We start from the raw sequence: 72,089 nt of genomic DNA on the forward strand, positions 1-72,089 counted from the left end.
AGAAAAATAACAACTTTATTTTTTGGGATCAATGAAACCATGGAAACCACGATCGTCGTATATGAATCAAGCTATGCCTCAAAACTTGTCTCAATATTTTAATAATATGAATTTTGGTCAGCAGTCTGTACCTTTTTCACCTTCTTGGCCATAGTCTTACCAATATCCAATGCCCTGGAAACCTTGGTACCCTCAATCTGGTCCAAATTCTTCATGGTCCCAGAATTATTGTGGACCTCCTAACTCTCCTTGGCGACAATTCTACCAACCTATGCCACAACAACAACTACAACTTCCTGCTAATGCACCCACTAGTAATCCTCCTCTCCATCCTCAATTACCTATCCAACCAAATTTGAATCCAAATAATAGAGGGGCTCAATAGGTTGAAACACTCAACCTCCTTGCATATAGTATTGCCACTATGGAATGTAATGAATTAAATCTTCGATCTGGTTGGGTGGTCAATACTCATACTTCACCTATAATTGTTGATCATACCAATGATGAAGTAACAAAGCCAGAACAAAGAATGATAGGGGAGGAGCCAACACAGATTCCTATAAAGCAACAAACCCCTTCACATACTATTTTTACTAGAGGGTGTCAGATTGGTCCACCCTATCCTGAAAGATTATCCTTGATCTAATGAAGTCCTCATCCCGAATTTGATTTTTCGGAAGAATTGCATAATTTATTCATTCAAATTCCGTTACTTCAGGATATGAAGGACGTATCGATTTATGCTAAGGCAATTAAATAATACGGTTCTAAGAAACCTGGCATAAAACCAAAGGACCCACTTACTATTCATGTCATGGGTAAATTATCAAATATAATGCTGGGGAAATATATACCTGTCAAATACGGGGATCCTGGGAATTTGATTCTGACAGTGCAAATTAATGGGGTGGATATCCCAAATGTACTGGTAGATTTGGGGGAAGCGATTAATGTTATAACCTTTGCAACCATGATTACCTTGGGTCTGTGGAACCTTAAACCAACTCCCACCATCCTAGAATTGGCAGATCGGTCTACTATTAGACCGGTAGGGAAGATGGAAGATATCACTATTTTGATAGACTCATGGAAATACCTTGTTGACCTTTTGATTTTACATACCTAATCCCTAGTCGGTGGGCACCCTTTGATTTTAGGAAGACTTTGGCTTGCAATCGCAGATGCTTACATTGGGTGTCAGTCTGGAAACATGGTAATATATAATGAGGCAGTGACAAACAGCCTTCTCCTTTACCCCCCTGTAGAACCAAGTTCATCAAATAAACCCAGATTTACCTTGATTCAAAAGTCTCTACCTACCAAAGAATTTGAATCTGAAGATGAAGAAATTATACCCATCCTTACTATCAACAAGGCTCTTTGTTTTAAATATGAAATGAAGGACGACGCCATTAGCATATTTGTCAGCAATCCCGACTCCGTTTCTAATTCAACCTGTCAACTGTTAGAAACTGTCATGCCCTACAATGTTCAAGAAGATATTGAACTAGAAACAGAAATAGAAAACAATCCTGAAATTGTACCTCGTAATAGTGTTCTTGTAGAAATTGAACGAGGGAAAACATTGAATATTAATCCTCACCTTTTACACTCCCAATCCGTACAATTGCTAAAAGTCCTTTGGGAGCATAAAGAAGCTTTTGCTTGGGAGTATACTGATATGAAAGGTGTCCCTACTAATTTATTTACTCATCATATATACATTAAAGAGGAATGTCGAACAATTAGGCAGCCACAAAGAAGAATGAATCCTTAAAAAACATTGTCAAAGATAAATTGCAAAAGTTATTAGATGTGGGTTTTATTTATCTGATATCAGAGAGTCAATGGGTTTCCCTACTGGTCATTGTTCCTAATAAGAATGGAAAGTATCATATCTACATTGATTATAGGGAACTAAATAAAGCAACTTAGAAAGACCATTTTCCCTTACCCTTTATTGACCAAGTCCATGATACATTAGCCAGGAAGGAGTTTTTATCCCTTTTGGATGGATTTAGCAGACACAATCAGATACAAATAGCTATTGAGGATTAGGACAAACCCACCTTCACATGACCTTGCAGAACCTTTTCCTACCGATTCCTTCCATTTGGCCTCTATAATGCACCTGTTACATTTCCAAGGGAAATATGAGGAAATTTCCCTCATCTAGTTAATGATAGTGTTGAGATTTACATGGATGACTTTACCCCATATGGGGATTCCTTTACAAAATCTTTGAAAAAATTAGAGAAATTACTTGAAAGATGTAAGAAAACACATGTTTGTCTAAGTACAATCAAATTTCATATGACGATGAAAGAAGGGATAGTGTTAGGACACCTACTTTCAGTTGTAGGAATTTGGGTTGATCTAGTAATGGTTGAGGTAATCGTAAAGTTTCCTACGCCTAAGACACTGACATAGGTATGCAATGCTATTGGTTATGTTGGCTATTATAGGCATTTCATAGAATTTCTTTCTAAAATAACATTCCCACTTTTTCAATTGTTACCTAAAGATGCAAAACTTGTGTGGATAAATGAATGTGAAGCAAATTTTATAGAAATCAAAGAACTAGTCTACAAGGCTCCGATATTACATGGTCCTGACTGGAAACTCCTATTTCACATCTCTATTGATGCTTCTCAAACAATAGTAAGGGCGGTTTTTGGGCAGTAGGAGGACAAGAAGCCGTATGCAATTTACTATGTTAGCAAGAATTTGACCCCTGCTAAATTAAATTATACGGTAATTGAAAAAGAGTTTTTGGTTGTCATTTATGTTGTTAATAAATTTCAACATTTTATCACAGGGTATCCTACTTTTGTGCACAGTAATCATACAACTATCAGATATCTGATGAAAAAGCCAATTACCCCTGGTCTCATTACAAGATGGTTACTATTAATTTAGGAGTTTGATATTACCATTGTAGACAAACCAGGGAAAAATAACGTAATTGCAGATTTCCTGTCTAGGATGGATACTAGTGATGAAGGTACACCTGTAGAGGATAGTTTTCTAAATGAACATATTTGTGAAATTTCTACTCACACTCTGTGGTATATAGATATTGCTAACTTTATTGCTACATGAAAGGTGCCTCAACACTTGTCTTACAGAGAAAAACAAAGGATTACCCATCACACTGCTCACTATTCATGGATAGAGGGATATCTCTTTTACACAGGATTTGATCAACAAATTTGGCACTGATAAGTTGATATGACATCTATGATGTACTAAAAGCTGCTCATGATGGCCCCTATGGGGTACATTTTGAAGATAAGTAGACATGTCATAAGGTTTTACAAATGGGATACAATAGGCCTTCTATGTTTTTTGATGCAAGGAAATATGTTAGAGGGTGCAATAGTTTCCAGTGGATGGGTCAACGTGGTTGCACAAATGAAATGCCATTACAATCCCAACTAGCTCTTGAGACCTTTGAAAAATGGACTATCGATTTTGTTGGGCCATTTAATCCACCTTCACATCAGAAAGTTCACATTCTGGTTTGCATGGCTTACGTATCAAAGTGGGTAGAGGCCAAGGATGTTGTGAAAGCAATGGAACAGGTTGTCTTAAACGTTTTATTTGAAGAAATTCTTGCACGGTACAAAGCTCCTAGAGAGATAGTTTCAGATGGAGGGGCACAATTTACATCACATCTAATAACATGACCCATGAAGAAATATGGAACCAAGCATAAGGTAACATCTCCATATCACCCTCAGGTGAATGGTCAAGTCCCCCTTTAGTCAGAACCTTGAGTGGTTCTCGGAAGAGAATAGTGAAATAGATTATCCCTAGGGTTGATACCAATAGGAATGTATAAACCAATTCTTCCACAGATTTGATTTGATCATAATTTACAATTATGGAGATAACTTTCGTACTAGAAAACACAAACAAGGTACTAGAGAATATCCTTACTAAGACTGTAGTGAACCATCATTGGAATTAGGCTCAAAAACTTCTTGAGGCACTGTGGGCGTATAGAACAACATGGAGGAACACAACAAGGATTTCACCATATGAGCTATCTATGGGAAATACCCTTTGTTTCCAATGGAATTCGAAATTAAGATGCTCAGGATAGCCCTTGAAGTAGGTTTAGATCTTTCAAAAGCCCATAAACACTGACTAGAATAGTTGGATGAGTTGGATGAAATTCATTTGGTAGCTATCCAGAATAATGCTGCAACCTAGCAGCAATGAACTAAATGGCACGATAAATTGATTAAGAAAAATGTGTTTCAAAGAGGGGATTGGGCATTACTCTATGATTCTTGGTTCAAGGATTTTAAGGGAAAACTCTACTCCAGGTGGATGGGGCCATATGAAGTTGACATGGTGTTCTATAATGGGGCTGTTATACTTATCACAATTGATGAGGAACAGACTTCTTTGATCATGAATGGTCATTGCCTTGGATTATATCACCGTCCAGCTTCAAGAGACTCCTTTATTAAATATATCTCTAATAACTCTGGTTTTGAAGTTATTAGTGAAGGGAATTCCTCCTCTACGCCCTTGATTTAATATATATATATATATATATATATATATATATATATATATATATATATATATATATATATATATATATATATATATATATATATATATATATATATATATATAGAGATATATATAATGAAACGTTGTTACTACTCTATCAATATTTTTCTTGCAGGTACCTCACTGGTGTTGTTACTCCTCGGGTTTTGCTACTCTGATGATGGCAATTTTGTCTAAGTACTTCACTAGTGTTTTTACTCCTCCGGTGTTCTTACTCCTCAAGTGTTGTCACTCCGTAAGTGTTGTTACTCCGCCGGTGTTGTTACTCCATCGTGATTTCATCTAAGTATTATGATGTTGTTACTCCTCCAGTGTTGCTACTCCTTTGGTGTTGTTACTTCATCGATTTTGTTACTCCATCACGATTTCAACCAAGTGTTCAAGCAATGTTGTTACTCCTCAAGTGTTATTACTCCCCTGATGTTGTTACTCCCCCGTTGTTGTTACTCTGTCAAGGTAATTCGCCAGGTAGCCCTTGATCGCCTTTGTGGATTTGATTAATAATTCATGTGATATGACTCGATATGATCGCGGATGGTCATCCCTAAGTTGAGGGGTGGTACTATAATAAATGAAAAGATGCTATAATAATGACTTATTGTTATTTTTATTAAACCTTGCGCTAAGTGCATTCACTCCACGATTTTACACCATACTTTGTGCGATACCCATATGCATGGAGACTTGAAGTTAGTACTGTTGTACTAATGAACAATCATTTCCAATGTTGAAAAGTAATTACCATTATTACTGTCCATTATCATCCATTATCTACCATGATTTTTTCATATTTCATCGTTATCCTTCCAGTTTTCACTCTCACTACACCCAATCATTATCACAACTCTCATTGCAAATCTACCTGTCGGCACTCCTTCTCGACAGTTTATTGTTATTCTGAAGTGTTGTTACAGATTGCAAAATGGGTGGACATGCTATGAGACATGAACCAAAGAGTACAGAGCAGGTTCGACACAATGCAGATGTTTGGCAAGTCTTCTTGGATTCAAGGTGGCATGTGTATTTTGAGATGTTACAAGGATTTTATGAAGCCATCACAATGGAATTTGCATTAAACCTGGAAGGAAATGATTCTAGAGTTTGTGGGTTAGATATTTATGTGATGGAGGAAGAAATTTCACTAACTAGTGGATTACAGCGAGGAGGTTAGAAATGGTTCTCTTGGAAGTCTCCTCTGCCGAAGTTTCCATAATTGTCTTTGCAGGTTGGGGAGACATCGGCCAAAAAAGGAAGAGGGTATGATCATAAATATCTGCAATATCCATGAGGTGAGGTGGCATTTTTTTATGAGGTATGTTACCTGGGAAGGTTGTTTCTCTACATTGTTTAAGTGTCATTTCAAACTCCTTACATTCCTCCAGTTGCATCATGCCCAAGTTCATGCTTTAGACATGCCATACTTCCTATGGAGCAACCTCCACTTAATGTCACAATGTGCCCGATAGTCTCGACAACCATTATTGGTCCTCACAAATCATGGGTTGGTTAGATTATTGGTGGTTCATCCTTTGTCTTTAACCTCTATGACTTTGCCACAATTCATCGAGCTGGCGGAGGAAGAACTTGCAAGTATGATACATGTAGGGGAAGAGGAAAGATGTAGCAGTGGAAAAAGAGGCCACAGACAACGTTGTTCCAGTGTCGCCTATTGGTCCAACAGAGATAGATGCAATGGAGATAGAAGATAGTGCAGTTGATGCTACTCCATAAGAACCAATGTTGACTGTAAATCTAGGAGGAGAATCACCACCCTCAGATGCAGTTACAGGTGGTGCTGACACACAAGAACCAACATCACTTGTCCAAACAATTGAAGAACGTAGGTGGTGTTGTTACACAAGAACCAACGCCACCTCTCCAAACAATTGAAGAACCCTTGGTTGAGAATGTAGGTGGTGTTATTACACAATAACTAGCACCACCCATCCAAGCAATTGAAGAACTTATGGTTAGAAATTTAGATGGTGCTAACACACAAGAACCATCACCACTTGTTCAAACAATTGAAGAACCTATGGTATAAAATGTAGGTGGCGTTGTCACACAAGAACCAGCACCACCTATTCAAATGAATTTAGAACCTTTGGCAGAAATAGGGGTTATAGTTGACACAACTCCACAAGAGACAGTGTCGATTGCTGGGAAAAAGTAAAACTTGGAAGAGAAAAAGGGAGCATAGAAAAGCCAATGGAGATAGAAGAAGAGGAAGGAGGTTCTACATTAGCAGGCATTGAGAGAATGAAAATTGATGAAATTTTTACTCGTTCTCCTTGTCTTACATCTTTTCTAGGAGGGGCAAGGGAAACCCGTTCCTCTAGATGCATGGAGAAAGAATAAGCTTCTCCCCCGATCCTAAAATTTGTTGGGAAAGCTAAGGGCACCATTATCAACACAACTATTCAAAAAATAGTGTCTATTAGTGAAATAATTGAGAAAATTGAATGGTTGCAGGTCAACAATGTCACATAAGAACCAGTGCCAACCGAAGGAGAAAATGAAGAAGCTATGGCTGGTACTCATTCTATAGAAACTATTCCTGTGTAGATGGGAGAGGATGTTTCTTAACAAACTAACGCACAAGGGTTAGAAACTATTCCTAAGCAGATGGAGAAAGATGTTACTGATCAGACTAAACCGCAAGGGTTAGAAACTACTCTTGAGCAGATGGAGAAAAATGTTGCAGATAAGACTAACTCGCAAGGATTAGAATCCATTCCTGAGAAGATGGGAAAGGACACTACTAATCAGACTAACCTACAAGTGTTAGAAACCATTCTTGAGCAAATGGAAGAGGATGTTGCTAACAAAACTAACCCGCAAGTGCTAGGAACTATTCCTGTACAGGTGGAAGAGGATGGTCGGGCAACAAAGAAACTACAAGAGGAGGGTGTCAAAGACACTACCCCACAAGACCCTACAGTGAATCTAGAAGCACAGAGGGAAGATGTAGAGGTCTTGAGACCTGAAGAAGGAGGTGGCAAGACTATTCCACGAGTCGAGGAAAAAATGGAATAAGTTAGAGTAAAACAAGAACTGGTTGATGATTTTGTCAACGTCAACCCGCCATGCCCTGGACTAGCTGTGAAACCTATGGAAGAAGTAGCTATGAAACAAGAGTTTATCGAGAAATGTGCGAGAAGGAGACCCCCTCTTAAGGAAAGATATCAGGCACAATTTAGAGAGAATATGCAGTTGAAAATAGAAATCATGAAATTGAGGAAACGGTTGCTGTGCTTACAAAGAAAAGTGAGAAAGCACATAGAAAACACTGTGAAGCCCTGACCTAAAATTGTTTTAGTAAAAACAAAAGAACTGATAACAGGCCAATGACTTCAATAGCTACACAGACATAGTCATTTTTGCATATGATCAAGGCATGGGATTTTGTCATGTCTACAGAAATTTAGAAGTGGCAAGCTACAATAGCTCACTTTCAACGAGGGACCATTACTTTAGAAGCAAACTGGGAAGGAAGAAGGAAAAATCGCGAGCAAGATACGAAAGTAGTCTCCGGATACATAGAATAGATAGAAAAGGAAAAGTGGAATCAGGAGAAATAGCAGAAGTGAATTGAGGGACTGGAAGAACAGGTGAAGTTATTAAACGCCGATAAGGAAGAGATGTTCACCTTGGCACACCATGCAATGAATTGCTGCCCCCTTTTGCATAGCTACACCTTGTTCCTCCATGAACAATATCTATTTTTGTTTAGAAAGTGTCTACCAGGAGATCAGTCATGATATGGAAGATTCAATGTAGTTTATGCGCATCATGAGATGCCACAATATTTTGTATCAGCATTTGATGTGTGAGTTGTACATGCATGAATACTTCCTGGGAAACGATCAATAATTTAACCCAGTTCCCTATGTAGGAGACATTCGACTAAGAGCCTTTACTTCCTACATAGTCAACCAACTTAAATGGAGAAAGGCTTTTGATATGTTTGAAGAAAATCAGGCAAATAGGCCACTTTTCATTCAGATGGAGAATTGTCAATCTGTGAATGTTTATAATAGACATGAAGGCCTCTTGGGGATCAAGGGACAGAAAGAACATATGTTAGAAAATCAGCAATGGTGCATTGATATATTCACAAAAAACGATCTTCACTTGTCAAGAGGAGGTCATGGACAACTTCCAAAAAAGGTGGATTCTCTCGTCATCAGCTGTGAAGATACGTGAGCTTTTTTGGGCCCCCAATTTTGCTTGGGCTCTAAACAGGGTACCTCAGTATATTGCATGCATGCAGCTTCGTGGGGTCCGATGGATGGGTTTGAGGTTTCGATTTCCCATCATCTAGCTGCCAGCTGATCAGTACACTCCAGCTTATAAGGTAAGTGAGGATTGGTGGAAAGAAATCATCCAAACAGATGGGTATAAGCCTCCAGGAACAGAGATGTCTGCAAAATACGATCTTGCATAGCTTCACGCTAGTCATTGCATCTCTAAGCTAGACTTTGCAGGAGACGAATTGCATGAGGACATGCAGTAAGCCCAGTTTGGGTGCAATGTTGGTGGCTGGATTTGCATACTTTTATTCATCCTTTTACCTTGTTCCTTTTATCCATTTCATGCCAATAGTGGTTAATTGATATCTTAAAATGCACAAGTATACCTCTCGTCATGTCTTTATGGATTATTGGTCAATGAAGCGTAGTCGTAGGGGATTATTACCTATGTGGCTTGCTAATTTAGTTATTTCTGCATATTTAAAGGGAGAATGATGAGGACTGTGATTCACTGAATGACGCTATCAAAGCTCAAAGCGTTATCCTTGAATACTGGTTGAAACGGTGAATCAACATTTTGATTGACACAATGTTAGCTTTTAACATTCTATTTCATTCTAAAAACCACCATGTAATTAAGGGCAGATAATGTCATAATTCTAGGAGATGTATTTTTGAAAAATTGTATATAGAGTTGCACGTTGTGTAAGCCGCGGTTGTTAAGTGTCGTTAAGGTTACAGGAGAAATCCTCTAACTTTGAGTCTATAACAACATAATTGTAATATTTATTTTATTAATGAAAAGTTGATCTTTTGAGCATATCGTGATTTGTTCATCTCGCCACAGCCCTAATCAGGGAGTTGGGCCCACTCTCCTCACCAGTTGTTTTTGGATTAGATGTGTGTTAGGTTTATTTCTGCGAGTTTATTATTGTTGTGAATGTTTATAAGTGTGTTGTTGTGAGTCCTTATTGTTGTTACTATTGTTTACTGCTACAATATTTCTTGCTATTACACATTGATGAATTTCTAGTTAATGTTCAATGCAGGGTAAGGAAATTGTGGCCCGCACATACAATGCACAATAGCCTTCAAACAACTGGTAGAACCCTGGGTCGACAAGTAAATGTGGATTGGGTGAATTTCATCATTCATACATGGACACCAACACTCACCACTTGTCAACTGATGAGTGAGTTAGTTGCATAAATTGGAGCAGGATCCTGTCCATAAAGCCAAGAAGGAAGGGTGCATGCATGAAGCACAAGAGGGCACAATCACTAATGACAAGGAATGCACTTTTATTGGGAGTGAATATGGTGTAGTCAATGAGGAAAAAGAGTGTGATTTCTTTTTTTAATAAGAGTGTGCTCAACAAACTGAAGAGACTGTGCCCAATTGAGAGTTAAAAGTGCACTTTTGCATGGGAGGGCACAATTTCAACAAGCAATTCTCTTTTGTGATACTAAGCTATAAAAGTGCACTTTCTCTAGGAGAATGTTGTGCTTTTGTGATTTTGTGTGTCATGCATGTCAAGTAAATGAATCTAATCACTAATTAAAAGAAAGTTAGTTCTTTTCTTATCTTATAAAGATAACACAAGAATTTCCAAAAATAGGATGATGACACTTAGCAAACTTTGACATAGGAGGAAAGACGACAATTAGGAACATTACAAGGATAGTTGACACTTAGAAAAGTATGAACAAATGACAAGGTGACACAAGATGGCTTCAAATGATAGTTCATGTAGGCTCAAAAACTTAATTAACTAAAAATTTGGAGGGTCATTGTCACTGTGACAACATATCCTATTTTAAAATCTTTGGAGCCAATCAATGAATGTGAAGATTTTTCACAATCACACACAATAGGAATTATTTTACCACATTCTCCACAATATAAAGATAATTTAGATCTTAATCTTCAAGCTATTCCTAAAATCCCTCTTGATGTTGGTTGTGAAAAGGAGAATTCATTTGAGGTAAACTCCATAGGAAATCAGGATTTAACTTATGAACATATTGATGATAAGACCCTTCTTTAGAGGATAATTTACATTGGTATCTACTATTCTAGCAGAAGCTTCATTCATTAAACAAATATGCATAATTATTAATCTTATGGAAGATGTTTCTCTTCATGAAAATCACATACACTCTGGTAGTCACTATTTTACATATCCTAGTTTGTTTATGAATCTTGATACATGGAATAATGATTTATTTCATCTTCATGCTCAAACTTCTATTTTAAATGGTTAAGCTTTTAGTAAAAATGAAAATCGTGCAAATAAAAAACAAGAGCATGATGAGGTTTCCTTAGACCCTGTTCATGAAATTGAGATTGGAAACAATTAACATGTTAATTAGCCTCTTGCATGTCTATTTGTTAATGAAAATAATTTAATTTATCATATTTTATAGGAGAGGGATGTTCGTTATGATGATTATGATGATGATATTCAAAATGATAACATAGAACTCCCTAAACTTAAGTTTGAAATCTCAATTTCGTGTTCTTCTTATGATAATATTTCTTCCCGTGAACTTATTAATTATTTATCAATAGAGGGGATTAAGAAATGATTCAAATCAATCTCAAAATGTCTCTTCTTCTGATTTATATCAAACCGTATTTAACCAAGAATTTTTTGTTTATCATAATCAATTATTTGCGGTTGAAGACCATAATCAATTAATTCTTGGTTCTCATCACAATATTAATCACAATACCTTTGTATCAAATGACGATGATTCAAAATTCTTGGTTCTCATCACAATATTAATCACAATACCTTTGTATCAAATGACGATGATTCAAAATTATTGTTTAATTTTGTCACTTCATCTCAAAGTGTTCATTTTGAAATATGTAGTTTTGATAAGAATTATCAAGAGAATAGGACACATCTATTAATGATTATGACACGTTCTTATTCTCATGATGTTATATTTGAATGCATCCTAGTGATGATATGAATATTATTTTAAAAAATTGTATTCATCATGATCAAGGATCTTATGCATCTCCAAGTTCTTTTAATTGATTCGATGTTAATATTTGTATTTATCGGGATATGATTGGAGATTGGACTGAGTAGTCTTATCAAGAAAAATTTCCAGTGAATGGTAATGTTATATTTTCCTTATTTATCAAAGAATATCATGAAATTAAGTATGAATTATTTCATTTTCATTATGAATTAATCCAATTACTTGTACTGATTTGGAACTTCTTTGTCACTGCAGGATTGGAGTTGCTTTAATGGATACACTGGAAATTTCATTTCACTTAGATTTTGATTTTCAAACTGGTATAAGGTAGGTTTAAAGGTATATTAGTCTTCATTTAATTTTTACTCTTTCTTTTGAATAATGTAGTTATGGAATGTTGCTAATAATGAAGTTAAGGATGAGTCATCATCACAACTTCATGAGGGAAGTATACTTAACTGTGTTTGTTATGCTTTTTATTCTTTTTCATCATGAAATATTTAATACCTAGTGAATGATGATATTTTAAGCGAATTAATCATCCATTAAACTTCTCTTATGAAAATTAATTGTTATAGTTCTCCTTTCTTTGAAATAAACACCATAACTGCACTTTACTTTTAGTTTGTCTAGCGCTCGATTTTTTTGGTCTCTAATAAAAATAAAAATTATTAATTTCTCAGGAAAATGTTAAGTAAAAGGCCAAGTATACACTGATATCATTAAAACGTAAATGGGGTAAAATATGTAAGTTTTCAAAATTTCATACCATCCATACTATTTGATCTTTTTTATCATTCTTGGCTTGCAATTTGATTAATACATTATGGATGTTGATTTGTTTATGGCCTATTTTCATACTTTCAATTTTCATTGGTTTGCAATTTGTAGGTTTACCAGGTCCTTATTTCCTTGGTTTGAATGTGGGTAGATTTTAACGCTTCCAGGATCTCCTTGGCATGATTATTGGGAAAACAGATTATCCTCTGCTACACATAAACAAATTTATCTTTAGGAATTTTTTCTGTAAAGATGTTTTTCTTATGTTGACGCTCAACTCTCCTAACAAGTCAACTTTATGATTTTGTAAACTTATTATTAGACTATTTTAATTCTTGTCTCAATCTTTCCACCATTTTTCAAAATATTTGTTTTAAACCCAATAGAAAGATCTCTGCATCATTGTTTACTTAATAAATTCATCAGTCTTTGGGGTAGCAAGACTAACCATAAAATATTAGCCATTAAAATTTTTTCATGCCATCCCTTACTCTTAAGGAGCATATTTTCCTCCCCATCTATTAAGTAACACATTAAAGGTTAATCATAATCAGAGATTATTTTCACATAAAAGGATTAACTAAGGAATAGGAGGTATTATTATGAGACGACCTACTATGATCATGGGTCCTAATAAAAGTGGCATTACCGCTATTGTTCACCAAGCTAGGGTAATGGATTCTGGTTGTAAAGCCAAAAGACAATAGGTCTCATCACGAGTCGACTTGTTCACTTGTGTTGGTTCTCGTGAATGGCACTATTGCCAGTTGGTTACCAAGACATGACAACAACTTTTCAATTGATTTCTCACAAATAAAGTTAACATTTTCAAAAACTCTGAGCCAATAATCTAGTAGATGGGATAAAAGCACTTCAGTGAGTCAAAAGGTATCCCTATTGAGGCTATAGACGCTCATTGGAAGCAGTGGCCATGCATGTGGTATTAAAGTTAATATAACAAATAGATTTACTTGGTCTCTTTTCCTTTCCCTTAACTCATAATCACTAAAGTTTGTCAATTGCATTTATGGGTTTATATTTTACCTTGTTTTTGAACTATCGTAGAAATGATCTCGACATATTGTAAACCCTTGTTCGTACAAAGAAGAGATGAAACTTCCAGGTACTTGAGGACCAGCATTTCATGACATCTAATATTTATTCCTTGATTTTTATAGTTTTTGGATCACTTTTCCAGATATAACTGGTTCTCCCAGTCAATCGTCATTTGTTGGCCCAACAACAGTTCCCCTTCATTTTTTGACCAAAAATGATGGGGCCCCCATTGAAATTTTTGGAAAAAGTTCCCCTTTACCACACCAGATTGGCTTATCCTATATTCATTGAATGACTTTTGCACTCTTCCTCTTTGAATTTTGATCACATCTTACTACATCTCTTGTCTTGATCCTTAGGGCTACTTCTATGATGGCTTGGTCTCTAGTTGTTTTGCACATTGTCCCATTGCCCCCCTTTTTCGGTCACTTGAAACTTACCATGATATCTACATTGTAAAAGATCTCAACAATTTGATCTCTTTCATTTTATTTTATTTTTTATATATTTTTGTTCACTTCACTATTATAGGAGGATAATATCGTTTGTTTCACTTGATTCCCGCATAGAATTTTCATAACTTACACACCTTCAAAATATATCAAATATATAACTTTTATATATACTATAAAGTATATTTATTGCAAATTATTTGTAAATATTTAATAATTCATCGCTTATATAATTATTATATATGTATATTATTAATTACAAAAATAAACCCACATTATTATATACATATAATAAATACAACATATTTATTATTATATATATAATAAAATCTTAAACTAAACAAAATAGTTATATATATATTTTGCTTGCATGATAAGAAGTCCTAGTCATTATACTATAGTGAATTATATATATATATCTATATATATATAACAAAACAAAACAACGTGTATAATTATATGATATGCTACATGAAAACAATAGAGGCCCACCAAATTAATAAACTAAGTAAGTGAGAAGCAAAAGCAACTAACTGTAATTCGATTCTCATTTTCACCAGAATAAGGAAATTTGGTTTTGTAAATGAGATTCGATTTCCATTTTAACGAAAACAATTGTTTAACAAAAGGGGATCTTGTTATCTCATTATTGTTGCAAAAGACGAGGATTGTGAATAAATAGAGGATATTGGTAGTCGCATGTTGAATGTATACGGGTAGGGATCTTGTTAGCTCATTATTGTTACAAAAGGAGAGGATTGTGAATGTATAGGGGTAGGGATTTGTAGGAAATAGAGGAGAAGCTCTTTGATGACGGAGGTCTCATGTTGCAGCAGGGAAGGAAGGCACATGAAAAGATTTCCGACTTTTTCTATCTTCATAACGACAAGGTCTCCTTTAAAGACTTTCAAGACGCCATCCTGACCTGTAAACTTATATCCATCTGAATCCAACACTCCCAAAGAGATTAAATTTTTCTTCAAATCAGGTACATGTCTAACACTAGTTAATGTTATAACTGTGTTATCATACATCTTAATCCTGATATCTCCCATCCCAACAGTCTGACATGACACATTGTTACCCATAAATACAGAACTACCATTTACATTTTATAAAAAGTAAACCAATTTCTATGTGGGCATATGTGATGCGAAGCACCAGAGTCTAACAGCTAGCTATCTAAACCTTGAGAGACATTACATTCAGGTGAAGTTTCATCTATCATACATAATTCTTCAGCAGATAAAACTTCATCTATCATACCTGAATCGACCTGATTCGCTTCCTTCTTTGGGTTTTTTGATTCCTTTCGTTTCCAACAGTCCTTCTTCAAGTGTCCAATTTTATTGCAGTTCCAACATTTTTCCTTACACTTCTTTCCCTTCAATTTCGATCTAGAAGACCCCCTTGGTTTTTCTCCTCTTTCCTTTGAGCGTCCTCTAGCTACCATGGCTTTTGATGGAGCTGTTTCAGTGCTGGATTTCCTTCGTACTTCTTCAGACAGGAGAGCTCCCACAACTGATTCAAACTTCAAAGAATTAGCAGTGCTCAAGCTAATTGAAGTTACGAAGTGATCCCATGATTCAGGCAGAGAACACAACAAGGTTATGGCTTTATCTTCTTCCTGTATTTTAACTTCCATATTAATTGACATATTAGTGTATTAAAAACATTCAAATGTTCTGCAACGTTTGAACCTTCTTTCATTCGAAGACTATATAACTGTCTTTTCAGATAGATTCTGTTGGTTAATGACTTTGTCATATAGAGGTTTTCAAGTTTTTCCCACAATCTTGAAGTTGTAGTCTCTTCAACAATATTGAAGAGAACTTCATCCGCTAGGCATAACCGGATGGTACTGAGAGCTCGAGCATCCAAGTCCTCCCAGTCTGAAGTAGTCATGGTTGCAGGTTTCTTAGTTGCCCCATCCAATGCCTTGTGCAACCCTTGTTGCACAAGCAGATCCCTAACCTTCAGTTTCCAAAGAGAAAAATTGCTCTTTCCGGTGAATTTCTCCACCTCGAATTTTGCATTCGACATCTTGGCCATTTTCTAAGATTTTCAATCTTTAGTCTAGGGTTTTAAAAAAAATATTTCAATTGTCTCCTTCCAAAAAAAAAATTTCCAATGCCAACAAAGGATTTCCAAGTTTTAACTCTCCCTACTTCAATTTTCTTGAAAAATTTCCACAATTTGACTTAAAACCCTACAAAAAATTTGTTGAATATTTTTCAGGGAAAAACCTTTGTTTTTTTTTCGATTCAAAGAAAACCCTTTAACAACCCAGAATTTATTTAACAATGGCTGAAAGAAAAAAATGATACCTGGTCTTTCACGCAGCTTTGACCAGCACAGAATTCCTCAATCTCTGGTACGTAACAGCACCACAATTCTGGCTATCTCTGCTCCAGCACGCAGAGGGAAGTGGCGTTCTGGTTTTCACGCAGGCCTCCTCACGCAGGCAGATAACTGGCCTCACGCAGGCTCTCACGCAGCTTCTGATTTCAAAAAAAAAAGGAAACTGGCCTCACGCAGGTAGATTCCGGTCTTGGATCTTCAGGCAGGCTTTGTGCCTCATAGAGGTCCTCACACAACCTCTCATGCAGGCAAATTCTGGAAACATATTCCTCCCCTGCAATTTTCACGCAGGCAGTTCAACAGTTCTGGAACAGGCCGCAGGTTCTAGACAGTACGCAACTGGCCTCACGCAGGCAGATTCCGGTCTTGGATCTTCAGGCAGGCTTTGTGCCTCACGCAGACTATTGTTTCTTCTCACATAGAAAAACATGCAGCTACAGCCGCAAGCAGACTCATGCCGGTTCTGGACTCTCATGCAGGCAAATTCACGTCGGCTCCGGATTGCCTCTTCTTCACACAGATTCTGGATAGTACGCAGGTTCCAGTCTGCTCCTCAGCCTTCTGACAGGATTTTCCACAGCGCTCTGGTCTTCACACGCTCGCTGGCACTTCAACCTCACGCTCTCTGGCTCTTCAACCTCACGCTCTGATACCACTTGTTGGTGAAATAGAAGAAAAATAGGAAAGAATTACACACATTCAGTTATATATTGACCAAGAAAACACCATAACTAATTGGAAACCAAACACACAAATAGACACAGGATTTACGTGGTAAAACCTCGACAACGTGTCAAGGAAACATCCACGGGGCAAGGGATTGGAATTTATTAAATCAACAATGATTCTCTCACTTACATTTCATGGGCATTCACTAGTTTTATATCATCGACCTCTGTTACATAACTGACAATTCGGTATAAAAATGACTAATTACATTTTACCGAAAATTACTAATTCATTGTCAAACTAACACAGCAAGGAAGGGAGGCACATGAAACAGTGATGTTGAACATTTTATGACTATGGAAATTATACATTCTTATTTAATTCAATATCAATGCGCTTTAATTATGTTGATATATTCTTAATTTAAGTTGTTTTCCATGGCCACATTTTTATTTATATTCATCCTTTCTATGGTTTGATTCAAGAAAGTTGGAGCATAATTTTTTTCAAGTTCAGTGACTTGGATCCACGAACTAATGGTTATTTTTATGCATTGCTTTTCATTAGTATTTGTTTAATTTCCCGTGTTGAATTAGATCGACTTGTGTCTTGAGGGTAATATAGATTTGGACACGGTTGATTTTAATCTTTGTGATTTAATTCCAGAAGCTTAGATTATCATTTTGTAAATTATGTTGATATATAAGTTGTTTTAATTTTTATTATATAACTATTTTCTAGTTATTGAGGGGAGAGGCTTATTTTACAATCCAGTTTGAGTTTTACGGATATGTAAGTATGTTTGTCACTCTATTAAAATAAGAATAAAAAATGAAAATTATGTTCTAAATAAAAAATAAATGTTGGTTATAATAAAAAAATGAATATGCTTTAAAATAATTAGAAGTAAAACATTGTAAATTAACCTATTGTATTTAACACTAAAGAAATTTGCACTTAAAGAAATTTGACCCTCTCTGCTCATGTTAGATTTGTAGTTAAGATGGATCTATGTTGGTTTATTTATTGATTTTTCTGATAAATAAATTATTAGAATATCATTTAAATAAAAATTAATGCAGTCACCCTTTTCTTTCATATTCTCTCTCTACCAAGAATTGTTTATAGCATAAAAGTTTTCACATTCTTAATGTGTGGTATTGAAACCAACAATGCTTTATCTTTGTTAGTTTGAGAGAACCATAACTTACTTTTATGTAGTTTCAAATATTTCATTTAAATCACATTAAGGATTACTTTCTTTTATTTTAATTCATGGTTTCACTAATTAATTAAATATTAGTTTGCACATTGCATTCTTTTATTTTTCAGCTAGAAAATACATCTATATTTCAAACACCAATTATGATCAATTTTGGGTTTTATTTCCTGTATCATAACCATGTATATTGCATGTATTATAATGTTTTTTTCCTAGTTTCTATAAGATACTTTTGTAGTAGATTGTTTTTCTTTTCTAAATAAGACTATTCTATTATTCACATTAAAGGTATACAATTACAGCATGACTAACATCAAAAACAGTTGCCCAGAAAGAAAGGCAGCATGAAGCAGAAAATTGTCCAAAACAGAGTGTATTTAACCCTAGCATGACAGCAATTACAAAAATTACCAATTGTGGCAAAAAGCCCTCTATACTGGGCTGCATAACCTGATACAGAGCTGCAGAGCATGAATTAGGCATCTGGAGGCTCCTCCACAATCCTGCACCAACCACCGGCAGACAGATCTTGAGCATGAGCATCATCGTTCACAAATGAACCCAAGGTTGTTGGCTCCATCACTCTGTCATTATCATTGCTTGCAAGAATTTCCATAGCTTGCAGAGAGCCAGGATTCAGCACAGAAACTAGGTCTGGGTCCTCCTGAGGAGCACTGGACTCTCCTTCTTCCTGGGCTTCCTCGGGAAAGAGCACTGAGACATGAGCGGTAATCCTTGGACGGTTCAGGGTGCAGTTGAAAGTGAAGATTGCAGAACCGAAGGAGGGTGAGGACGACGAACCTGGAGAACTAGGCTCAAGGAATTGACTGGGCCACAGAAAGCACCTTCTCCCGCTGCGAGTGCGAGGGTAATGGCTTGAAACGAAGTCACTGGAGGGAGAGCGGGAAGAAGGGTGAGAGGGCGCCCTCTGAGAGGTGCCTCTGCGACTTATCATCCTTTGACAGAGTCGAGGCCTGTCGACAACGACAACACCTTTGTGGATACCAAAATGAGCAACCAGAGAAGTAGAGCGCAGGCCAGACAAGCGAACAATCATACGGGAGCCCAAAGCTTCAGAGAGAATCAAGGAAATTGACTGAGGCAGCTTCTCCAAATTAACAGAGCAAGAGCCCAGCCTCGTTGCATCTAAACATCATAGCATAAGAGACACCTGAAGAAACCCATGGCAGAGGCTGGTTTTATTACCCTTTCCCCTGCCTCGAGATGTTCCCACTATTACTGTGTCATTCATGGGAGCCGAGAGCCAGAACATAACAGAGCATGTAGAGGTGAAAGATAATTCAAGTTCACCTGCGCTGATCCCCTTGAACATAGCCAAGCCCACATGCCTATGATCATCCATCCACTAGTAAATGACTTCGCTGTACAAGGCTGGCAGGTGGCGGCCTTTCTCACCGCACGCCAGTCCCATCGAATTTATGGCCATCTTAAACACCCGCATCCGGGGTTTTGTAGTAGATTGTTAGTCTTAGATATATTTAACATTAGCTTAGGTTTTACATAGATAGGATAAAATAGGATAGGATTAATCTTTTTATTTTCATTTTTGTGAGACGAAGAGGTGAAATTCCAACAGAGCCTATAAACCCATCAAGGACAACCACACCAAATAGCTAGCCTATTAAAGAGCTCTGGTTTGGGTTGTTTCTCCCTTGCTGACTAGGGTGCACAAAATCTTTGTCAGCAAAATGGCGCTAGGAGGGTCATAGGAACAAACAATTCCAGATTTATTTTTCTTCCTTTCAGCGTCATTGTAAAAAAAAATTCCACTATCAAGTTGCCCTCACTGAATCTTATTTTTTGAATGTTTTTTATTGCCGATGTCTCCTTTCTCAACCTTTATTTTGGAGCATGATTTTAGTTTGTCCCTACCTACTAGGGGCATTTCCAAAGGAACATTCAACTACTTGTCAAAGCTAAGATTTGATGGTGAGGATACAAGTTTTTCTGCTCTTACACATCTTCGTCATTTCCTTTTTAAATCTAACTCTTTTAGAGATTTTACTGATGATGAATTGTGTAGGTTGTTTACTCTTACTTTCGAGGGCAGAAATAAAAATTCGTTCAAAGCATTCACAACCAAATCTACTCATTCATAGAACCAATTCATTGAAGTATTTCTAAATTCTCACCACAATTACAATGATGGCATGTTATGCTTAGAAATTAACAATCATTCAATCCATGAAAATGAGTCTATTGAACAGTTCTCTTCTAGGTTTTGTTTGCTTTGTTGCATATTTCACTTAGAAGATTTACCCTTTATGGAAGAGCTAATCTTATGGGTTTTTGTTCCTGTTCTTTCTCAAAATAAGCATAAAGAAACAAACAATAATGAATATGACGTAGATATCTCTCGAGATGACAAAAACATAGATCTAAGGCTTAGTTATGATCTTGTTGATGGTTTTGGATGCCGCCAACATGTAAAGGGTCTCCCTGATGTGAAGTACGAACTAGAACTCACACTATTTGGTCTAGGAGCCCTATTCAATTATATGTTCTAGTCACCATTGCAAGTGATTTAGAGGTATGCCTTAGCTGCAACACATACACAAGAGATCATAAACACAACTTTGGGGTAGCAAGTGTGTAAGCTTTTTGTGACATCAAGTGTAGAGTCTAAACGGATAACGAGAGACAGACAGACCTATAATAGGCAATTAATAGTATTATCCTAAGAGAAAGACGAGCGAAGGGGGAATAATTGTTGATTAACCTACAAATTAATTCACAAGATAAAAAACAATCATGAAAACACAAACAAACACCCATTCAACAACATCCAAATCTAAAGAAAGAAAATAGTTCATTATATTTAGTATGTATTGCATAAACATATACCACAAGCATATAAAGAATAGTCTTAATACATTCACGATACATGCATGGAAGAGTGTTGCCTCGAAAATCTTTTGATAATTAATGAAAGATTCCACATACATTGTTACATTGGTTAAAAACTAGCTCCAGTAGTGGAACATGAAGCCACAACTTGCTTCTCCAAATAAATGAGTTTCTCTCCTATGCACCACTAGAGAAGCCAATGCCAAATCTCTAAAGGTCCAACCCCTTTGGTTGAGTTATGAGGGCTTATTTATAACAAATTACAATGACTCTTGATTTTCCTTAAAAGTCTTTGACTTTTATGACCTATGGGCTTCAATACAACTCTTCATATTCTATATATATATATATATCATTACATTCCATATGTGTCCCTTGGACTTCTATACATTGGACTTATTATTTTCAAAATAAAATACATATAAGAAGGTGGCTATATAAGAAGAAAACTATAATAATATAAAATGTCCTCATAGAGTAGAAAGAGACAAATCAGTAACTTGAACATGGAGTTCATCTGTGATATATGAGTGCCATGCTCTGAACTCTAGTATGATAACTTTGACTCAAATTGGAAACTCTACAACATATCACATCTTCACATCCAACGCTTCTGACAGTATGGATTTGGAGCTTCATTGTATGTTATTCCACATCCAAGAAAATTTCATGTGAACTTTAGTTGGCTCAATTGCACACTGTAGAATAATTGTAACTACCTCGGGTTAAAATTTCATGTAATAAAAGTTAATAAATGTAAAATAATACCATGAGCAAGGGACACTTATTCCAAGCTAAATTTTGTGTAAAATATCCTAATGGCCATCATTTGTTGTGTTTTATGGCTAAGGGGAAATTGGAAAAGGAAATGGCTAAGGGGAAATTGGAAAAGGCAATGGCTAAGGGGAAATTTGCAAAGGCGATGGCTAAGGCTTTCGAAAGGAAAGAAGGTATTTTTGGCACATTATTCATGAAAATAATGAAAATTAGGAGAAAAGGAAGGTGAAAGGTAACAAGTTTCATGTGAGGAGGAAAATGAAGGAAAATAATGGAGAATTGAAGAAATTAGAGGCCTCATCAAGAAAAAGACCTCATAACATCAGTTGGTAGATTTTTGTTAGCCTTTTTTTAGTTTAGTGTTAGAATTTGTATCATAGAGGGAAAACACCAAGAGGTGAAAGAAAAGAAGCAAGGAAAGAAAAGGAAAGCAAAGACAGGAGAAGGAAAGCAAAGGAAGGCAAGGATCAAGCAGTTCTAGTGGAAATAATTGCAGGTAACAGATTGCATGTGTGATTTCCTAGCTAGTTTTGACATGCATGACATGTGCATGTCAGTATATTGTTCTTTTGCTATCATTAGCATGGATTCTATTGGGATTCGAAAGTGGATTTTATCCTAGCCTTGCAATTGTTGGATAGCCATGGTGTGATGGGATTTTTCTTGGTTTGAGCTTTGGATTGTCAGATGGTTTTGGAATATGAGGTGAGGTGGTCTCAGGAAATTTACTAAAGGCCTAGGAATCCCTTTACTGGTAATGGTAGGATACAGGGTAAAGTATGAGGGTGGAGATAGGAAAATTCCTCAAGGATGGTGACGAAGTTCTAAGGCATCCAATCTTGGTTCACTTTTGTGATCTCGGCACTGGTTTGGGTGTGATCATGGTATGGATAGGGTGGAGGTGTTATACAGTATTTTGTCACACTCCCAGTCTCGTATCTTGAAGTGTCGCAGTTTGTATCTTCAATGCTACAAGTGTTGCAAAGTGATAAAAATTGTTGCAAAAAATGTATTCCCCATGAAACATGTTTAGAAAATCCATGGAGAAAAGGAAGAAAAATTGCCTAGAATATTTTTCTCAAGAACTTGTAAAAAACCTTGTTTTTCAAGCCCAAATCTAATTTTATCAGGCAAATTTGCGCTGGTAACCTTTGGAATTACACATTTCTAGCGCTTCCAATGCTACATCTATCAGGAAAATTTGCACTTGTCCTCTTCAGGCAGTTTTTCCCAAAATGGAGGAGAAGTTTCTCTCACTAGAAACCTTGAGAACAACAATGTGGTTTTAGGTAAATGAATATTGGAACGAGAACTCCCATTCCCGGCACTTAATCCTATTTCCATGGATCTCTCCCTTGAGATGTGGAAGTCCTCCCTCTTTTCATGGATCCTCAACTCCCTCTCCTTCCCTATAAATGAATTGACCACCATCCAATAATGGTTGGTAATTGGTTAGTTGGTTTTCATCCTAGTACTGAATTGTGCCCAAATATTGCCCATTTGCAAAGGAGAAAAAGTGTTTAAAGGCTAAGGCTTGGACTTGGAATCTCACTTGAAGGAGTCTTCCAACATCAAGGCTCCATTGTTTGTAATGCTCCCTTTCATCTATTAATAATACAATATAAATTTTCTTTCCATAAATTTGTCAATTACTGTCCATTTATTGTAATGATCTTTGATCTATTACATAATTTGTATTAGAAAATGTTATGCTTTGCATAGTGTTATTGTCTCTACTTGATCTTTCTTACAGGAACTCATCTACATTAGTGGAGAGGATATCATGAGCTTGGAATCGAAAGAGTCAAGGTCGACATCAAGGGTATTATCATTTGAGAGAGGTAGGAGATCTATCCTCCTTTGCTTTTTCTAGTATGAATTAGGAAATATTTCATGTAATTGTCTTCTATAGTTGCTAGATCCTCCCATAGGACTAGAGGGATTGTTTTTGCTCACATAAAGGATTTCCTACACAAACAAATGGAAACTCTAATGGGGAGTACATAAACCTTCAAACCTCCTTTTTTTTTTGGTCTTGTTTGATAATTTTGGCCAACCTCTCAGTGATCCATAACTTTGATTGATTGTGGATCCACATTCTAAGTGGTGTGTGTTTGCTTTCTCCTAAATTTTTCTTGCTGAGAGCCATTTTTCCTGAGTAACAGAGTGCTGTCAGCATGAATTTCACTACTTACAATCGTGCTAAACACCCTATAGGTGCGGATTTTGACCATTACAATCACACTAGTCCAAAAAATGATATTTTTAGGGTATTTTACAGGATATCTAGAATGCATTGATCTCTAAATATTTTCTCCTGATCTGTGTGCATAGAATTTTGACTTATTGTTGTTAGATTCTTTGTGGTTTGCAAAATTCTGTTCCATGCTTAAGTGGTGAAAAAGAAGTTTGGTTGAATCTTTATTTCTTTGGGTAATCAAATTTACGGTTTTGACTGTTTGCATGTGTTACTGATTTGTTGTCTAAAAGAATTTTTATTCCTTTTGAAAACCCGAAAGAAATTGCATTTGCATTTGTTAAGCCTTTGTGTCAAAATTGATCATTACTTCTAGAAGTTGCATTATATTACATTGCGTTGGAAAGTTGTTTTTGAGATGGTCATTGAGCATAGATTACATTGCTTAGTGTTGAAAGATGATAAGTGCATCTTCATTCATTTGAAAAGAAAAAATTCATGTAGGTGAACTTTAGTGAATTAAAATTCATTTACTTTTTTATCTTTTCATTGGAATTATGGAATTTAAAGATCTATTTAGGAAGCTATTGTTAGTTGCATATTTTATCGGTGCATCAATGTTTGCACTTCTACCCTACACTATATAGATTTCATTGAAATGAAAGAAATCATCTTTTCATATTAGTTGCATCATAGGTGTGTTTGGGTGAAATTGATTTTGAACCTTGAAATCAAAACATTATTCAAGATCAACTTTAAAATTCATCTCAATTAACCTAAGGAGCATTTGGAACATTAATGCAAACATCTAGAGGTCTAGGCTAGAGAGGTGTTCTAGTGTCGTTAAACGTAAGAGATGTCATTGTTTTCCAGCATTGCGTCCTAGGGGTGAAATCTCGTTCCACGTACATAGGTGTATAGGGTCGTTCTCCATGTACCTTGGAGTATATCAGGCGACGCTCCATGCGTGAAAAATATATGGGAAAGCTCTCATCAAACCGTTACGCAGTAGACAACACTACTATGGACTGCACTCCCAGGTATCATCAAGTATATTTTGGGAGTCCCCTATAGGTTGTTATCCATCTATAAATAACTGAGTCTTCCACGTTGTATACGTGGTACATTAAACACAACATTCGGGGGAATTGGCTGACTTACATTAATTCCTTAGTTTTCCAAGGTGTATATTGCAGTTCACAATGACTTGGTAAACCCTTTTGCCTACCTTCCCCTTTATTTTGTTTGTGTATTTAATTTCTAAAAGTGATTAATTGATCGAGGAACAACATCCTTCTTGTGGAAATACTCCTTATTAGATCTTAAGTTGAGACTGATGGTAATAGTTCTTGAGTCCACCAATCAAGGAACCACCTCTGATGAGAATCCTAGTCCTTTTCCTTCTTTTGGAAATATTGGTACTCCTTATATGGAAACATTGTCCCTTCCCAGATTTACCATTGGTTTGCCAATTTTTTTTTATTTTCGACCCCTATGGTTCTGAATGTCTAAACTACTTCTCAACTGGGTTCTCCTCCACCTGAATAATATCAACCTCCAATTGATCCTAAATTTGACTATTTTCCTTCTTCGTGTGTTCGGTCTTCTTCCTCTTCATCTGGTGAAATCCTATAAGTTAATAACCAGGTGGATAAGAAGGAGAAGAAAAGGAAGATTAAGAAGATGAAAAATAAGTAGGCAGGCAACCAAGAAGCCATTGCTACTGATGTAATTGATGTTGAGAAACCTTCCAATCTACCCCACTAATCCAAATTGGATCCTTAAACTCTCTTAAAGTTACCCAAACTCTATAAAGAAACTCATGCCATAGTTCAAAGTCTTGAGGATATCGAGCTTATTAGAAATAACCTCTGAATAATGGTAATTTGCAGCCAGCATGAAGCAACAAGGACCTTTGGTCAAAGCGCTTGACTGTTGGCCCATGGAGACTATTCATGGTGAAAAAACGGCAGTTGGGAAGCTCAAACCCAGAAATGGAGGCTGTTTTTGATGGGCGATTAGTGCAATCGCGCATCGCTGGGCAAAACCCCTTGAGAAGGAAAAAGCCCTGAGTGCTCGGTCACAAGGGGAAATCGGAAAACCGTGGGAAAAGCGTTAAAATGACAGGCAGGTCCCGCACTCCAAAACCGACGGAATATCGAAGGAATTTTGGGTGGTAAGCAGATTTGTCAGAGGACCAAACGATGCCATACATTGAATGATGCGTGTCTGGCGAATGAGAGAGAAAACTACTCTCATCACAGGCTAATGATTGAGCAAGTCAACTACGTGATAAGAGCGATGACCATAGGATCTTGAGGCCCAAGATCTAATGGCAGAGATTGCACCCAATGGATGACCAGACCTAAGGGAGAAGTAAACTATAGCGCATAAATAAGTTGGCAGAGATTCGTGTTTCGTGAGTAAACAGAAATAACAACTGTTTCAAATGATCAAGTGTTTCCAGTGAACCTGACACTTATCCGTTACAGAATAATTGGCCACTTCTCTGTGAGGTGTGATGCAGTGACTGTAACAGCCGAAAGAAGGGATTCAAATGGATAGAGGCAGGGAATGAGAGAGTTGAAAGTGGAAATGACCAGTCAGGAAGCAAAGGGCTTAAAGCCATAGACTGGCAGAGAAAAAAAAGCAGAATGCGCAGAGGGGACAGAGGAAGAGAGGAGAGCGAACATCTAGAAAATGTTGAACGCGCAGAGAGTCTTTGGGGTCACTCGGAGGTCAAGTGAAAAGCCAGAGAGCTCAATTGACAACAACATATTGTTGTTGAAGTTGTTTGGAGATTGAGCGACTCACAGAGGCATGCAAAGGACGAGAGAAAGAGTTTAGAGAAGCTAGAGCAGAGAGCCATGAGCCACAGCTAGAGCCAAGAGCCAGAGCAAGCATCAGAAGCGAGAGCTGAGAGAAAAAACCAGAGTCGGAGCCAAAGAGCCAGAGCTAGAGTCAGAGCCAAGAGCTAGAGCAAGAGCCAGAGCCAGAGCCAAGAGCCAGAGCTAAAAATCCAAAGAGCTCCAAGAGCCAAGGGATAAGATGGTGTTTTGAGCCCAATGTTCCTATGTAAAACATTGGAGTTGAGTGTGGAACTTGTAAAAGAACTATTGCCATAATCCTAGGGAGCCTAGTCAAGTTGACTACAGCTCAAGGAGACGTAGCCCAAGATATCAGGGTGAAATCCGTATTATATTGTTGTCTTATGTGTTTGTTTTTACTGCTACTTTAACTACTGTTATATGCATTCATATATCAGTTTAAGCACATTCCCATATCAACACAAACAACAGATTTTAAATTAAATAATCAGCTGAAACAAATACAAGCATACACCGATATTTTCAAGCATTTTTTTCCGCATTGGTTAATCATTAAGACTTGGGAAATTTTAAAGCTTTGGAAGTGGGAGAGGTTCTTGTAAGTTAGACAAGAATCCTAAGAGCCCCATTTTTAGATCAGGTGGTATCAGAGCCTAAGATTGATTAACCCCACCTTCAAAGAAGGTTGTAATAGAATGCTTGATTAACAGGGCAAAGATTGCTTGTCTAAAATGTCTTTGGACAGTCAAGGGTTGATTGCCTCATTGATTGTATGCTTGGTTGCAGACTAAATATTGTTTGAGTTTGCAGAGGTGAAGGGAAAGCTATTGATATCTCAATACAAGAAGGACAAGAAGGAAGAAGGGTTGAAGGCATTCTTCTTATCCGCAAAAGACCTCAAAGCAACCCTTGAAGCACAAGAGGTTTGTTGCAAAAGGTTGCTTGAGTAAGATCTTTATTAATCTTTTTTGAAGTTCTTTTGTTCATTGGCATAATGACAAATTTTACAAGTGAGTCCTCAAATTCTTCTTTCCTCACAAGTTCCTTTGATGGAGACATGAAGCAAGACTTGTCCACCATGATGGATATGGTGAGAGAAATGTATGGGGATGGAAGGAGGAGCAGCATACTTAGAGAGCAGTTGAATTCTATGGAGGAAGAGAAGTGGTTGCTTTCTGACAAATTGCAGGAAATGGAGAGGCAACTTCATATTGCAAGTATGAGCTTGAAAAGGATGCATGAGTTGGAGTCACAACTCTTTGTTGCAAAAGAAGCCTTGGCCAAGTATCAGCTTGAAGAAGAGGTAAACCATTCCTGTTTGTCTTCAAATTATTGTAAGAATGCTTATATTGGTTCTTTTGAAAAACATACCAGAGGCATAGGTCCGAAGCTAATGTCCAAGATGGGCTATGAAGGAAAGGGCTTGGGAAAACATGTACAAGGTCTTGTTGAGCCAATAATGGTTGAGGAAAGGCCTAAGTATTTGGGACTTGGATATGGATAGTCTTATGGAGAGAGTTCGAAAGCTGCCATGAAGGCCATTGAAACAGTTCTGAAAAGGAGTTTCATTGTAGGTTCTCTAACTCAGAAGTGTGAAGATTGTATTCAGGAGGAATGCAATAGCTCGAAACATCATTCGCAGGATGCAGCTATTCAGAATCACACACTTGAACTAAAGAGTTGTGGAAACTCTGATAGCCTTGAAGAAAGTGACGGTGCTCCAAAAGGAGCCACTTCTTCATTTGCTTCACTTACTCATGAATGCAATAAAGGTGAAAAGGGCAAGTATAAATCTGATTCTAAACACATTCCTTTTGATTTTATAAAGCATAGAAAAAGAATTGGATGTTCCTTTTGTGGTTTGGATAACCATTATGTTTCTAGATGTTGGAAGAGGATGGCCACATACAGGAAACTTTTGAAGGAAAAGAAGCAAGCAGCCAAAGGTCTACAGGACAAGGCAAATCATGTTATGAAAAGGATGCACATATGTTGCACTTACTGCCATAAGCAAAGGCATCTTGTTGAATGGTGTTGGACTTTGAACCCAACACTGCTTCCACCAAAGCTGAAGGAGAAGGTGGAAAAACAAAATGGTAGGGATGGAAATAAACTTTCCATGATTGATGTGTTTTAGGATGATTCACACATTGATGTTGATGTGCAAACCAAGGAGGGACCTTTGAAATGGATTGGTAAGAAATGGTTAGAATTCTTATCCAATTAAGACTGCATGTCCTTTGATGCATATGTTTGCATTTATTTGTGGGATAAATGCAAGTTGCAGGATCTTAGCAAAATGGTAAATTTGAAAGAGGTTGAGTAGGGAAACTCAATTTATTGCTGCAACAGTATGTTCATTTTAGCTTCAAAAGTACAGTGTACTTAAGCAAAAGTTGAAAGATGGAATGCATGCAAGAGCATGAGATACATGTAATGTTGGCTTGAGAAAAGTTAATTTGGTCTCCAAAATGGAGATAATGATGAAGTGTTTCATCTTTTGGAAAAGAGTCCTAAAGGTCTTTTTCTACATGCTTGACTTGAAGGGTCATTTGTTTTAAAGGCATGTTTTATTGGCTTTTTATCTAGTTAATCATTTGTATGCAGATATAAGACATGGAAGGGTTCACAAGATGTGAAATTTGTTCTTTGTTGAAGCAAGAGTTAGCCCATGCAGTTGTTGTTTGTATGCCTACTGTTGTTAACAATTTATGTTGGAAGCTTTTCAAATAGGTACAAATGAAAGTTTTTTGGAGTAGATGTACTTCAAATTTGTTTGAGCCACCTTGGATCAAGGATCAAGGCAAAGAAGTTCAAACTACCTTCTGTAAACTTCATAGCAGAAGTTCTGCATGAAGTCAAGGAGGAAAACAATTCTTCCCAAGACGACCAACCCATCCAAGAATGGAAGTGGTTAGAGATTGTGGTTTAGAGGCACTATGCAAAGGCAAGTGTAGGGAGGCTGAAAGAAGAGGGTGTTGTTACTCTCATTATAGCTCAGATCAATATCTCAGTCTTTTGGTGGACCAAAAGTTATTTTAGTGGGAAGGCATGATCCGAGTTGGATCCTTAAACTCTCTTAAAGTTACCCAAACTCTATAAAGAAACTCATGCCAGAGTTCAAAGTCTTGTGGATATCAAGCTTATCAGAAATAATCTCTAAATAATGGTAATTTGCAGCCAGCACGAAGCAACGAGGACCTTCGGTCAAAGCACTTGATTGTTGGCCCATGGAGACTATGCATGGTGCAAAAACGACAGTTCGAAAGCTCAAACCCAGAAACAGAGGTTGTTTCTGATGTGCAATTAGCGCAATCGCACATCGCTGGGCAAAACTCCTTGAGAAGGAAAAAGCCCCGAGTGCTTGGTCACAAGGGGAAATAAGAAAACCATGGGAAAAGCACTAAAACGATAGGTGGGTCCCACACTCCAAAATCGGCGTAATATCAGAGGCGTTTTAGGTGGTAAGCAAATTTGTCAAAGGACCAAGCAATGCCATACGTTGAATGATGCGTGTCCAGTGGATGAGAGAGAAAACCACTCTCATCGTAAGCTAATGATCGAGCAAGTCAACTGCACGATAAGAGCGATGACCATAGGATCTGGAGGCCCCAGATCTAACAGTGGAGATTGCATCCAATGGATGACCAGACCCAAGGGAGAAATAAGCTACGACACATAAATATTTGGATTCCGACGTGGACAATGAGTTGGCATAGATTTGTGTTTCGCGGGAATTCTTGGAGTAAATGGAAATAACAGTTGTTTCAAACAATCAAGTGTTTCCAGTGAACCTGACACTTATCTGTTACAGAATAGGTGGCCACTTCTCTGTGAGGTGTGATGCAGTGACTATAACAACTGAAAGAAGGGATTCAAATGGACAGAGGCAGGGAGCGAGAGAGCTGAAAGTGGAAATGAACAGTTAGGAAGAAGATGGCTTAAAGCCACAAACTGACAGAGAAAAAAAAAGCAGAATGTGCAGAGGGGACAGAGGAAGAGAGGAGAGCGAACAGCGAGAAAAATTTGAATGCGCAAAGAGTCTTTAGGGTCACTCGGAGGTTGAGTGAAAAGCCAGAGAGCTCAATTGACAACAACATATTGTTGTTGAAGTTGCTTGGAGGTCGAGCGACTCACAGAGGCATGCAAAGGCCGAGAGAAAGATCTTAGAAAATCCAGAATAGAGAGCCACAAGACACAACTAGAGCCAAGAGCCAGAGCAAGCACCAGAAGCGAGAGCTGAGAGCTAGAACCAGAGCCTAAGCCAAAGAGTTAGAGCTAGATTCACAGCCCGAGCCATAGCTAAAAAACTGAACAGCTCCAAAATCCAAGGGATAAGATGGTGTTCTGAGCCCAATGTTCCTGTGTAAAACATTGGATTTGAGTGTGGAACTTGTAAAAGAACTGTTGCCATAATCCTAGGGATCCTAGTCAAGTTGACTAGAACTCAAGGAGACGTAGCACAAGATATCAAGGTGAACTCTGTATTATATTTTTTTCTTATGTGTTTGTTTTTACTGCTACTTTAACTACTATTATATGCATTTATATATCAGTTTATCACATTCCCATATTAGCACAAACAATAGACTTTAAAGTAATAATTAGCTGAAATAAACACAAGCATACCCCCATATTTTCAACATTTCTTATTTCCACATTCGTTAATCATTAATACTTGGGAAATTTTAAAGCTTTGGAAGTGGGAGAGGTTTTTGTAAGTTAGACAAGCATCTGAAGAGCCCCATTTTTAGTTCACCTGCAAAGTTAACTTCCCTTGTATGCTTTGTAAGGATGATCACCTTCTTGGAGATTGTTTTGGTATTCCCAAGGTATTATAAGTGTAGTCTGTAGGCTCACATCGACCTTTATCATTGGCCTCTATAGATCATGCTAGTGAAAAACCCTCAACCAGTGATAATAAGGTCCATTGGAAAAAGGGTAAATTCAAATTTCCTTGTATGTCATGTGAAGGGAATTATCTTATTTACCTTTTTTGTTATATGGATGAAGCCTCAAAAGTGTTGTAAAACCTTACACCTTCTTAGCCTCATATTTTGACTAGTTATTGAAAGCTCTCCCCTAATCCTCCACTATTTGATCAAGTGATTGATTAGAATTCATCTCTAGTCAATCCCACTATCTCTGAATTTGAATCCCATGAGCTCGTTCCAGACCAACCATTGGTTGAGAAAATGGCTGATTCAATTCCACATTTAGTTGATCGTACCTTTCCCATAGAGAGTGAACTTGATACCACTCAAGTTCTTCTTGTTTCTTCAGATTCCAATGAATTGGGGGGCAATCCTCCCATTCCCATAACACAAGCAGGTAATTCTCCCATTCCCATGGCACCCCCTCTAAGTAGTATGGTCACTTCCTTTGATTAGAGTCGACTTACATGATATTGTCTTCCCCCTTATGTACCCTTCCAAATCATAGTATAGGCTTATAATATACCATACTTAGCAAAATCATAGATAAAGGTGCATCGGTTAGTATTATGCCCTCAACCACTTGGAAAGATTTACATTCTCCACAACTTGTGTGTGTTGCCCAGAATCTGTTCCTTTTAACAGAGGAACCATTCAACTGTTATGGATCCTTCCTAAGTTTCCTATTACTTTGGGAGAAAAAATAGTCTATATCGATCTGATGGTTTTGGAAGGCCCTTTGGATTTTAATTTAATCCTTGGTTGTGATTATTTTTATGTCATGGGAGATATTGTCCCTTCTCTCTTTCATGTGATATGTTTCCCGCATGAAGGAAGAATTGTGACCATTGATTAGCTTTCATTCGTTTGTCCTAATTTAACTCCAAATCAACCATCTTCCCTAAATGGTCCCTATATGCAAGTGGTATCTCCCTCACCACAGGTTAATTATGTGGCCACCTATTCCATGCCCGCATCTACTGATGATCTAGTCAGTGATATATTGCATCATGTATTGGGGGCATTAGATCTTGATCTTTCCATTAGATCCCTTGATAGGTATCCCTTCTAGAGCATTTTTCTCCCATGTGAGGAGAACCTCTTGGAATCCATGGCCTCTTATGGACCATGATCAAGTTTTCTGGAGCAGAGTTACTTGCCTTGTGTCAAGCTCCTTAAAAAATGAATCAAGTTTTTTTGGAGTAGAGTTCCTTGTCTTGTGTCAAGCTCCTTAAAAAATGAATCAAGGTTATCGGAGCACAGTTCCTTGTCTTGTGTCAAGCTCCTTAAAAACTGAATCAAGGTTTTTCGAAGAGAACTTCCTTGTCTTGTGTCAAGCTCCTTAAAAAATGAATCAAGGTTCTCAAAGCAGAGTTCCTTTTCTTGTGTCAAGCTCGTTAAAAAATGAAACAAGGTCTCATAGAATAGTTCTTTGTCTTGTGTCAATCTCCTTCAAAAATGAATAAAGGTTCTCGAACCAGAGTTCCTTGTCTTGTGTCAAGCTCCTTAAAAAATTAATCAAGGTTCTCAGAGTAGATTTCTTTTACTTGTGTCAAGCTCGTTAAAAAATGAAACAATGTGTCATAAGCATGGTTCCTTTACTTGTGTCATGATCGTTAAAATTTGAAACAAGGTGTCATGAGTAGAGTTCTATTCCTGTGTCAAGCTTGTTAAAAAATGAAACAAATCCCCTTCCAATTCGAATCTTTGATTAGATCTCATAAATTCATAGTCAAGTCTTTCACTTGATCTCGTAAATGAACCTTCATTCCATTCACCTGTCAGTAACGAGTAGCCTATTTAGGTTAATCAAATGAATCTTGGGGGGCATGTACCTCGAATTGAGTCATTAAGTTGGGGGCATGCAAATTTATCTCAAGCATAGTTTTTCTTTGTTTCAAGGTTATGTAAAAGTGAAATGAATATCAAGCATAGTTTTTCTTTGTTTCAAGCTTGTGTAAAAATGAAACCAATCTCAATCATAGTTTTTCTTTGTTTCAAGCTTGTGTAAACATGAAACCAATCTCAAGCATAGTTTTTCTTTGTTTCAAGATTGTGTAAAAATGAAACTAATCTCAAGCATAGTTTGTCTCCATTTAAAGCTTGTGTAAAAAAGGAAACCAAATCCAAGCATAGTTTTTTCTCATGTTTCAAGCTTGTGAAAAAATGAAACCATCTTCAAGCATCCTCAAGCATAGTTTCCAATTTTTTAAGCTTTTGTGAAAATGAAACCTTCCCACTTTACCTCTTGTGATTTCCATTATTATCAGCATCGTTTTTCTAAATAAGCCTTGGTTTTTTCCATTCCATCGTCACCATCTCTTTGGTTGATCATATGCTTTCACTTGGTTGTTTTACCCTTGCCTGACAAACATCTACAATGAGTGATATTATTAACTAGCCTCTTGACCTTTACATGTTTTGAGAAGTTCCATCATCACCGAAACCAGTTGCTATAATTTTATACCACTCGTTCCTCCAAGTGGAGTCCTCTTTCAGGTCTTTTCAGACTCCAAAAATATGAAAAGGTTTTCGAGCACTTGTCTTTTCAAACTCGTAAAAGTAAATGAAAAGACGTCTACTCAGTGTAAGTTTAACCCTTTTCCAAACTAAGATAGACTAGCTCTAAAAAAGGAAACCATAGTCAAGCATGGCCAAGAGGTTCTCTTGAGTATTATTTTCTACCTTTTCAGACTTAAGAGGCTATCTACGAAAAGGGACATCTGGAGTTTTCTTTTCACCTCTTTTTCAAACTCTCTAAACATGAAAAAGATGTTGAGTTATCCCTTCATCAGATTCATAAAACTAAAACGACGAAGGACTTGTCACCGTGACAAGACCGAGCTACTCCTTCTTAGGGCTCATTATAAATACTAGGATGGATACATCCGAAGGATGAACTTATATGAAAAGCATATGGTATCCTCTTCAAGCTTCAAATTAAAAATAAAGTGGTACTCACTAGAAATAGTGGGAGGAAATGGAAAGAAACATATTTCCTATATTTTGCATGAAGGGCAGTGTGTCGCTCTTGAACATGACACTTATCTGTATCTTGTGTCAGGTTTGGGACATCCTCACTTTGTCACTTGTCTTATCGGGTTTGGGAAATCAATTTTCCTCTCATTTGATTATATATTTTCACCATGGCCTCTGATCCTATTTTGAGTCAAATATTGCCAAATTTCACAGTGGTGTTGTTGATATGTTCAAGAGAAGTCCCACCTGCATGTTCAAACCTTTTATACCTCATTTGACCTCTTCGACATCAATCTTGAATCACTTTTGCCAAATTTACAAAATCTTATGTTTCGTGTCATGATGTGGGAAACATCATGGCCCTCCTTCGATGGATCACTTCCTATTGACTCTAACTCATTATCCAGGAAGATGATCTAGGAAATCCCTTTTAGTACCTTGGAGCTTGCATGCCTCAATGGTAGGTTATTCACATTCAACAATAGTTTCATATCGCTGGCCTTCGATCAAATGATTCTGCAAGTGTTCGACTTTAGCTTCATTTTTCACACTTGTGGATTGTGTTGTTGTACCTTGAGAGCCATCATCATCATTGGTGGTTTCTCTCATGCCTATTAACGGTTTACATCACTGCCCCATAATTAGGTGGTTTCTACCATGTTCGATTACAACCCAATTATTTTCATGGTGAGATTCATATTTTTGCTGGATCAAGACAGAGATGAAGACCCTGGGTTTCCTTTGATAAATCCAAGCTCCATGGAGTTATTAAGTATTCACGATTGTAAACATGATCCTTTCTATACAGATGGTTGCATCCATGCCGTGGATCTATTTATTGTTAGATGCTTACACTTTAAGCATACTTACATCAAAGATGTTAGATATTTTGTATTATGTTTGATTTGTAGGTAACCTGGCGGTGGTTCTCTAATTCCTTGTGTTTTCTTGTGAATCACTTCAGCCATCACTTCCCGTTCTAACTTCATGCTTTAGGGGACATCTATTATACAATATTTGGTCACACTCCAAGTCTCATATCATGAAGTGTCACACTTTGTGTCATCAATGTTGTAAGTGTCTCAAAGTGATCAAAGTTGTCACAAACAATGTATTCACTGTGAAACATGTTTAGAACATCCCTAGAGAAAAGGAAGAAAAATTACCTTGAAAGAATTCTCAAGAACTTGTTAAAAACCTTGTTTTACAAGCCCAACGCTACTTTTATCAGGAAAATCTGCACTGGTAACCTTTGGCATTACACATGTCTAGCATTGTCTACTCTACTTTTATTAGGAAAATCCATGCTAGTCCTCTTCAAGTAGTTTTTCCCAAAATGGAGGAGAAGCTTCTCTTACTAGAAAGCTCAAGAACGACTATGTGGTTTTAGGTGAATGAATATTGGAATGAGACGTCCCATTCCTGGAACTTGATCCTATTTCCATGGATATCTACCTTGAGATCTGGAACTCCTCCCTCTTTTCATGGATCCTCAACTCCCTCCCCTTCCCTATAAATTAATTGACCACCATCAACTAATGGTTGGATGTTAGTTAGTTGGTTTCCATCCTAGTACTAAATTGTGCCCAAACGCTTCCCCTTTGCAAAGGAGAAAAGGTGTTTGAAGGCTAAGGATGAGACTTTGAATCTCACTTGAAGGAGGATTCCAACATCAAGGATTAATTGGTTGTAATGATCCCTTTCTTCTATTAATAATACAATGTATTTTTTATTTCCATAAATGTGTCAATTATTGTCCATTTATTATAATGCTTCTTGATCTGTTACAAAATTTGTATTAGAAAAATGTTATGCTTTGCATAGTTTTATTATCTCCACTTGATCTTTCTTACAGGAACCCATCTACACCAGTAGAGAGGAGATCTTGAGCTTGGAATCCAAAGAGTCAAGTTCAACATCAAGGGTATTAGCATGAGATAGAGGTAGGAGATCTATCCTCCTTTGCATTTTCTAGTATGAATTAGGAAATATTGCATGTAATTGTCTTATGTAGTTGCTAGATCCTCCAATAGGACTAGAGGGATCATTTTTGTTTGCAGAAAGGATTGCCTAAACAACAGGAGGTGGTTTAACCTCTAGATTCCCTTAGTTTTCTTTGGATCGATTTATCCCATGAGATCCCACATTCATGCTTGAAATATTGCACGGGGTGATTGGATGAAAGAAAGAGTTGGTTTAGCCAATCTATAGTCGGGTGGAACATTAAAGTCCCAAACCAAGTTCATAAATGCCTATGGCTAATAAAAGTTATGTTTCTCTTTCTTTTGGTAAGGAAATGTATGGGTTAATATGCATGTTTAGTGGATGTTCTCTTATGGTTATCTATCTAGTTATATGGTAGTTATAAGCATGCTTTTACGACGAATCTCAGTGATGGCTCTTTTCATGTTTCCACTCATAACTGAATAAATAATGAATATAAGACCTAATTGATGTTATGAGAACTAATGAGAAGGTAGAGACCCTTCTTGTTAAACCTTAGATAATTTTTCAGTCCCTTATGTTCAAACTTGCACTCATGACCTGTAGGTGACATATCTACCAAGTGTTTGACATAATGTTAGTCTTGGTTAGGAATGGTCAGGTGAAGTCTTCGTTCCAAATTTTTGTAAACAAGCATTGCCTTCATGTATTTCATGAGTTCTAGAAGTTTCATAGTTTTTTCGGTAGAGACTAAGCCCTAGCTCTGGAAAATAACCTTGATTCTTGCAGTCGCTGGCACAACATTGGCAAAAAAATGCCACAGTCACACTAATGAAAGCCTATGGGAGCTAATGGAAACCCATAGTCACATGCAGGCCTTATCAAGGGAGAAATTGGGGCTCTAGGTCATGGAAAAGGTGAGTTGTCTCATTGGTTGGACACCTAGAGGGGTTGGGTTACTCCTTGAGGTATTGTGGCATTTGATAGAAGTCAATAAGGTCTTGTTGTGTCAACTCCATTTCCTTAAGGTCATCTAGGAGGTTGAGTCATATCATAGTAAACCCTAATCTCATGTTTACCCCGGGTAAACCAGTGAATGTGGGTAGACATGAGAGGATGCAATGTTACAGGATGGTACAAAGTGGGTTGCACTCTCTTTGGGTCATATATGATACCACGAGGTGGTATCAAATTGTGGTTTCACTCTCCTTGGCTAAGTCTAATGTTGTCAAGGTTATGGTTGTCATGAATGGGATCACGGTAGACGGTTGGTATGATCATGAACGATGTTTTTGTGATGTTATTACATGGATATGTTTATGATTATACATGTACATGCTAATGTGGATTGATCTTGCAGATGAAATAAGCCTCCCCTGAACAACACTAAGATATGGATTTGATTTTGGTATTTATTTAGTTTATTTGACATGGTATACTTGCAGGATGAAGAGAAATCAAAGATGAAGAGAAAATTTTTAGACTACAGTTCTATGAATCTCCCTAGATATCAGTTGGGTAGAAAGGAGAAGATTATTCTCCTGGTATAGAAGATAGATTGAGGAGATTGAGGGAAGAGATCATAAGTTGCAAAGCACACAATGAAAGGTTGGTTGAGGCTCAGGAAAGACTTCCAATGGCTTAGGAGAAGCAGGTAGAGGTTAATGCAGAAATCCTTCAGAGCTTGTCAGAGTTACAGAGAAAGAGACAACTGAGGATCAGTCAAGATCAAGGATAGAAAAATAATGGATCCTATGGTAGAAAATCTCGGTCCGGATACAGGTTGGATAAAGGGGACACAATTAGAGGTGGTAGATCACTAGATACACCTAATAGGAGAACTAATATGTATGGGCATCATTCTAGTTCCTCATCTAGGAGACATTATTACATTCATCACTATTGTCATCCTTAAAGGAGGAGGGAGTATTTACCTTAGGAGTTCAAGAAGGTCAAGCCTCTTATATTTAATGGAGAGAGGAAGAAACCATAACATGCAGAGGCATGGTTGCTTGAAATGAAGAAACTCTTCATATTACATAGATATTTAGAGAACATGAAAGCTAAGATAGCCACCTTTAGTTTAAAGAGAAGGCATATATCTGGTGGGAGGATGTGAAGAATGTTAAGGGAATTTGGGAATAATACTTGATTTGGGATGATTTCAAGAGGATCTTAAATAAGAAGTATCTATTATAGAGGTAATATGATGATAGATCTAAGGAGTTTTATGAGCTACATATGGGTTCTATGATAGATGATGAGTACACTAGTAGATTCTTGGAGTTGTTGAGGTATGTGCCATATATAAAGGAGGAGAAGGCTAAGATTTAGAGATTCATCATTAGATTTCTATAAATATATAGAGACTGGATTAAGTTGGAAAGTGATATGAGAAATCAAAGCAAAAATTTGAGACTAAGCGTGACTAAAAGGAAATGAGAAAGTAAAAGGAAAATGACCACTGAAGTGAGGAATACCTCAAGATGTAGGTCAGAAAGAAAATGTTGCTCCTTATAATAAGTTTACTGTAGTTGACAATGGACATGTGTCGCAACCTAAAGAGAAACAGACTAGAGGTGATAGTAGAGCATTGTTTCAATGTTACATATGTGGCAAAGATCATCGTAAGAAGGAATTCCATTGTACCAACGAGGTATGCCTCAGATCTATAGTGCTCAAGAGGCACAAAAAGTTGGGGATGTTGGTTATAGTATACCTCAAATATATGCAGTTGTGGACAACAGGAAGGTAGATCACTAGGCATCTATCATTGAGATGGGAAGTAAGCTTTGTGATAAATTTATTTCTATTTTGATTTATCCTGAACCTAATCATAGCTATGTTAATCCTGATCTGGTCAATAAGTGTGGCTTGAGAAAATAACTGCATGTAGAGTCTTCGTTGGCTATAGGTATGAAGAAGAGAGTAAATCACTAGATAAGAGCTTGTGCATTTCAGTTGAATGGTATGCCTACAACAACACATTTGAATGTACTGCCATTGGGATTGTAAAGTATGATTTTGGGTGTGGATTGGTTGTATCTTCATAGGACCAAGGTAGATTTCTATGAAAAGGATATTGAGTTCCTGGATGATAATGGAGAGAAGAAAATCTTGTAGGGGAAGAAGCATGCATCTGTGAGGATGGTAACATCTATGCAGGCTAATCACAGTTGTAGAAAAGGGTGTGTGATGTTTGTAGTTCATATTTCTTGTGATAAGGGTATGGATGTTGAGGACGCATAAATCTTCGAGTCATACCGTGTATAGTAGCAGTTTCAGGATGTGTTTCGAGCAAATATTCTAAAGTTTCCTCCACAGAGGGAAGTATACTTTTGTATTGATTTGTACCAGGGGAAGCACTATCATCAAAGACACATTACAGGATGGGCACTCCAGAATTAGTAGAGTTAAAGTAGTAGTTAAAGGAAATTCTTGACAAGGGATACATTAGGCCAAGTGTATCACCTTGGGGTGCACCAAGATTGTTTGTGAAGAAGAAGGATGGTATTGTTATATTGTGCATTGATTACAGGTAGTTTAATAAGGTGACGATTAATAGCAAGTATCCACTTTTGACAATTGATGACTGTTTGACTAGTTGAAGGGAGTAGTAATGTTCTCAAAGCTAGATCTAGAATCCGGATACCATCATGTGTGCATTAAGGAAGAGGACATCTACAAGACTTCCTTCAAGACTAGGTATGGGCATTATGAGTTTTTTGTACTTCCATTCCGTTTGACTAATGCTCTAGCTACTTTTATACATTTGATGAATAGTGTGTTGTGTCCTTATTTGGACAATATTTTTATTGTATTCATTGATGGCATCTTGATTTATTCTAAGAATGAGGAAGAACATGTTGAGCATTTAGCAACAGTATTAAGGTTGCTAAGAGAGAATCTGTTGTATGCAAGATTAGCAAGTACAATTTCTTTTAGACATAACTAAACTATAGGGACATGTTGTCTCCAAGAATTTCATAGCAGTATACATAGAGAATATAAAGGTTATCATGGAGTGGGAAGCTCCTAGAAATGTGAGGAAGTTATATCATTCATGGGCATAGTAGGTTAATAAACGAGGTTCATCGGGAAATTCTCATGCATTGCATATCCTCTTACATCCTTGTAGAGGAAAGGTAAGACATTTAAATGTACAGAGGAGTGTGTAGCTAGGTTTGAGAAGTTGAATCCATTGTTGACAAATGCTCTAGTGTTAAAGATTGCATATCCCAATAAATAATTTGTAGTATGTACAGATGCTTGTAAGAGAGAACTTGGTCGATTCCTTATTCAGGAGGGACAAGTAATATGCTATAATTCCAAGAAACTAAATGAGCATGAGTAGAGCTATGTGACTCATGATCTTGAGTTGGTAGTTATTTTTTAGGCCTTGAAGATGTGGATACATTATCTTCTTGGCAAAAGGTTTGTGCTGATGCGCAATCATAGTGGACTAAGATATTTGCTTGACCGTCCGAACTTGAACACCAAGAAAGCTAGATGGTTAGCTACCCTTAATGAGTTTGAATTTGAGATCATGTACATTAAGGGAAATAAGAACAGGGTTGTGGATGCTTTCAATAGGAGTTGAACCATGTTGCAATAGTGAGCTCATATGGGACAAATTTATAGGATCACATCTTACAGGAAGAACAACAAGATGACAGGTACAGGGAGCTTATGCTCACGTTACAATAGGGTACAAGTGATCAATATGTGTATTATCATCTTACAATAGATGGCATGGTGATATTTAGGGACATGATCTATGTGTTAGACAATAGTGAACTCGAGAAGCTTATCGTGAGGGAGTTTCATGTAAAACCATATTCATGTCACCCAGGATACCAGAAGACATTGACAGTAGTGAAGAAGTTTTATTATTGGCCGACTATGAAAAAGGAAGTGGTAGAGTTTGCGGCGAGATGTTTAGACTCTCAGCAAGTCAAAGAAGAGTGTAAGCATTAGGTGGGTTGCTTCAATCGATTTTGATTCCAAAGTGTAAATGGGAGGTAATTTTCATGGATTTCACTATAGGTCTTTTGAGGACATCAAGGAAACATTATTCTATCATGGTTGTGGTAGACATGTTGAGAAAGGTAGCTCACTTCATTCCAGTGAAGACTACTTATTCAGCTAGTGTGTTTGCACAGGTCTTCATCAGGGAGAACATGATATTGCATGGCATTTCGAAGAAGATTGTGGCAGACAGGGATGCCAAATTCACTTCCATGTTTTGGAAGGAGATGTTTACAGGATTGGGGACAAAGTTGGCCTTCAGTATAGCTTATCATCCACAGACAAATGGACGGACAAAGAGGGTTAACAAGATACTAGAGGATATGTTGAGGATGTATGTCATGCATTAGAAGAGGAGATCAAAGGAGTACCTTCCATTGCTTGAGTTTGCATACAAAAATGGTTATCAGGAGTCACTCGGGATGAGTCCATTTGAGGCACTATATGGCTAGGGTTTTAACACTCCCATCTGTAAGAGTGATATAGTGAATAGGGTACTTATTGAACTAGACATGTTGGTAGACATGGTATAGGAAATGCAAGTTATAATGAAGAATCTAAAGTAGCACGGGATAGGAAGAAAATTTATGTAGACCAGCATAGGGCATTTAAGTTGTTTTAGGTTGGGGAGCATGTGTATTTGTGCATCAATTCCAAGAAGAGATTCTTAAGGATCCAATCATCTGCCAAGTTGGCACCATGGTATTGTGGGCCTTTTGAGATCCTTGAGAGGATTGGACCAGTGACCTACAAACTTTCACTGCCTTCGACAGTGAAAGTCCATGTTTATTTTCATGCTTCATTTCTTAAAAGATATGTAAAGGATGTTTATCATGTTATTGATTGGTATGCATTGCAAGTCGAGAAAGAAGGAGAATTCTAGCCAGAACCCCACTACATATTGCAGTGGAAACATATCGTGCTCTAGAACAAAGCACTTGAGAAGGTTAAATTTCAGTGGGAGCACTTTGGGCCAGATGAAGCTACATGGGAGATGGTTGATCAAATTCATCCTATGTATCCTTCATTGTTTTTCGATGAAGGCAAATGAGTCTTGGAATTTTTACATATTTATGTATGGTTCCTATTGTAAATACCACAATAAGCTAAGTTATAAAGCTTTAGTAAGCGGTATGGTTTTCATGTTGTGATGTTTTACATTATGGTTTTTCTTTTGAGCAAGATGTTATTGTAAATATTGCAATGAGTTGGGTTATAAAGGTCCATAGGAAATATGTTTTCTATCTTCTACATTTTTTCTAGGTGTAGGTGTGGTTTAACACTGAGGGCAGGCTTCACCTATGGAGGAGAGGTCTGTAACAACCCCAGGTTGAAAGTTCACGTAATAAAAGTTAATAAACGTAAAATAATACCACAAGCAAGGTACACTTATTCCAAGCTGAATGTTGGGCAAAATATCTTAGTGGGCATCACTTGTTGTGTTTTATGGATAACGGGAAATTGGCAAAGGCAATGACTAAGGCTTTGGAAAGGAAAAAAGGTATTTTGGGCACATTATTTATAGAAATAATGGAAATTAGGAGAAAAGGAAGATAAAAGGCCACAGGTTGCATGTGAGGAGGAAAATGACAGAAAATAATGGAAAATTGATGAAATTAGAGGCCTCATAAATAAAAATAGCTCAAAGCATCAGTTGGTAGCTTTTTGTCAACCTTTTGTTAGTTTAGTGCTAGAATTTGTCTCAAAGAGGAAAAGCACCAAGAGGAGTGTTGGGCCTCGAATATGCCCATTTTTTCCATCGCATCATATCACTATTCATAACCTAAATTTTGATATTTTTCACTCATTTCATACCATAGTTTCTCGACTTGTCATCAAATAACATATTATACCTTGTGGTTCATTATCATTAGTTTTCTTAGCTTTTCTATGATTAGAGATGATTTAGTAATGATTTACTAATGACTTCTTTCACTAATTTCATTTTTTGCAGGCTTCCATTGCAAAAGTTCTTCACAAGTGAATTAAACTAGTTGCTACAGGTTGAGTACAAAATAACTTGGCACATGAACCAATCGGTAAGGATATCTTCTTCAGTTTGATGCACAAGTGCACCTATTCCCCAACCTAGAAGTCCTTGAACAACCTATTCTTATCTACATAGCTCTTCTACCTATCCTATGTTGCCTTTCAGTTTTTTTTTATAACCTACATTTCCTATTCCATATCCGCCAACATGTCCAGTCCAATCAACACCCTGTTGACTGGATCACTCCAAGTAATAGGAGTATTGCAACTCTACCCATACAATGCATCAAACAAACTCATATTCTAATATTCCCGATACCCATTTTTGTAAGCGAACTCTACCAGTGGAAGATACTCTTCCCACTTTGATTGTTGATGCATAACATACATCATCAACATGTCCTCCAATATCTTGCTGACCCTCTCTGTCTGTCCATCTATCTACAGATGATAAGTTGTACTGAAGGCCAACTTTGTGCCCAAACCTGTAAATAAATTCTTCCAAAACTTGGAAGTGAACTTTGCATCCTATCTAACACAATCTTCTTTGGAACACCATGTAATCTAGCCACATCTCTTATGAATACCTGTGCTACATCGCTAGCTGAGAATGTAGACTTCACTACTTCAACCACTATCAACCTATCCACAACAACCATGATGGAATCATGTTGTCTCACTGTCCTCGGCAAACCTATGATGAATTCCATGGAAATGACTTCCCATTTCCACTATGGTATCACAATCGATTGTAGTAGTCCACATATATGCTTACACTTTTCCTTCACACAATGAAAATCAAAACACCTAGCCATAAACTCTGCTACATCCCTCTTCAGATTTGACCAATAATAAAATCCTTTACTGTTGTCAGTGTCTTTTGATAACCTGGGTGACCTGAATATGGTTTTGCATGAAACTCCCTCAAGATCACCTTCTTGAGCTCACTACTGTCTGGCACATATATCCTGTCTCTAGGCCTAACCAATAAATCTATTTTAAGATAATAATCCACATCCAATTCAACTACAGTTGTAGCTATAATTGTACCTATACTTGTACCTGTACTTGTACCACTACCTGTACCACTACCTGTACCTATACTATCACCTATACTTGCACCTATAATATCACATGTACCTACACCAGTACTCTGCTACAACCTGTGCATAATCTCCATATATCTGACATCCTACTAGCCTACGTGCAACATCATATCCTATAAGTTAGCCCCATATGAGCTCATAGCTGCTAAGTGATTTACCTATATCCGCCCGGTAAGAGCATCTGCCACCCTATTCTCTTTATCTTTGATATATATGATCTCGAAATCGAACTCACTGATCATAACCAACCACTGAGTCTACCTACCATTCAAATTTGGTTGGCTAAATAGATATTTTAACCCACTGTGATCATTCATAAATGTAAACCTCTTGCCCAGAAGATATTTCCTCCACATACTCAATGCATGTATGATCACTTCCATCTCAAGATCATGCATGGGATAATCCTCCTCATTCTCATTCAATTTCTGTGACTCATAGCATACCACCCTTTCATCCTTCATAAGGACTCCACCAAGTCCTTTCTTAAAAGCATTTGTGCATACTACACACTCTTTGTCCAGTTTTGTAATCTTTAACACTGCTGCATGTTTGACCAAATGCTTAAGCTGCTCCCAACTAGCCTCACACTCCTCTGTCGATTCGAACTTCTTACATTTCCTCTGCAACGATGTGATAGGATAAATAATCTATGAGAAGTTCCTGATGAACCTCCTATAATACCCTGCCAACCTCATAAAAAATCTCGCCTCATCTACATTCTTAGGAACTACCCACTCTATGGTGGCCCTTATCTTTTTTGGATCTACTGCAATTCCCTTTTTAGATATAGCATGTCCCAAGTAATGTACCTCAGTATGATAGAAACTACACTTGCTGAGATTAGCATACAACTAATGCTCTCTCAACAACCTCAACACTGCCATTAAATGTTTGGCATGCTCTTCTTCTTTTTTATAATATACCAATATGTCATCAATGAACACAATAATAAACTTATCCAGATACGGATGCAACGCACTATTCATCAAGCACATAAACGTAACTAGATTATTATTCAAATTGGATGGAACTACAACAAACTCGTAATGCCCATACCTGGTCTAGAAAGCTATCTTGTAAATTTCCTCCTCTTTGATTTGTACCTGATGATATCTGGATCTCGGATCAATCTTCAAGAACATTGTTTCTCCCTTCAATTGATTGAATAAGTCATCAATCTTCAGCAACGGATACCTGTTCTTGATGGTCACTATGTTCAACTGCCTATAGTCAATGCACAATATGAGAGTACCATCCTTCTTCTTCACAAACAATACCAGTGCACCCCATGGTGATACACGTGGCCTAATGTATCCCTTTTCCTGACATTTCCTTCCACTATAGCTTCAAGTCCACCAACTCAAGTGTGCTCATCCTGTAAGGTGCTTTTGATGCCGGAATTACCCCTGGAACCAATTCAATAGAAAAGTCTACTTCTCTATGAGGTGGAAACTTTGTAATGTCCTTGGGAAATACATCCTTGAACTGCTATAGAATGGGTTACCTTCTCAACACATATGCAGCCCCAAATTCCTTACCTTTGTCATTAGAAATGTGCACTACAAATAACATACACCCCTTCCCGCGACAACGCTTTGCTTGCATAGTTCTCACCATCCTAACTGATGTGGCTCTCTTCTTTCCTTGTAAGACTCTTGGTTCTCCATTGTCATAAACACACTCAATAGCTTTGTCATAACAATCCACCTTGGCTCTATGAAGGTACAACCAATCCATGTCCAAAAACATACTGTATGATCCCAATGGCAATACATTCAAATGTGTTTCTGTAGGCATACCATTCAAATGAAATGCACAAGCTCTTACATAATGATGAACTTGCTTCTTTGTACCTGTAGCCAATTGTAATAACTAATATTATGCATGAAATTCCTTACTCAAACCACATTTATCCACCAATTCAGAATTAACATAGCTATAATTAGATCTAGGGTCAATCAAAATGTAAATAACTTGATCACAAAAATTACTGTCCATCTCAATGATAGATGCTTGATGGTTTTCCTGTTTTTTATCCAATGATGGATCAATACAAGGTGCTCTCTTACCAACATCCCCAACAGTCTATGCATCCCATGCACTATACATTCAAGGCCTACCACCCTAATATTTTGGACAATCTCTCATGTGATGATCCCCTTCACAAGTCCAACGCCACATGGGTTCCTTATTCTGCTCCTCATATCGATATCTGATGCATTGAACTTATTAGATGGCACAACGTTCTCTTTATTATCTATATTTTGAGGTCTTGCTCATTTCTTGTCTCATGTTCCTTTGTTCCTTGCATTAGCTTTCCAATCTAGCTTAGTTTCAGATATGCACTTCGATTGTTCATAGTAATGCCTTAGATTTCGAATGGTATCGTCCAATGATTTAGGCTCATCAAACTCAATCTTGTCTTTGAATGCAACTGGTAATCCACTAATGAACATGTGAATCTTGGCCTTCTCCTTCGTGAGATAAGCCCAATACCTCAGTAAATCCAAGAACCTGCTAGTGTACTCCTCATCTATCATCGATCCCAAATTTAGCTCATAGAATTATTTTTCCCTATCATCAAAGTATATCTCCAACATATAATTCTTCTTGAATAACTGCTCAAACTCACTCCAAGACAAGTCTTCCTCATGAATTCATCTGACATTCTTCACGCCTTCCCACCAAATGTATTCTTTACCTTTGAGACTGAATGTAGCTACTCTAGCTTTCATGTTCTTTGAATAATCATGCAGACTAAATAACTTCCTCATGCTAAGAAAACATGCTTCTGCATCCTGTGATTCATTCATCTCTCCATCAAAAGTAGGTGGATTTTCTTTCTTAAACTCATCATATTGATCATCATGCCTATTAGAACCAGAACTAGAATGGTACATGTGTCTATCCCTTCTCCTAGCCGGAGTGTCCCACAATCTTCCATCTCTAACCATGTCATCTCTATCTGACCTGTGACCACAATGCGATCTAATACCATATGACCCATTAGTTTTGTCCACCTGCTCATAGCTGATCCAACGTAGTCCCTATTGTTGTAAATCTGACAAAATATAAAGTATCACTACATTTACCTCTTCTTGTTTCTCTTGTTTCTGCATGATTATGTCATTATCTGCCTTTCAACTCCTTATTTATTCCTTTAAGATTCTCAATTTATCTACCAAATCAGAAGAGTTCCCAACACCATACTACTCATTTTATTCATAGGGAGAGTCTTTGTTGTCTACCAGCTTGCTAGCCATTTGATATTTCTTCCTACAAAGTATATCATGTCAGCTAAACCAAATTGTAATAAACCAACATACCTTAGTATAGCTCAGGGAGGATACCTTGTCTGCAAGATCAAAAAATCAGCATGATATGTGTATAACATAATCATGATAGCATATAGAAAAATAACACATAAGTATATAACCATGCAACCATCATTCTAGCTACGGTCCAGTCATCAATGCATGACCTTATCAACAACACATACCACAACCTCATGCATGACGACAACCATTACATCATTGTACACTTGACCACATGCAAACATTAACATGCATAATCAAAATGTAACCAACAACACACATGCATGAACACATATGATTAATCATGAATGAATGAGACTTGAAACCAAACCTACAAGAATGATAAGTGAAACCAAGCATACAAGAATGCAACGAAACATACAAGAATGTAACCAAGGATACACTAATGATACATGTAAGTAAAATATAACAACATGTAACCAATCATAAACTCATGACGATGCATCCCACAATAACAACATCAACTTCCACATGGTTATATCACTACAACCATGATTAACATTATGCAAATGCAACGATCACATGGAACACAAGTGTAAGAGACACACATGCAATTGACATGCATCCATGACCAACACACAACCCATTCAGTGCAAGGGGTGAACGATGCTCTAATACCACTTTATAACACCCTCCTCCCACATCTACCGAAGAAACTGGCTAGCCAGAGTAAACATGTGATGAGAGGCCACTATGATATGATTTGTCCTCCTAAGTCACATTAAGGAAGTGGAACCGATGAAAACACACCATACATACATTCAACATCAACATTAGGACCCTTAGGAACTATTCCAACCTTTCTTCCAACCAACCCTTAGGTCCCACTAATATTTTGGACCACTTGACTGCTGGACGATCTCATGGTATGGGTATGCCAACGTCCAGGGACCTATGGACGCTCTCACAGACTTGCAAGCCAACGTCCAGGGAAATTTTAGCATAGTATTGTGCCAGCATCCCCGAGATTTGAGCCACTTTTTCAGGCCCAAAGCCTAGGTCACTCCCCAGAATAGAACAACATGTTCAAAACAGTAAGATCAGGGACATGATAGTGCAAAAGAAAGTAATAGAATAAAAGCTTGATTGGACCCCTACTAGCTGATGAGCCCCGAAAATGGGTAACTATATGGGGTCATTTTGCCTATTATTCTCATTTAATCCACCATTCTCCATAGTTTTATGCATTCTTTTGAATATATTTATGTTAATTGTGTGAATGGGAATAGTCACTTTACCACAAGGTCTAATACGTGGTTATTGCAGATTTTTGGACATTTTTGGACCAAGATCAGGCGTTTATGAGTAGATTGGCAGCCAAATACGAGGAGACAAGGCTGAGGATTTGTAGGAGGGGTGTCTATTGCACTAAATGACCCCTTACTCGAGTTCTACACCATCAGCTCGGAGTTCTATAGCCCACCAAAGATGATTTCAAGGGCAGATGAGCAGGTCTAGTGAAGTGGCTGATTGACTACAATTTTGGGCAGCCAAGCTCCTCAAGTTAAGGAGGACTACTGGGGGTCCTCATTTGCATAAGTTGGAAGGCTTCAAGCCTTGGTAGTTTAGTCATTTTGTTAGTCCATTTTCGCACTTTAGCATGGCTCTGTAATCAGCACATTTTCGAGCTTCTTCTTGCAGACAATTTGTGATGTAACTATTGTTTTTTGATCAATGAAGATGAATCCATCTTTGCACCATCTCTGAGCTTTCTTAGGAGGCTGTAGCTCTTGGGGTTGGACCCAACCCAAGTGCCAGTACCTCCTTTGTGTACTTTTACGTGTTTTTCTTGCATTCCTAGAATAAGTTTTGTTATTTAGGGTAAAATCTTGCTTCATTACTTAGGTGGTTTTTGATGATTTAGATAGTTGTTCATGCTTTAAGTTGATTTGACAGTTTGGTAACAGAAAAGATCCAAAAAAAGGCCACCAAGTAGTCCTTGATCTCATTTCTCCCTCTTTGGGACCATGAATTGAGACCAAGGTACACTTGTTGCCACAAAAACATTGTTTTTTCCTTCTAAATGCAATTGCTAGTGTTAGATTTTGAATTGGAAAAGTTGATATCAGTTGTGTTTTCATGTTTAGATATGTTCTTACTCAGTTTCCATAGCTCTCTTGCATGATTTTCTATCTATAAACTTCTGTTCATCATATTTTTGGTTTTAACGACAGATTAGGTCAGAATAGATAGATCTTTGTTTTTTCAGTCTTTGCTTGGTCAGTTTTGGGAAACAGTGTGCAGAGCACCTATAATACATTTCTACCTACCCTTCCTCCATCATACAACTTGTTCTAGCCCCTAACTCAAGATTTCTTCCCTTCATTTGCCACACTTTCCAAACTTGCCCTAATTTCTACATTTTTGTGCAACATTGCTTTCTCCATCCTTGAACAAATCCAACCATCTTCATCACTCCTTAGCTTCATTTACCAGGTCCTACACCTCTTAACATCCTTATCCATCCTTCATTTCCACTTCCTCACCATTTTTCCACCATAAATCCTCTAAAAACCACTTTCGGCCTATTCCTGTAGAGATTTCATTTCATGCCTCGTAGGAATAGAGACAATTTAAGAAAATTCCTACCCAACACCCCCACCACATCACTAAGTCACCCTTCTCTCTTCTTTGGTGGTAGTGATCCTGAAGAACCTATAGGTGAAGCTCCAGAGATATACGAAGATCCTATAACAGAAGAAGAGCAAGAAACCATTCCTCCTGAGACCATGGCTAAAAACAGAAATGGTAGAGGGAATGGGGAAAGAGTAGAAGGTACCTTTCCCATCCAAGAGACCAATGGGGACACAAAAATGAAAAAAATCAGTCCCTCAGTCATACCTCACTTCCATGGATTGACTACTGAAGACCCCGATACCTTCTTGTTTGAGTTTGTTGTCCTTTATCGAACTTATGACTATGTAGAAGATGAGCAAAAGTTGAAACTCTTTCCATCTACCCTCAAGGATGCAGCACTCCACTGGTTCATGGGGCTACCTAGAAACAGTATCACAACTTGGGCTCAAATGCAACAAGCCTTTAACAAAAAATACCAGGCCTACTGTAGGTCAAAGGATACAAAGGAAGAAATCTTCCGAACGACCATGGGAAGTCATGAATCTTTAGAAGACTATGAAGAGAGGTTTCAACTTAGTTATAAAAGAGCTAGGTGCACACTTGACCCTGAATCTCTGAACTTGGTTTTACTCAGAGGAGTCCCTGAAGACCTTCTAGATACCCTCCATTCATTGGCTGGGGGAGACATCTACCAGCTACCTTATGATGACATAAAGACTGTATTTAGAAACCATTCTAGGGCATCCAGAAAGAGAGGTAGTGGAAGTCAACTCTTAGCTAGTACCCCCTTATCTAGTTCATTCCTAAAAAACAAGTTTTCAAATCAAATGGAAGATTTCAAAAGTGAGATGAGACAGACCATTGGCATGCAAATGGATACCTTACGAATCCAAAAGAAGCAAGAAGAAGCTAAGAGGGCTTTGGCCATCTTTTGTCCCAAGTGTACCAGAAGGCATCCTAGGAATGAATGCCCATTGCACTTTGTAGAAGTGTGTTTTGTTTGTGAAGAAGACCATCCTACAAATCAGTGCCCTTCCTTGCCTGGATTTAAAGCTATGTACCAAGGGGCTGAAGAAGCCACTGAACCACTCTACTTCATGAAGCAAAGGAGGCCACCTAGACCCAGACCTTACTAGTAAGGAATGCAAGGGACATCCCAGACTTATTACAAGCCCAATCAAGCTACTTCCATGCCTTCTTAGGGTCCCCCTGTGCATCCTTCCTAGACCACACACCCTCCTTGGTCATACCCTCCTCAATACCATACTCAACCAGTTGCTCACTCATTTCATCCTCACACTCAGCCACAACCTCAGTGGAATGCACCTCATCATGGGTGGAGGCCCCAATACAACTCTCCTCCCACTCTTTTGCCTCCACCACCTGCTCAACCACAACTGTTACCTCCTGCTCCTCCAAGACAACCCTAGATACCTGCTCAACTGAACCCGAACCCCAATAACAGATAGGCCCAGCAGGTATATACTGGAGAAGCCACATGCCCTACCTATGCTGTGGAGATGCAAGAGATCAACCTATGATCTAGGAAGGTCCTCCCAAATAGCCAACCTCCTCCTAGGGAGGACGAGGAAGAGAAACAAGAAAGTGAACCCAAAGCCATTCCACCATTTCCTGAGAGACTAACTGGAACCACACAACTAAACCCAGAAGAAACTGAACTTCTGGGAGAACTTAAACAGTTATGTGTGAAAATACCACTTCTCCAAGCCATAAAAGATGTACCAATCTACAATAATTTGATCAAAGAGAAGTGTTTTAGGCACCCAGGTAGGCGCAAGAGAGATGCCCCAACTATCAATGTCATAGGACAACTGTCTGACCTGATGTTGGGACAGATAATCTGTCCAAAATATCTGGACCCTGGGAGTCCTGGAGTCAATGCCCACATAAATGGCACCATAATCCCCCACACTTTGATTGATCTAGGGGTTGCCATTAATGTAATGACCAGGGACACTATGCTCAAACTCAACCTTCAAAGTTCCCTAAGAAAGACCTCAACAGTACTGCAGTTGGCAGACCACTCCACTGTGACTCTTGAGGGGATTGTGGAAGATGTCATGGTCTCCATTGATTCTTGGGAGTACCCTACTGACTTCTTGGCCCTTCGGACAAAGGCAAAACTCACTGGGTATCCCCTCATCTTGGGAAGGCCTTTGTTAGCTACTACAGATGCTTACATCAGTTGTCGAGTTGGGAGCATGACCATCAAGAATGGGCATATGTCCAAACAACTAGTCCTATATCCTCCTGCCCAACCTCTGCTAGAACATGACTTACCTCTTTGGTTGGAGTAAGAAGATGAAGGTGAAGTCTACTATGCCCCATTGTGCATAGTGGAAGCCACCAGGGGAGGTCCTCAAACCAAGGATGATCTTATTGAGAATTTGATTGAAAATCCACCCCCCAGTGTGCTGCCATTAGAAGAGTTGGTGGAAGAAACCCAAGCCAGTGCTTTAGTTGATCTCTGTGTGGCTGATCCGACCTATATCCGAGTTAATAATGTGGAATTTGGCCTTGAAAGAACCTTAAAGATCAACTCATCCCTATCCACCTCTCAGGAGAAAGAATTGTGTAGCTTATTGAACAACCATTTGGGTGCTTTTGCTTGGAGCTATAAGGAGATGAAAGGAGTCCATCTTTCAGTCTGTACCCATTACATCTACATTAAAGAGGATTGTAAACGAGTTAGGCAGCCTCAAAGGAGGATGTATCCAGCCCTTAAGGATATTGTCAAAGAAGAATTGCAAAAGTTGTTGGATGCAGGATTCATCTACCCCATCTCTGACAGTGAGTGGGTTTCTCCTTTGGTGCTTGTGCCTAAGAAAAATGGGAAGTGGATAATCTGTGTAGATTACTGAGAAATTAACAAAGCCACCAAGAAGGACCATTTCCCTTTGCCTTTCATAGATCAAGTGTTAGATGGCCTAGCAGGGAAGAAGTTCTTTTCCTTCCTAGATGGGTTTAGCGGGTACAATCAGATCCAAATCAGCCCGGAAGACCAAGATAAGACCACTTTCACTTATCCATGGGGTACCTTTGCCTACTGGTTCCTCCCCTTTAGGTTATGCAATGCTTCTGCCACTTTCCAGAGAGAAATACTAAGTATATTCGCTGAGTTGGTTCATGATTCAGTTGAAATCTATATGGATGACTTTACCCCTTATGGTTCTAACTTCCAAGAAGCTTTGACTAACCTGAGGAAAGTTTTAGCCAAGTGTATTGAGATGAACCTGTCCCTCAGTCCTGATAAATGTGAATTCCTAATGAGTGAAGGGACTGTGCTAGGTCATACAATTTCTTAGCAAGGTTTACAGGTGGATCCCAACAAGATTGCTATCATCCAAAGGGTCCCACCTCCTCAAAAGGTAAGATATGTTTGGAGTTTTCTAGGCTTAGTAGGATATTATAGAAGATTCATTAAAGATTTTAGTAAGATAGCCTCTCCATTGTTTGGTTTTTTGGGAAAAGATGCTGAGTTCATATGGAGTGACAACTGTCAAGAGGCTCTGGATGCTTTGAAAGGTAAGCTGATAACTGCCCCAATCTTGAGAGGTCCAAACTGGGCCCTACCTTTCCACATTCACACAGATGCCTCGAACAAAGCCATAGGAGCATCCTTAGGACAAGTTGAGGAGAAGCTACCATATGCCATATATTTCATTAGTAAAAACTTGTCCAAGGCAGAGCTAAACTATACTGTAACCGAGAAAGAGCTCCTGGCTGTAATCCATTCCCTAAACAAGTTCAGACACTACATCACTGCCTATCAAACATTCGTGCATACTGATCATGCTGCAATTAGGTATTTGATGAACAAACCTGATGTAAATGCTCATATCATTAGATGGTTGCTTTTATGGCAGCAATTTGATTTGACCATTGTTAACAAGCTAGGTAAGGAAAATGTTGTTGCTGATTTTCTATCTAGACTAGATTTTCCTGCAGGTGAAGAAGGGATGGTGGATGATCAAATTCCAGATGAACACCTATTTGCTATTTCAGTACTCTCTCCATGGTTTGCTGATATAGCAAATTATTTGGTTTCAACACAGTTTCCGCCATACCTGTCCTCAAAAGAGAAGAGAAAGATCGTGAGGAAAAGTGCCCCATTCACTTGGATTGGGGGCAATCTATTTAAGCTTGGCCCAGATCAGATTTTGAGGCGATGTGTCAGGGAGGAGGAATTTTTTGACATCCTCCTAACCTGTCATGATGGGCCCTGTGGAGGCCACTTTGTAGCAAAGAGAACTGCCTTCAAAATTCTACAGGCAGGATACTATTGGCCTACTCTTCATCAAGATGTCAGGAAATACATTAGCCAATGTGATAGATGTCAAAGGATGGGGAAACCTACTCCAAAGGATGAAATGACCTTGCAGCCTCAGGTGACTTTCGAGCCATTTGAGAAGTGGGGCATGCAATTTGTGGGTCCTATCAACCCTCCTTCAAGACAGAAGTCCTACATCATTGTGTGCACAGATTACCTAAAAGAGTGGGTGGAAACAAAGGCAATCAAAGCAGCAACAGAAGAAAAAGTAGCAGAGTTTTTGATAGAAAATATCTTCTACAAGTTTGGCTACCCAAGATAATTAGTCACAGATCAAGGAAGTGAGTTTACCTCTAACTTGATTGAAGACCTGCTCACTCATCACAAAATTAAGCACAAAACTTCCACCCCTTATCATCCGCAAGAAAATGGACAAGTGGAAGTTACTAACAGAGCTTTGGAAGGGATTTTGACTAAGGTAGTGAGCAACAACAGAAAATATTGGGCAAATCGCTTAGTTGAGGCCACCTGAGCCTATAACACTACTTGGAAAACTACAACAAGTTTCACACCCTATGAGCTGGTTTATGGGAAGAAGGCTTTGTTATCCATAGAATTTGAATATAACACATTGAAGTTGGCAACTCAGCTGGACGTAGATCTTAGCCATGCACAATAGGAAATATTGCTTCAGCTGAATGGATTAGATGAATAGAGAATGCACACACTTCTCCACTCAGAGGTAATCCAACTTCAGAGAAAGATATGACATGACTGACACCTCAAATAAAAGCAATTTCAGACAGGGGATTCGACACTATTATATGATTCAAGGTACAAGGATTTCAAGGTCAAGCTGAGGACAAGATGGCTGGTGTTAGTGTCGGTATCTTCATCCCTCCGCCAGAGATCAAATCCTCTTGTTGCATTGCATATTAGGTGTCCCACTCAGTCAACTGCATTCCATTAGGCGCGTGGATCATCTGACAGTAGTGGCTTCTCCTACAGTTTCCCTCATGTCATTTACCTGCTGGTACATGTTTTTTCATCAAAAAGTGTATACAGTCACCTTTTTGTCTTAAAGATTGCAGAAGTCTTTACTAGGGTTTTATTGTCATTAGGTCTAGGTTTTCATTATGGTTTCATCAAAAAAGTGTTTCAAAGTGTCCAATAACAACCAGCAGGCCATGAGGAGGTCCAGCATCAATAAGTTTCATCATTAAGTTCTTAGAAAGGTGTCTTTCCTCAAAACTCTATTTTGAGGAAAAACAGAGTATTTTTGCTTTTATGGTACAAAATTTTGTTAGTTTGATTTTCTTCATATGTAAATTACTTCCCCTGCAACCTAGGTTTCTTTCCCCAGCCCCAGTAGTTCCAACCATCTCCAAAACAAACAAAGCACAGGTCATTTAGTCCATCACAAAGCTCAATAAAGTGAAAAAAGTTCAAAAACATAGTTTAAAAATAAAGTCAAATTCCAAACAGTATGAAAGTGGGTTTTATGAGCCAAAAATTTAAAACCTCTTTGTTTATAAGTCATTTCTTCAAATTTAAAATTCATTTGCACTCTTGGAGCAAAGCAAAGACATTTTGGAGGTGAGCAAGCCAAAGTTGGAGAAACCGTTGCCAAAAACCAGAGGCGTGGCGCATTGGGTAACTAGCGCGACACACACACTGGGCGCGGCGCATTGGGCTATGAACTTCAGTTTAAAATTGCACAAGTGCGGCGCATACACTAGGCACAACGCGTTGGGTTTGATGCATGGCACACACAACCAACAAGCCCGAAACTTCAAACACTTGCTCCAAAATCGCCCAAAACGTGTGGATTGTCATTGGTACAAGTAGGTTGAGCCTCTACTACTGTTTTTCATCCAGGTTTGGTGGTTGTTTCATGGTGGTTGATATATGGTGATTCTTTAAAAGAAATCAAACCCTATCTCTTTCAAATTTTCAAGGGAAACTGTTGCCTAGGGTTAGTATTGACTGTTTTGGCTACCAAGTCCACTTACCACTCCCTTACTCCATTTTTTCTTTGATTTCCCTATCCCCTAAATCCACACACCCTTAACTTCATTAATCCCATATCCCAAATCCCATTTCCCAAAATCCCACATGCAAATTCCCAAACCCTAGTCCTATACAAAAACTCCCAAATCATTCCCTATTTCCCTAATTAAACCTATCCCAACAATCCCTAAATCCCTCATTGTTTCCCCTCCCTCATATCACTGTTTCCCTTGGTGGCAAAAGTCAAAATACAGCTCACCTATTTCTCATCAAAACAGCTCCAAAACAGTTCAATCACTAGAAGACATAGCATCTAATCCTTCATATGATTATGAAGAGGAGACCCACAGTGATTCACCTACAGAGGTACATGCACCCAGGAGGCCTCATAGAGGTGGCAAACATATTAGAGAAGAAGCAACCACTCTTGCTGAATTATAGGCCTGCCCCCTTGCCATCTCTTGTTTCCAACATCAGTCCTGCTATGAATTTTGTAAGAAGGTTGCTAGCATATAGTTTCATCATGATTTGGCTCGTTTGTTTGTGCTGCATTTGCATGATGGTCAAGCCACTCTAGCTGGTGTCACCTTTATATTAACACCAGAATCCATTTCACTAGCAACCGACATTGCTAACATTCGAGAGCAATGGAACAAGAGGTAGCAAATTGATCGGCAGCATTATGAACCATACATCAAACCTGGCTATTTGAGACAACTCAGCAAAGTATTTCCTTTCCGATACCTCAAAGATTCTTATGCTCCTTTGATGAAATTGATCATGAAGTATTTCAATTGTGAGGGCCGGTTTTCACGTTTATATACCTATCATATCAGGTTGCTGATGCATTTTACCAGGGTAACAATGATGAACATCCCTTACTTAATGTGCTGAAACATAGAGAATATGACCACCCTAGTGCAACACAAGACTCCTTAGGAGCAGTTCAACAATATTTACCATTTTGCCCTCATTAAAATTGTGGTCATTTATCAGCTTGGCTTACAGGGCATCACTTGGGAGGATTTCATCTCTCGTGAGTTTTTCAGAGCTCCTTAGGGACCTTCAGAGGCTTTGCATGAGACAGGTGGACCTTCTTATCAGCATGAGGGTCACGAGACACAAACCGTTAGCATGTCGGTGCTTATCACCTATCAGAAGGGCACTAGAAAGTTGTTTGCAGCAGCAAAGTGAGTGTTATCTCCAACCAGGGTGGAAGGGGCCTCACTTCCATCATCAGCACAATAGGTTTAGGATAGAGGCAAGAGGCCACTACAGGAGGAAGGACCATCAGGTGAGCGGGAGACTGATTTCATTCTCATTGAGGGTGATGATACTGATATGGGCCCATAAAGCCCAAATCTAACAGAAATCATTCAGGAGCAGCAAGCAGACATTGATGCCTTGTCCATCAACTTGGATAGAGCCCAATGGATGATACAGTACCTATAGCAAAGGAATAAGTAGCTTGAAGACCAACAAGTGATTATGGAGTTGCAAAACATTCGAGAGAATCGCCAAGCTGCCCAAAGGAGGAGGGTGGAGTTCACTTCACTTGAGCAGGAGGTTAATGCTGATAGGGAGTCATGGCTTCAAAGAGTCAATATCCACTTGGAGAGGAAGCTAGTAAAGGCCAACAATGAGAAGAATATGCTTAGAAACCTATCATATCATTACTTGTCAAGGAACTTGGTGTGCCAAGTAAGAATCAAGAGTTTAAAGGAAAAAATGAAGAGAGCATCAAGGAGGCAAAAAGAGCATGAAGGAATTTAGATATTGGCTGAGGCTTCCTTGGACCAACACAATGTTTGATGGAGAAGACTCAGCCAAAATTTCAAAAAATTTGGAGCACTTTTTGTATTTTTGAAATTTTTGGCACAAAAAAACAGAATTTTCTGCCCTATGCGCCACGCCACCTGGTGCTCGCTTTTTCTAGGAGCGTCCAAAGCATAAAAACTCAGCATTTTTGGATTTGGCATGAAAAGATATACTTCCCTACCAATGTCCAAGAAATTTGGACAGGTTTTGAGACCTCAAAAAGGTCAAAAACAATCAAAAAATGACCTCACTGCCCCTATTTTGACACACAGGAAGCAGTGTTGGGAGAACTGAACCTTGGAGGGGTAAATGGAGGAAAAATTGAAAATTTCCACTTGGGTTGGAAAGTAGATAGGTAGACCTTTTGAACAAGCACACCTGGAGCTCATGTGGACACCAGGAAGGCCTCCAAAAGTGGGTCCAAACAGACACTATGGATAGAGAATCAGGCGCAACGCATAGAGGAAAAAATGCCAGTTCGACCAAGTATTGCTCTGTTTTTTGCCCAGCTTTGGCTAGTTTGACTTTTTCACTTTCCTAATGGAAAATTTGTGATGTAATTTAATGTACATTGATGGATCATGATGTAAATATGTTAAATTTTCACTTGCAGAGGTAGATTCATTAGTTTAAAAGTTGTTTGAAGTTGAATGAATCAGTTCCCTTATTTCTAGAGGCATGTTGTTTTGTTGCCTTATTTATAGTTCTTAGTTTAGAATTAGTTGAAACAGCTCCTAAACATGTGTTCTCGACCCCTAGAGGTAAGGATCATCTATGGTTGTCTATATTATGTTGTTTTTCAGTCATTAGCATGGTTGGATTTTTGAGAAAGCCTTGAGCTTCATTGTACACTCTTTCAACATTTTGGCTAAGGAATTGAGACTAGGATTTGCAGCACTCTTCGGGATTCATGTGGCAATTTGTCTTGGTACAGTGCTTTTCTTTGTAATTGTGAATTTTCTTATATGTCATGTATGCCATTCTCTATCTTGTTTCTTCTGAACTAAACAAACAAGAGTGTAAGTAGAATCCATTGAAATTGCAGTGCTCTACTTGAAGTTTTCTTTAGTTTCTTGATGTTTTCAGCTGTTTGGGGAGGATCCATGGTTGCTATTTCCCTCTTCAACACCTCACCTATCTATTCCTTCCATTTCATTCAATTTTAAGTGCCAAAAACAATTGCCTACCATGCCCCATTGAGATCTCTGTAGGACTGAGCCTCAATCCCCGCACCCAAAATGTATGTTTCCATCTGAGCCAACAAAGCATTATTTTATTAAATCAAAATCTCTTGCACTTATACCTAGCCTAAGATAAATATTTCTATCAGTCATCTCAAGCCCTCATCAATCATTCTTTGTTGAGACTAACCCGGAGAGAGCCCTCTCCTGACCTGGTAGGGCTAGCTACCAAGCTGAGCGTGGTTTGATGTTGGCCCTGGATCCTACCCTTTCAGCCTGAGGTAAATCTAGGCACTAATATAGTGGCAAATCCACAGGGGAAGAAATTTTATTATCATTATTTTGTTTTATAGACTAAAGACGGAGCCTGGAGTTAGCAAGGTAGCCTTCGAAACGCTCTTGCTTTACATTAGCGAAAGTAGATAAAAGATGCTTCAGTCAATCTCTAGTCTAGTCTTATAAGCTGAACATTTGACTTGCAAATTGCCCCAATAACATGTATCAAGTTCAGATCTGATTGTTGATGGTGGACAACAGTCAGACACAGGAAGGTTGAAATCATTCACCTAGCGACTCCAATGTCGAAGAATCCTAAGGTTCCGAATTTTTATGGCGACTCTACTCTTCAAGAATTAGAAGCCTGAAGAATTTATTGGTCAATTCATCGCTATCAAAATGGATTTTCTTGCTGGACGGTATGCTCCCATGAGCCAAGATCACATTCCAGGTTTTCCAAATAAAATTCCAAAGGTAAATTGGCAAAGGAATTTTCCTATGTTTAAAGATGATAATAGGAATGATGCTACTTTACATATGGTTAGATTTCACATACATATTTGCAAGTTGAAGGTTGATTTTCCTGAATATTGCTTGATGAAGATATTCATGGCCACTCTGGAAGGTGAGTCCCGATCTTGGTGTTAGGTTCCTATACAAATAGGTTTCATATTTCATGATTGACTGTGGAAATGCCAAATATGATCATTTTTTCCATGCTGCAAAGGTTCCATATTTTCCAAAAAACAGAAAAATTTAAAAAAATGTAAAGAGGGTATGCCCTAAAAGAAAAATCAAAGGGCAAGAAAAATTAATTGGTCAAGAAAGAAAGAAAATGAACCCCAAAGAAAGACCAGGAAAGTGTGCTAGTCAAAATGCCACTACTGTCCTATTTTTGCAAAGAATTTCAAATCATGCAATCAGTGACTTTGTCACACTTGATGGATGGCCCAACAGCTCAATCTTGGCCAGTCCAGGTTTAAATTTCTTGTTTTAGCATTAGAGAATAAGGTCTGTTCAAACGGTTCAAGCTTGGCAAATCACTAGCTAGGTAGAGAAACAAGGGTGCTCAACAGTTGAATCTGAGCCCCTGGAAGAGATAAGGGCAAACTTAGATAGGATGGTAGTCAAAAGAAAAAGAAAGAAAGGGTTTGCTAGTTCAAATGCACCCAAACAAGATGAAGAAAAATTTTTAGGTGTAGCAGAATGGGTAAGTAATTCTGGTGTTGCAGAAGCAGGTTAGTGATCAGTTTTGTCCTGTTAAATATGATCTATCTAATGAGTATCACAAACATCCTGGAAAAGTGGCTACAGTTCAGTGGAGCATGACTGATTTCCCCTCTCATTTCCCCAAGAACACTTACTAACATCCCCTCAAGGACATTGGGATCTGCTCAAGTGGTCCTAACTCATTTCATTTTATGAGAAATAATAAGTGAAACATTGTGTTTACTTGGTCAAAACAAGCCACATTTCTTGTGTAAAATAATCACTCCATTTCCCTTTCATTTCTCTACAAACCTAAGTTATTACTTTATAAAGTTAGCCTTTTTTATCTACAAAACCATAGTAACACCCTAACTCTAATATATAGCTCCTATTTAAACTTTCCCCCCTCCCATACTATGTAAAAATACATAAAATCCCTAAAAAACTAAATATCCCAACCCCCGGCTTAATATAGCCATACACCATAAAGTTTCGGGAGTTATAGGTTCATTTGGAACCTTATAACAACCCTCCCCACGCATACATACACCATGGGATTTAATTAACTCTTGGTTAATTAAATAACCGACCCACAAAAACCAAAGCCGCCTGCATAAACCACATAAAACCCGGTTAACCAATGTTTATACCCCGCAAACATTTAAAAAACATTAAAAATCATGCGCGGGTTTTAAATTATAAACCTCCTCCAACTTACCTTCCCTTCAACCGTCGGATCGGGCCCTCCCCATCCAACGGCTCTCGTCCATATCGGAGCCGCTCTGGTGTACGAAGATTAGCACCCGATAAAAAATGGTTTTCCCGCCATACCCCGGGACGCATGCCGCCACCCCATTGCATCGCATCCATTCTGCCAGAAACCACTATCGTAAAAAGGGCGGTGCGATAGAAACCACAAACCGCTCACGCCTCCCGCTGACCATGTCATCCACCCACATCAGCGCCCTCGTCACTATGCCATCTGCCGTGTCTGCCATGTCATTTTCCCACGTCATCTGCCACATCACCTTCCGTACCCTACTACAGGATAAATTTACGTCATGATGACGTCATCACAAAAAGCCCGAAAAAGCCCAAATTTTGTTAAAAATTCGTGAAAGTGATGGTTTTTTGTTTATTTCTATTCGTTGGTTTGTGGAGACTGTGCATGCAAATTACGACGAATTTTCCACCAAAGCTCCAGTCTGCCACCCAGGGGAATTCGCTCTACAAACTCGGCCCCCTCAGCTTAGTCTTGTACCCACAGTTTGTGCCAGACGCTTGTAAAATAGGTATTTACCTGATATTCGCTCGTAAACCCTGTTTTTCCGAAGTTTCTCTATTAAAATCACCTAAAGAACTAAAATTCGAATTAAAGTGCGCTCCTACCTACGAATCTCTGCATTTTAATTCACTGTTTGACCCATTCTTCCAAAGAAAACCTGCAAATTCTGTTCTCCTTTGCAAATTGCCCATTAAACTGCAATTCAAGCCCATTTCCGCTGGAAAAATCTCCAAAAATGCCCAAATATTGAGTTAAATTTGTCAAGATCACTTGAAAAAGGGCACCATTTTCTCTGTTTTATCCAGCTTCCCAATTAAACTCTGCAGACTTCGTCTTTTCTTTGAATTTTACCCAGTGAGGCCATTTCCATATAAAACTCAGTTTGCAAAATTCCTGTGAAAGACCCCAGTGCCAGTACTCTATTTTCTGTTGTAACACAGACCCAAATTCCAATTATAAACATAGACAGTGAACCATGGAAGCTCCAGTGGCCTTGAATGTTGCCCCCTTGAATGCACCACATAAGGAATTGGAATGGATACCCCTTGCTGACAGGGACTTCCAAATTAAGGATATGATGGGTTACAAACCTCACCTGCAAGCCTTTTGTGAAATTAGAAATAGCTACAGAAGCAGCTCTGATGTCTTGGGAATTTGGGAGTCCAACATGCCTATTTATTACCTCCCTCCAATAAATGTGCTCCCTTATTTCATCCATTTATGTTGTGAAAATTATGAACCTGCCCAAAGAGCAGTTATGGCTCCATCTGGGACTGTGCTCTTTTATATTACTCCTCAATCCATAAATGAGATGTTGAACTTCAAGCCAACTCAGCCTCTAGCTCCTCTCACCATGAAATTCTTGCTTGACCAAGGTGCCAAACTGCCTAGCTCAGAGATAACCAGAATTGCACAGTTGTTTATGAAACCAAATTGCCAGCCTGACCAGCCTCCTCCTTATCTCCAAGTCTGGTTCAATGAGGCAGGGAGACTCATTATAGACATGATATCCTACATTTTAGGATTCAAAACCAGTGAGTATGTTGATGAAACTGTTTTAGTATTGATGTCCATATTCACTCCAGGACAGCCCCCTGCTGTCAAGTATGATTATGCCACCTTCATAGCAAATAAAATCCATGAGCAATTCATGAATTTGGAGAGAGAAAGAGTGTTCAAATACACATCCTACATGTATCATTTGTTGCTGTACTATCAACCTGATAGTTTCCAACTTCCTCTTAAAAGATTGGACCTCAAAGGAGAAAGGAGGTCTGTGATTTTCTGGACCTCAGTATTCCATGAAGTCCACAACTCCCCATATACATATTGTGAGTTCATTGACCTGTTCATATATCCAGCCACTTCTTTGTTGATAACAACTCCTTCGGCCAGGCTCTCTGCTGAAATGGAGAAAATTTTACATCTCTCAAAGGAATACAGTATTGGTGACTGGTATTTTTACCAAAACCACACAGTGATCAGGATTTATGGTTGTGAATTAACTCCCTACAAGCTGCCGAAGTGTGTCCCTATGAGACTCTTTGCCCTGGAATACTACTAGCAATTTAGTAGTTCATACTTAACTCATTTCTATGGGGCTAGGAAAAAAACACAGCTCAAGATAAGACATCAATTGGGCCCTTTTATCTTCAATAAAAGGGAAGAAGCCTGGGAAGAAGCAACTAAGATATTAACAGATCAACTTATGCTGAAACAAAGTTTTCATTGGTCACCATATGACCCTGAACATTTCATAATTTTTAGAAGAGTAAAAAACAATCTTACAGGATATGTGCACCACAAAATCCCTGAGATTGAACAATATGCTAATCAAAAGGATTGGGTAGAAGGCACACTAGTTGAAGAGCTTACTGAAGAAGAGAAATTAGAAAAAGAAATGAAAGAGCTTGAAAAAACACTTGACCTAGACTCTTTTGGGCAGGTCCCTTTCACATTACCTCAACACATTGGAGCGGGCACATCATCTGCTACAACTTCTCAACAACCTGCCCAAGGGAGTACTCGACCTGCAGGGACATCCAAGGGAAAGGAAGGACTGCATTCATATCAACAAGATACAATGGCAGACCAACCAGATACAGCAAAGGAGCAAAGTCAAGGGCAAGGTCCTTCAACACAAACAAAGGTACCTGAAATCCCTGTGTTACAAACTCCTCTCAATGAGGAAAGAGCCAAGAAAAGGGACAGACAAGAAGACACACCTCTAGGTGGGTCAACAGAACAGCAAGGGGAAAAGAGGCAAAGGTTAAATCCTTACTCTGAAGAGGAATTGGCAGAGGAAACAACAGGCAACTTAAGGGGTGAGGAAACAACTGAACAACAGGCTCCTCCAATTTTGGAGACATCAACTAATTCATATCAGCAAGAGCAAGAGAGGCAGCATGGTGTGGAGGTTACATCCACCAGGCAACAGAGCAAGCAAGGCTCGGATATCAAGAAAGCATTCACTAAAATAAAGGCCAGAAATGAGCCAGTAAGGTTCCAACTTTATAATCAATTGCTAAGAATGGCTCCCACCAATCAACAAAGGCTAATGGCAGCCTATGATATCCAAGAAGGGAAAATGACCCTTAGTCACTTCAGGCCTACAACGCAGTAGCCACAGTCAACTACTGATTATATCAGGACCAATCTGGAAGTTCTCTCTAAAGACATCCACCCAATGGACCAGATTGAGTTACATAAACAAACCAGAGAAATGGTATACTCTACCTTGGCAGACAAAGCATTATTGGCTCACAGACTGCAGAATTCATTGCACAATACTTCTGCCCAATTGGAATTGGAGAAGGCCTCCTCATTAGCCAAGGATAACCGAATTAAATCCTTGGAGAAAATTATCATTGAGCTGGGACATGATCCCAAGGATCCCAAGGGTATTCAGGCCTTAATCAAAAAGAAAGAAGAAGATATTGCGGCGCTTAGGAAATAGCTCAAGCTGCCAATTACAATGCACCCTCAGACCACAGAAGTTGCACAGCAGAAAGAAGTGGAGGACGTGGTGAGTTTGCTACTGAGGATGAATGAAAGGCTGGGAGAAATAGAGAATGCATTGGAGATAGCATTACAACGAAAACAAGGAGAATTGGCCTCCTAGCCACCAAAAACAGCTCCAATATGCACAACAACTCCTCCTACAACTACAGCAGCAGTCCCTCCCATTGTCCCAGAATCAAAAGTAGGTACCTCAACTACAGCAACAACTACAGCAGTACCAGATGCCAGCCTGAGCATGGAAGAGATGATGAAGGAAATAAAGGCTTTAGAACTCCAAATGGCAGAGTTAAAGGAAGCCAAAGAAAAACTGGCCAAAATAGAGGTGAATTATGATAAATAAAAAATAACTGTGGCTGTGAAAACAAGAGAAGTGAAGGCCCTGGAAAATAAGGTAAAAGCCTTGGAGAAGGACCTTACTCTTCACAAAAATCTGGCAGAAATCAAAAAAAAATTGTGTGCTAAAATTGGCCAGTCCATCACTGATCAATGGACATCAATCCAGACTATCCATGACCAGATTGAATTGATAGAGATAGCTCAATTTGAGACCGAAAAGGCCAGAGCATTATTAGCACACAAGCCTGAACATGCCAATAAACTAATTCATTTTTTGAATACTCATACCAGAGAGTAACTAGCAGCTCTAGACATCAGGACAGAACATGTACAATTTTGACAGTGAAAAAGGTGCTAACCATGAGGAATTTCATACAAACTTTAGAAAGAAAGTGCCAAGAAATGCAGACAGAAATAAATGCTTTCAGAGAAAAGTTTGCAGTATTGCAGAGCAAAGGGTTACCTAGCTTATTGACTAGAAATCGGAGACTGTGAACACATGAACAATATGCTCACAGGGTAAATACCTATGTTACCAATCAAATTACAGCATCATCAAGCATTTCAGAAGACACAGTACCTCCCTCTAGACATAGTTTATATGACAAATTAGAAAATTTGTTCTACATTGAACATGAGATGACACATCTTTTTGAAGTCCAGCGCAATTACTACAGGTATATTGAAGCTGATGAAACATTAATAAAACTACAAAGACACCAGTTGCCAACAGACCAATGGTGGTAGGGCATGTTGGAGATTTTACCAAGGTAGTGTTGGCACTAATTCTTTTTTGTTTTTCTGCATTTAATCAAACTTAATGCACGTGGCACATATCATAAATATGAAGACAACAAGGAAAGCGTTCACGCCAAAACGCATTAAAAAGAAATCGGGCACAAATGGAAGGACCAGGACAAGAATGCAGAAACACGGGATAAAGAAACAGCTGCCAGCTGACTTGATAAGTCAAAAAGTCAAAGATATCAGACCACCTAAGGCAGCCAACACAACGCAAGTTACTCCTGAATTCATTGTGCTCTATTTCCAATGCCATTTACTGCCTTTAAAGAAGTAGATGGATGAAGTTAATGCTTGATATTTTGTCTATGAGATATTTTGTAACTTTTTTTTATAAATACCTCCTCAAGAGATGTATTGTTGGTTGGTTGGTGAATATCATTCTGGACCTGTGCTATAATTTTGAGAAACTTTGTGAATAAATATTGCTGGGATGCTTTGCTGGTGAATTTTCGGGTTGTGGAATTAATGGCAGAAGAATATGTTGCAGAATTCTCGTGTTACTTCATGGATCAATAAGTCTTTTAACTCTTGTTTACCATTCTTATATTTTACATATCATCTATATATCATGTTTTAATTGCAAGAAAAAAGAATAACCCAGAATTTACTTGACTGTACTTTGTGTTCAATTCCTGTCAATTTTTATGTTTTCTACAGGACCAGCATAGGCAAGAATTATTGACTGCTCTTGTCTCCCTGGTTCTTTCACTCTAAATATCATCAAGGAATTCCTAACTGCTCCTTGGTAATGTTTATTCAATTTCCCTCTGTTAGCATAATGAAAGATTCTTGATTGCCTTTCATTCCCTGACTTCACTTCATCTTATTCCAGCTTGAAAATTGTTCTGTGTTTAATTATCTTGCTCTGTAGTCCTCCTTTTGCCTAGGAAACCATACCAGAGGTTTATTTTCAACTGACCCCATTAACACAATGGTCTGCACTTCTCTTATCTTGTAGCCCCGTTCTACTGAATGTCATCTTCCAAACACCAAAAAAATACTTGTGCTTCATAACTAGCCTAACATATAGCAAACAAATCTAAATCATAAAGAGAGAGCCCTCTCTGGTTGCAGATTGGCTAAAACCTGTAGCTAAAAGACTGGTTAGTGGTTACCTCGGCCGTATTCCCTTTTCTCAGATCTTTTGGGAAACAACCTGAGTGATAACATCATTGGCGACTCCACTGGGGACCGAACAACTGTGTTTGTTACAACTATCTATTTTCTAAATCTACAGACGAAGCGTGAAGTTAGCTAGGTAGCCTTTGAAACTGTTCTTGTTGTGCATTTACAGGAGTAAATAAAAGCTGATTTAGTCAAACTCTAGTCTAGCATTAGGATTTATACAGCTGCCTCAAAAATTTTATCAGTTTCCTTTTGTTTTCAGAAAGCATCTTTAGGAAAATTCAAAACTTTTGCAATTCACGCTTTCTTAGAAAAACATTGTAAAAAAAAGTGTCCTTTAAACTTTTCGAGAAAATCCGAAAAGCAAATTTAGAACCTGGCCCCAAGGAAAAAATTCGGTACACAAAATCAAACCCTGATCCAAATCCGCCAGCCATTTTTGAAAATCCCAACTTGATATCTAGAAATCTTGGAAGACAGGAGAATCCAGAAAATTCTACTGATTTGAACTGTGATATACTTCAGCAAGACCTTACCAAATCTGAGCTTACTCCTAGAAAACCAACAGTCCTTTCTACGGTTGGTACACCTTCTTCTAGTTCACCATCATCACTCCAAAACATCTTTTCCACTCCTCCATCAACTCCATTTATCTCAGCTATTATCCCTATGCTTGCAGCTATCCCATTTATACCTGTAAATATGGAAAACCGTTATGCTCCTTTGCAGTTGCCTGCAAATCCAGGGGCTATGCCTCAAGATTATCAAAGAAAAATTACATATTTTGATGGTACTGGCTCCTACACAGCCCAACAACACACTAAGAAAATGATGGACTACTTTGAGAACTATGAAATCGATGACAACGATGTCAGAATGAAAATTTTTGTTCAAAGCTTAACTGGTGAAGTAAGGACCTGGTTTAGGGCACTTGGTGCAAACACAATTGCTGATCTGGATGCCCTGTACCAAACCTTTTTGAACAGATGGGAAAAGAAGAAGGACCCATTGCATATCCTATCAGAGTATGACAGTTTAAAAAGAGGCCCACAAGAAACTGTCCAAGACTATTGTGCTAGATTCAACAATGTGTACAATGCTATCCCTCAAAACCTTAGACCTCCACCTGACTTAGCCTTAATCAAATTCCCTGATGGGTTTGACTCTGACATGGCATATCAGCTAAGGGAAAGAGCTCCTGCCAGCTTGGAAGACATGCAGAGCATAGCTGTTAGTGTAGAGGCAAATTTAATCTCTAAAAGAGCCCGAGCTAGAGTTGAAAGAAGGACTACTTTCAAAGAAGAGCCTTCAGCATTTGAACAAAAACTAGATGCAATCATCAAAGGCATGGATATATTGGGTGATAAAGTGGAAACCATTGAGAGAAAATCTTCTTGGGAAGGTCAACCAAGTAACACCACTAGAAATCCAAACTTTAGAAAAAATCAAAATCCTAACACGAGGAAGGTTGGCCCTAATCAGAATATTAAACCTCCATTTCAAGAGAACTGTGCCGAAGTCTCAACCTCTAGTGAGCCAATAGAGGACACCCAAATAAGCCTAATGGGTTTAAACAGTGAGCAACAAATCTTTCTAACACAAGATGACCAAGAGGCTCATAATTTCAATCAATTTCAAACCAAGTCCGAAGAATCATTTGATTTCAGGCAAGGGTATGATGCAGCAGTCTATGAGGTCCATAAACAATACAAATTAAGAAGCAAAACGATATATGTGCCTGAACCTAACAAGCTAAAAGATACCAAGCAGCCTAAGATAGCTAAGGATAAAGCTGCCCTGACAGAACGCCCTATTAAAATACACCTCAACCTAAAAGAACCCACGGTTGAGGATATATTAGACTTACAGCCATCAAATGATCAACCATCCACATCCTTTCCTCCAAAAAAGAATGCAGACAGCTCTCCTGAAAACAATTTCAAAGCAGATTTAGGTCATGACAACACTCATGATGAAGGAAAAACCACTGAGAACACAACAAAAGAGGAAAACCTTGCTGCCTGGAATACAAAGATTCAAGTGGAAAAACCTTTCAACCTAGAAACAGAAATAGGTAAGTTGAAAATAGCCATTCCTCTGTCTGAATTGGCTAAACACAAAGTTTACAAAGAAAAAATTAGTAGGTCACTTCAAATATCGGAGAATAGAGATGCAGTCAATGTTTTAGATGACCAACCAGAACTGATTTTTGGTCCTAAAGAAAATGGCAAAACTGTAGATGGAGGAGTTCCTCCATTCTATGTGAGCTTAAACATTCATGACAAGGTGCTTCATAATGCAAATTTTGATTCGGGAGCTTGCCATAATCTGATGCCTAAGTCTGTGATGGAAAGATTGGACCTAGATATCACAAAGCCATACAAAGACTTGTTCTCATTTGATTCCAGCTAGGTCAGGTGTCTAGGCCTAATCAAAGATTTGTGTGTATCTCTAGTGCAATACCCTACCAAGACAATCTTGATGGATGTGGTGGTAGCTGACATCCCACCTAAATATGGCATGCTTTTATCTAGATCTTGGGGTGCAAAACTCCAAGGGTCTTTGCAGCTAGACATTTCCTATGCCACCATTTCAGTCTTTGGCCAGCCAAAGAGATTATATCAGGAAACATTGATGAAATATGTGGTCAGCAGTCAAGAGAAACCCCAAAACTTCCCCATCTATTCCATGCATTCAGATATGGATTCATTCATCTTATACAATGCTGAAAGGTGCCCCAAAACTGATGTCAAACTCCTAGAATTAGCACAAGAAAAGAACATAAATGAACAATCTAGTGCTCAAGATCAAAAAATTGTTGAAGTGATTGATGCAACAAACGAACAAGACAAACCATCTGAGTTACAAAATCCAAATCTGCCTACTAAACAAATTGTCAAAACTCCTAAGGCTAGTGGTAATCAAGAAATCTTATGGTACTTAGAGTTTGATGGGTCAGTGAACAAATTAGGAGCAGGGGCAGGGGTTTGGATACACAACATGCAAAATGACCATGCTCAAGGACATGCATATAGGCTGAATTTCAGATGTACAAACAATATGGCCGAATATGAAGCCCTTTTGTTGGGACTCAAACTGATTAGAAGTCTAGGGGCAACCAAGATTTCAATTCTAGGGGACTCAGATTTGATTATCCAACAGATAAAGGGAAACTTTGTTACAAATGATCTTAGGCTAAGAGCTTACAGAGGGGCAGCCATTGAAATACTCAACACCTTCTTGGAATTCCAGCTCACCAAAATCCCAAGAAACCATAATTTACATGCGCATAGTTTGGCAACTTTTGCCAGCACTTGCAAGCTGCCATTCGAGCCCAATCATCACTTTACTACTGAGATTAAACATAGACCTGCTGTCCCGGATAATGTAAAATATTGGCAAGTGTTTGAAAATGATACACAAATCAATAATTTCTTGACTTTGAAAGAGGAATTCTCAAGTACAAACATAGACACAAGCACCATTGATGATCAACAACAAATAGACAAAATTGACCAAAATATATCAGCTAAAACAACAAATCAGATTTTGCATCCAACAATTTTTTCCAACAACAATTTACAACAACTGAAGCAAATGGACCTTGATGAAATTGCTGAGGCAGAAGCTAAAGTAATTGATTTAAAAGATAACTTTTTGCCCACAGACTTGACTCCTTTGGAGGATATATTTGATTCAAATGATATTCCAAGAAAGCCAAAAATGCAGCATCTAAATGCAGAAATTGAGGACTGTAACATAGGGACTGCACAAAATCCTAAAATG

The sequence above is a fragment of the Pinus tabuliformis genome, chromosome 6, assembly GCF_031772625.1.
Source record: "Pinus tabuliformis cultivar Carrire ecotype Pingquan chromosome 6, CPIR1, whole genome shotgun sequence".
NCBI classification, from domain to species: Eukaryota; Viridiplantae; Streptophyta; class Pinopsida; order Pinales; family Pinaceae; genus Pinus; species Pinus tabuliformis.